General features: G+C 46.5%; 1 protein-coding gene and 1 long non-coding RNA gene across 2 annotated transcripts; both read left to right on the top strand.

Moving 5' to 3' along the window:
• The first annotated feature begins 22,476 nt into the window (after nt 1-22,476).
• Nucleotides 22,477-25,371, top strand: LOC123573869 (uncharacterized). The gene is made up of 3 exons (XR_006698580.2): nt 22,477-22,590; nt 23,706-23,820; nt 24,802-25,371. It is a non-coding gene; the product is annotated as an uncharacterized lncRNA (long non-coding RNA).
• A 10,422-nt stretch (nt 25,372-35,793) lies between these two features.
• CMBL (carboxymethylenebutenolidase homolog) lies at nt 35,794-67,340 on the top strand. The gene is made up of 6 exons (XM_005556592.5): nt 35,794-36,042; nt 55,285-55,518; nt 57,540-57,647; nt 59,509-59,651; nt 64,010-64,101; nt 65,659-67,340. The coding sequence occupies exons 2-6, from the start codon at nt 55,304-55,306 to the stop codon at nt 65,836-65,838; spliced, it is 738 nt and encodes a 245-aa protein (XP_005556649.2). The 5' UTR covers nt 35,794-36,042; nt 55,285-55,303; the 3' UTR covers nt 65,839-67,340.
• The last annotated feature ends 2,023 nt before the right edge of the window (nt 67,341-69,363 follow it).

Raw genomic sequence — 69,363 nt, 5'->3', positions numbered from 1 at the left:
TATTTTAGTAGAGACAGGGTTTCACCATGTTGGTCAGGCTGGTCTTGAACTCCTGACTTCAAGTGATCCGCCCACCTTGGCCTCCCAGAGTGCTGGGATTACAGGCGTGAGCCACCTCGCCTGGCTGGTTATGTGTTTTTCATGTTACAGTACATCAGGAGGCCAGAAAGTCAGGTTGTGCCATGATTCACATTCTGAGTTTGAGTACTTGGTTAAAGTGGTGGTTGCCAAGTCTCATCATTTAGTAAGTATTCTATGGAGTAAGTCTTCAGATCCTTTCATTTTTATCTTATTCATTAAGCAGGACAGCCAAATTTTAAAATGGTTCTTAAATTCGAAAGTGCATGTTATTAAAAACATTCTTGTTATTTATAAAGATAAGTTTATTTTACAAAACCTTCTAAGCTCTTTACCACAAAATTCTCCCATAATTTTTCCAGTAAGATAAAACCTCCTTTTTCTGTTTGTGTCAATCTCCAATTCTTTTCTTTCTTTCTTTCTTTCTTTCTTTCTTTCTTTCTTTCTTTCTTTCTTTCTTTCTTTCTTTCTTTCTTTCTTTCTTTCTTTCTTTCTTTCTTTCTTTTTCCTTAGTGCAGTGGCGTAGTCTCAGCTCACTGCAACCTTTGCCTCCTGGGTTCAAGCAAAGATTGGAATGATGCAACCACAGGCCAAGGAATGCTGGCAGCACCAGAAGTTGAAGGACACAAGGAATGGATTCTCAGAGCCTCAGCAGGAAATATGGCCCTGCCAACACCTTGATTTCAGACTTCTCAACTCCAGTACTGGAAGGGAGTAAACCTCTGTTGTTTTAAGCCTCCCAGTTTATGATAATTTGTTACAGCAGCCGCAGGAAGCAAATAAGGAGAGCCTATTTGGAGGAGGACACCAACCCAGCAGTGGGTTACGAACTATTCATGCTTACAGCTACCTCATTCATCACTAGTCTAGACTTCAGCATTGACTTCATCACTGAAAAGGCTGCAGCTGAGCCTGGAGTTTCAGACTTCTGTGCTGCATATGGCTACAGTGATTCTTAGGCCAGCTCCCTAGGTGGCAGATGAGTATCTCTCTAACAGACAAGTCTCTTTAAATATACAGTAGGGGCTGGGTGCGGTGGCTCACACATGTAATCCTAGCACTTTTGGAAGTTGAGGAAGGAGGATCACTGGAACCCAGGAGTTCAAGACCAGCCTTGCCAACATAGTGAAGTCCTTCTCTACTAAAAAAATACAAAAATTAGCCAGGCATGGTGGTGCACACCTGTAATCCCAGCTCCTCAAGAGGCTGAAGTGGGAAAATCACTTGAACCTAGGAGACAGAGGCTGCAGTGAGCCAAGATCGTGCCACTACACTCCAACCTGGGCAACAGAGTGAGACTGTCTCAAAAATACATAAACAAATAAATAAATCTACCGCAGGCCCTCCCTGTTCGTGGGTTCTGCATCCATGGATTCAACCAACTGTGGATCAAGAATAGGTTCATCTGTACTAAACATGTATCGACTTTTCTTCTTGTCTGTATTCCCTAAATGAAATAGTATGACAAGCCAAGCATAGTGGCTCACGCCTGTCATCACAGCACTTTGGGAGGCTGGGACAGGAGGATTGCTTGAGCCCTAGGAGTTTGAGACCAGCCTAAGCAACATAGACCCCATCTCTACGAAAAAAAAAAAAAAATTAATTATTCAGGCATGGTGGTGTGTGCCTGTAGTCCCAGCTACTCAGGAGGCTGAGGTGGGAGGTTCACTTGAGCCTAGGAGGTCAAGGCTGCAGTGAGCTGTGATCACGCCACAGTCCTCCACCCTGGACGACAGAGTGAGACCCTGTTTCAAACAAGTAAACATAAATATATAGTATACCAACTACTTATATAACATTTACATTGTGTTAGGCATTATAAGTAATTGAGACATGATTTAAAGTATATGGGAAGATATGAATAGGTTACATGCAAATTCTATACCATTTTATATAAGGAACTTGATCACCCATGGATTTTGGGTGCAGGGTCTGGAAACCAGTCCCTCACAGATATTGTGGAGAGATCTTACATTTTCATCTGGTATTTTGACCTCTAACCTGAAATTGTATGTTTGCTCCAAAGTGAAACTCTCCCTAAGTGTTTTTATCTTAGACACATGGAATCCAGAGGAACCTTGAGGAATTATCTGGCATATCTCACTCCATTATTCATGGAAACCATTGAGCTCTGACGCTGAATCTCTCTTGTTAGCTTCTCATGTGTCTTTATTGTTTTATGGACTGAATGTTTGTGTCCCCCCCAAAATTCGTATGTTAAAATCCTAATCCCCAGTGTGATGGTACTAGGAGATGAGGCCTTTGGGAGATAATTGAGCTTAGATGAGGTCGTGAAGATGAGGTCCCCATGATGGAATTAGTGTTCTTATAGGATTTAGGCCACTCAGTCTATGATATTCTGAAATAGCAGCCTGAACTGAAACAAGACAATTATCATCAAACATCATTTGAGCGCTTATTCTGTATAATATGCTATGGAAGATCCCCAAAACAAGAAGATTAGGCAAGTCTAAGGCCTGATTTCTGTCCTCAAAGAAGGCGAAGGCTACAGTTAGATTAGAAACTACTGCCTAGCTTTACTGAGAGAGAATCATTTTTACAACATCAGTTAGAGAAGCCACATAATGATCACCATTATGACTGCTTAGATGTAACTTTGGGATCTAACTAGACTTTCTAGATCCCTTAGGCTTAAGTCTTCTATTTGACCACAAATATTGAGTGCATGTGCATGTTATGTTTGTCTGTTAAGTTCTCCTTCCTTCTTCTCCTGGCAATAATATCCTCCTTTCTTTTATAGAACTACACGTCCCTCACTCAAAACGCAGAGTTCTAGGGGAATCGGCCAGTCTGAGGAGGGCGGATAGCTGAGGCAGGACTACATGTACCCTCTCCTTGTACCTAGAGGTGCTGTATTTCTACTGCTGGCCCTTCAATCCACTTCTCTCCCCCACTCTGAGTCCAGGCTTCTGACATTTAGTTCATGGCTGCACCAATAGAGACTGACATTGATTCTAACAATATTTTTAATTGAAATTGTAACCAGTTATTCAGAAGCTCTAAAATAATTACAGTATCCAGCATGGATGGAGCACTTGCTGAGCGCAAGCACCATCCAACCAACGAGGCCAGGACGGAGGCGGAGAACACTCAGGTGCAGCGAGTTGCCCAGGCCTCACACCTCCTGAATGGCTGCACTTGAGAAATGGCCCCAGGGGCTATGTCAGGAAAGCATGTGGGGCTCCTTGGAGGTTTCTGAGTTCAGTCAGATATTTAACGTCACTTGCCTCCCTTGCCTAGAGTTTCAAACTCCTGTGCTGCGTGTGGTTACAATGGGTATCAGGTCAGCTCCCTAGGTCCCAGATGAGTAGCTCTCTAACTGATGAGTCTCTTTAAATACACAGTTGTCCCTCTGTACTCATGGGTTCTGCATCCATGACTTCAACCAACTGTGGATCAAGGACAGGTTCATCTGTATTAAACACGTATAGACCTTTCTTCTTGTCTATATTCCCCAAACAGACCAGGGCATTGTTATGCCTGCCTTCCTGTGAGCCTTCATGTCCTCCTTCTCCTGGGGTAGCCCTCACAGCTGTGTCCCTACACTGCAAAGGGCCCCATCTCCTGGTTGATAGATGGTAGGGACCTCTTTCTTGACCTGCGCAGCTGCTGCATTGAGAGACAGAATATACAGACGGCAGCCAGCCCACAGATGACAGCAGAACCGTGACCTGCCATCTGCAGCAGACAGTCCAGGAAGCCAAACCACAGTGTCCACAGCAATCTGCCCAGAACGGTCAGGATGTCATCAATAACTACTGGCTTCCCTACTTTTTCCTGCTGCTTCCAATTTAGGACTAGAGAAAGCCCAACATGCTCCCCTAACCAATCAATGGGATGCCTCGCTTCTGGTGAGCTACCTGAGGCTTCCCCAGGCTTGCAGCCTTCGTTGGGGCACACCTGGAGCCTCTCCTCCTCCACTGTGAAGCTTTCCACTCCTCTGCCTGCCTTCAGTCTCTGCCAAACACTAGGAATGGCAGCCGCCTGCTTTTCTACAGCAAGCCCTGAATAGCCTTTGCTTGTTCTCATTGGGTGGTCTTTGTTTATTTCCACATCGTTTTCATTTTAACCAGTCCTTAGGTCTTTCTGTTGGCATCCTTCCCACCCCTGCCTTCAGACAGCCTTCACCACTCTCTCTGAGGCCTGTGCACCAGCCTCAAATCTGTGCCACTTCGGCAGGAATGGCCCTGCTCAGCAAGTCTCAGCCTTTCCCTGCAGTGACTTCTCTGTCTCCTCATCAGGCAGCTCAATTCTATGGCATGGGAGATCTCCAATCACTGCCGAGACACCCACAGAACCTCATTTTAGCCCCGGTGCTGGGGAAGTGGTTGCCATAGCGATGGATGCAGCAGGCAGACATAGGAAGGGCTCACTGCAGCCAGCGCACACCAGGAGGGGCCAGGCCTTCTGTTTGATCTGCACTGCTCACTGCACCCCCAACCCCCAGCCCCCACCGCCAACAGCAAAATGGGGGCTGGGAGCAGGAATCATCCACAGCCCTCACGCTGGGCTCCTTGTCTTAGCACACCCACCCCTCCTCACCATGTTGGCTGTTAATGGTTGGTGTCACTTGGTTATGCAGCTTAGACTGTGTTGCTTAGCAACGAAATAACAAACAGCATAAATCGTGTCTCTATTGAATCTCCATGAATGCCTCACTTACATGGACGTGATTTCAGTGCTCTGTGCCAAGGTGGGGGTGGGGCGATCCAAACCTTTTTAAATGGAGGATTTACACATTACAGAAAAATATGCACAAAGCATAAGTGCTCATCTTGATAAACTGAAACCAACACCCAGATCAAGATATAGAACATTTCCAGGACCCACCAACTTCCCTCCTGCCCTTCCCAGCTAGTATCCACTCCCTGTGGACATGGATATGACCTTCATCACCATCTGTTTGTTTTGCCTGTATGTGAGCTTCACATGAATAGAATCCTATGGTAAGGACATTTTGTGTGCAGCTTACTTCACTCATCACTATGTTGATGAGATGCTCCCGTGTTGGGTGTGCAGTTGGAGGATGGGGGTGGTGCTGCTGAGCATGCTTTCCTCCACCCCCAGCAACAGGACTGGTCTCCTGGCTTTTCCACCTCACCTTCTGTATTTAGTCAGGGTTCTCTTAGAGGGACAAAACTAATAGGAGATATATATATACACACATATATGTACATGTATATATATACATATGTATTGTATATATATGTTTATGTGTGTGTGTATATATATAAAGGGGAGTTTATTAAGTAATAACTTACACGATCACAAGGTCCCACAATAGGCTGTCTGCAAGCTTGAGGAGCAAGGAGAGTCAGTCCAAGTCCCAAAACTGAAGAACTTGGAGCCCGATGTTCGAGGGCAGGAAGCGTCCAGCAGGGGAGAAAGATGTAGGCTGGGAGGCTAGGCCCATCTCACCTCTTCACGTTTTTCTGCCTGCTTTCTATTCACTGGCGGCTGATTAGATGCTGCTCACCCCATTAAGGGTGGGTCTGCCTTTCCCAGTTCACTGACTCAAATGTTAATCTCCTTGGGCAACACCTTCACAGACACACCCAGGATCAATATTGCATCCTTCAGTCCAATCAAGTTGACACTCAGTACTAACTGTCACACCTTCCCACTGAAACTCCTTGGATGGATGCCCATCTGAACCAAACCCAGCTCACCATGCCTCCTTGGATCCTGACCCATCTCTGTAAGTGGACGGGGCTTCCGATCCAATGTTCCTCACCTCTGTCTGCCCCACCAGTCAGTGTGGCTGGGATGCTGCATCCCCTGTTCCTGAGCCTGCCTCATTAGGACGTCCCAGAGCCCTGGCTGCCCACACAGTTCACTGCATCTCGACCGTAAGGCCTTAGAATTGTTTCCTTTAGAACGTGCCCCATTCCAGTTGGTTGATCCTCTTCTAATGTTTTAAACTGCTTACTATTAAGCTTATAGAAAAGTTGGAATAATAGTACAAATTCCTATATACATTTTCTACATTCCCCAAATGTTAACGTTTTGCCACATTTACTTTACCCTTCTCTTTCTCTCTGTCCATACAGGTATAGCTTGTATATGTTACTTTTTCTAACCATTTAGAGGATTGTAGACATGATGCCTTGTTGCCCCTAAATACTTCAATGTATATTTCCTTTTTTTTTTTTTGAGACAAAGTCTCGCTCTGTCACCCAGGCTGGAGTACAGTGGTACGATCTTGACTCACTGTAGCCTCCACCTCCCAGGTTCAAGCGATTCTCATGCCTCAGCCTCCAGAGTAGCTGGGGTTACAGGCATGCGCCACCATGCCCAGCTAAGTTTTGCATTTTTAGTAGAGACGGGGTTTCACCATGTTGGCCAGGCTGGTCTCGAACTTCTGACCTCAAGTGATCCACCCACCTTGGCCTTCCAAAGTTTTGGGATTACAGGTGTGAGCCACCACGCCCGGCTCCAATGTGTATTTCTTACACACACACACACACACACACACACACAGAGACATTTTATTTATCTTAAAGCTAGTCAAGTGCAGTGGTGAGAAGCAGGGAAAGAGTAGAAGAAGGAGTTTGATATGTAATTGACTGGGAACAATCAATTGAGATAACTCACTACCTTTGGACAGCTGGCATTTTCTTACATAACCACAGTACATTTATCAGGATGAGGAAATTAATCTTGACATACTATTATTATATAATCTACAGACCTTACGTAAATTTTGTCAGTTGTCTACCCATTTATTTGAAAGTTGAAGACTTATTTTTAGAAATCATTTTTATTATAGTAAAATATGTGTAAGATTTACCATTTTAACCATTAAGAGTATAACTTATGGCATTGATTACATTCACAGTGCTGTACAGCTATCATAATTACCCATCTTCCATTACCCCAAACGGAAACTCTGAGCACATTAAACACTACATCGCCATTTCCCCTCCTCCAAGCTCCTGGTAACCCTCCTTCTACTTTTTGTCTGTATAAATTCGACTGTGCTTGGTACCTCATATAAGTGGAATCACATGATAATTTGTCATTTTGTGACTGGATTATTTCTCTTTTTTTCCACTATTTTTTGTTTGTTTGTTTTTTTGAGACAGAGTCTCACTTTGTCGCTCAGGCTGGAGTGCAGTGGTGTGATCTTGGCTCACTGCAACCTCTGCCTCCTGGGTTCAAGCGATTCTCGTGCCTCAGCCTTCCAAGTAGCTGAGATTACAGGTGCCCGCCACCAAGCCTCGCTAATTTTTACATTTTTTAGTAGAGATGGGGTTTCTCTATGTTGGCCAGGCTGGTCTAGAACTCCTGACCTCAGGCGATCCACCCGCCTCAGCCTATCAAAGTGCTGGGATGACGAGCATGAGCCACCATGCCCGGACCTTTTTTTTTTTTTTTTTTTTTGGAGAAAGTATCTCTCTTTGTCGCCCAGGCTGGAGTGCAGAGGCATGATCACAGCTCACTGCAGCCTCCACCTCCCCTAAGTACTGGGACTGCAAGCTTGAGACACCACACCCGGCTAATTTTTGCATAGATGGGATTTGACCATGTTTCCCAAACTGGTCTGGAATGCCTGATCTCAAGCAGTCTGCCTGCCTCAGCCTCTGAAAGTGCTGTGATTACAGGCACGAGCCACCATGCCTGGTGTGTCTGGATTATTTCACCGCACACAGTGTCCTCAAGGTTCATCTATGCCTTAGTACGATTCATTTCCTTTATAACGAAAACAAACAAGCAAATCCGTCCGGCCCACTATCCAGAATCCACACTGCACTTAGTTGTCAGGCCTCTTTAGTCCTCTTCAATAAGAAACAGTTCCTCAGTCTTCGTCAAAAATGACATTGAATGTTTTGTAGGGCAGAAACCAGTTATTCTGGAAAATGTCCCTCCTTTTGATGCGTTGGTATTTCCTCACAGTTGAATGCAGGTTCTGCACGGCCAGCACGAGCACCATGAAGGGCTATTGTATTACGGAGGGCTGCTGCATCACACCAGAGGCACGTGTTGCCAATTTGTCCCGTTGCTGGTGATGTTAACTTTGATCGCTTGAATAAGGTTTGTCAGGGTTTTCCCACGGTAAAGTGACTGTGTTCCCCTCAGTCATTACTGGGCATCTCCCTTGTGGGGAGATAGTTTCAGACCATATACAAATCCTACTTCGCAAACTTTTCTCACAATTTAGAATTCACTGATGATTCTCCCTGACATAATCATTACCATGGTGGTTCCAAGCGGTATTTTCTTATTCCATTATCTTTCTGCAGTTATTAGTTGATAAGAGTTTTCTTCTCCCTCTTTATTTTTTCATTTGTATTACTGTACCTGTAGGTACTTGTGGATTCTTAGACTGTGCTTATAATAAAGTAAGAAGAGTTATAGGCCGGACGTGGTAGCTCCCACCGGTAATCTCAGCACGTTGGGAAGCCGAGGTGGGCCAATCACTTGAGGCCAGAAGTTCAAGACCAGCCTGACTGACATGGCAAAACCCCATCTCCACTAAAAATACAAAAATCAGTCAGGCATAGTGGCAGGCACCTGTAATCCCAGCTACTACAAACAAACAAACAAAAAAAGTTACAATTCAATACTAACATGATTGTTACTCAAAAGATTCCAGATTTGGCCAATGAGCGCCCCTTCAAGCTTTTGTCCTTTGGATGAGTTCCTACCATTCTTTGGGCACTTCCTCACTGTCTGCCAGAATAATATATTCTGGGTTCATCTTGTTCCTCTCTAGCCCTAATTCCAGAAGTCGCCATTTCTCCACAGAGCCCTGGTTCCTGTTAGTGTACCATTAGCCAGGAGAATCATTTGCGGTGTCCTCGTCTGAACACACCAGCCGTAGCAAGACAGCACTTCCTCCTTTCAAGGGCTTTCATCAGTCCGCCCTGCTCCTCAGGCTGCTGAATGAGTTCATTCTGGGAAGTGGATTACAAGTGACTTCTTTATGTTTTAAATGTATGTGTTTATGTATTTCCTATAACTCCTATAACAAATTGCCTAAAACAACAGAGATTATTCTCACACAGTTCTGGAGGTCAGAAGTATGTAGTGGGTTGCACTGGGCTGACATCAAAGTGTCTGCAGGACTGGGTTCCTTCTGGAGGCTCAGGGAGAATCTGTGTTCTTGCCTTTCCCACCTTCTAGAAGCTGCCCGTATCCCTTGGCCGGTGCTCCCCTTCTTCTATCCTCGAAGCAAACACATCCCCGACCTCTCCTTCTGCTTTCACTTCTCCTCTGCCTCCCCTGCCTCCCTCTTCTGGGACCCCAGTGAACACTGGACATTGTGTCCACCCGGATAATCCAGGGGAATCCCGGGTCTAAAAAACCTTAGCTTGCTGGGCTCGGTGGCTCACGCCTGTCATACCAGCACTTTGGGAAGCCAAGGCAGATGGGTCACTTGAGGTCAGGAGTTCGAGACCAGCCTTGCCAACAGGGTGAAACCCCTGTCTCTACTAAAATACAAAAATTAGCCAGGCATGGTGGCAGGAGCCTGTAATCCCAGCTATTCGGGAGACTGAGGCAGGAGAATCACTTGAACCCAGGAGGCGGAGGTTACAGTGAGCCAGGATCATGCCACTGCACTCCAGCCTGGGCGACAGAGGAAGACTGTCTCAAAAAATAAATAAATAAATAAATAATTAAAAAATAAAAATCCTTAGCTTGATCACATCTGCAAAGGCCTTCCACCTTATTTATGTATTTATTTTGCCATATAACAGTTTCTAGACATTAGGACATGGACATTTTTGGAGGGCCATTATTCTGCTCTATCACAATATATTTTATGTATTTTTAAATAAATAACATAAATTATTTTTATAATCTAAAAACAAAACCAGGGTCATGAGGGAGAAGGCCCAGAAGGACAGCGCACTCCTGACAACCACCGCCAGCCCCTGGGGCGCTGCCGTCCCTCAGCGGGAAGCAAAAGAGGGGGCGAGTGGGTGGCCCGGGGGGTGGGGGGACGCGCTCTGCAGTGCTGCGCGCGTTTCAGAGGCAAAACCACGCGGCGGCGGGGAGCGTGGGACGCGGCTTTCTCTGGAGCGGACGAACCGCAAGCGCCCCGCGCGGTGGTGGAACCACCTTGTTGCAGCCGGTGACCGACCGCCGCCGTCCGGCCGCAGTTACCCTGCTCGCCCCGGCGCCGCCCGGCCCCTTCCCGCAGCCCCCGGCAGCCGCGCTGCTCTATCCCCGCGATCCGCGGTCTCCCGCGTGCCCCAAGCCCTGCGGCTCACACTCCTGTTTCCTTCTCTCCCTAATACAAGTATTGCCATTTCCCAGACCTCCCACCCCGCGCCGTCTCTTTGATTCTGAGCCCGCTCTCGGTCAGGGGAAGTCAGGGCGCATTCAGCCGACTCAGCGCCCTGATTTCGTGCGCCCCGTTTCCCTCCCCGAACCTCTCCATCTCCGGTTGTTCTGGGGGAGCATCGCGCCCACCCAGGACGCAGCCCCACGTGTCCCCGCGGCCCTGGCGGCCTGTCCTTCTTCTGTCTCCTTCCCCGGCCCCCCCACACCCCCGCGGTCTAAAGTCGGCAGCGACCCGGGGGAACCGAATCCAGATGGCAGGTCCCCAGCGATCGAGCGGATTCGGAGTTCGAATACGGACGGCTGGGGTGCGCCGGCGCTAAGAGTGTGGAGGAAGCTTGAAAGAGCTCCTTTAGAGTCACGAGTCAGCTTTTTTCTAGACCTGCGTCCCCGGGGTCTGGGGCAGGGTTGCAGACGACCCAGCGTCTCCCACTCCGCCGGCTTCGGCCCCAGAGGCCCGCAGTGGCTGGCACTTGGGCGCCTGCAGGTGGCCTCCGGGTGAGCCTTCCTCCGGACGCGCCTAGGGGCTCCTCACCCGACCTGCCGCTGTGACAGCCCCACCCAGGCAGCCCTCATCACACGCGGGGAGGCAGCAAAGAGGAAACGTGGGGCTGAAGAAAAGATGCTGAGGCCAAGAGCCGGGAGCTGTTCCCAAGACAATTTTATTGTGCTTAGAACAGAAAAAATACGGCGGGGTGCGGTGGCTCACGCCTGTAATCCCAGCACTTTGGGAGGCTGAGGTGATCGAGGTCAGGAGATCGAGACCATCCTGGCCAACATGGTGAAACCTCGTCTGTACTAAAAATACAAAAAAAAAAAAAAAAAAAAAAAAAAAAATTAGCTGGGCGTGGTGGCAGTTGCCTGTAGTCCCAGCTATTTGGGAGGCTAAGGCAGGAGAATCGCATGAACCCGGGAGACAGAGGTTGCAGTGAGCCGAGATCTCACCATTGCACCCCAGCCTGGGTAACAGAGTGAGACTCCATCTCAAAAACCAAAAAAGAAAAAAGATACCTGGCCCTCCAAGGATGCGAATGCTGACAGCACTGAAGGCCTAATTGTATATAACTCACATGCCATAGCAGTCCCTCCTCTCAAGGGCACAAACTCCATGGGTCACATGCTGTGCAACCATGACCACAACCCCCTTTTCCTCTCTAAAAAGAAAGCCATACCTATTCACACTCTCATGCCCTCCTTTGCCCCAGCCCCTGGCGACCACTAAATCTGCTCTCTTTCTCCATAAATTTGACTATTTCTGGACATTTCACACGAATGAAATCATATAATATGTGATCTTTTGTAACCAGCATCTTGCACTTAGCATGTTTTCAAGGCCCATCCGCGTTGTAGCACGAATCGGTCCCTCATTACTTTTATTGCCAAACAGTATTCCATTGTATGGATATATCACATTTCACTTATGCCTTTGTGGGTTGATGGACATTTGGGTGGTTTCCATTTCTTGGCTGTTGTGAATAACACTGCCATGAGCATTCAGGTATACATTTTTTGTGTGGCATATGATTTCAATTTTTTTGGCTATATACCTTGGAGTGGAGTTGCTGGGTTATATAATAACTAACATTTTCAGAAACTGTCAAAGACCTAATTTTAGATATTTTGGAAGACGGATGTGGGTCCTGTTCAAAAAGCAACGGCACAGATCTGTAACAGCACTGGATAGATGACCTCCCAGACATCTAAGGAGAACCCACTAGGCAGGAGGAACTGCTTACTAGATTGAAAGGAAGGAGACAGAGCCCAGGGAGGGCTCAATCCTGTAAGGACCCCCTTCTTCTCAGCGAAGAGGGAGGCAGACATTCCAACTCCCAGCTATAATCCGTTACAGATGTTTCAACACAGAGGGTGCAGAAATCCACAGGAACAGCCCAGAAGCTCATGGAGCTGGGGGCTTTGATGAGGATGTGGAGAGGAACTTGCCAGCTGAACTAATATTTGCCTTCACCTCCAAGCGACTTTGTGTTTTGGCAGCAAGTCAGAGAAGAGCCTTCTGGGAAGAGAGAGCAGCTTGGGTTAAAGCCCAGCCACGTGGGAGTGCTTGATGTATTTGGCAGTGATGACAAGAGGAGGGCAGGACTTGGGGGAGACAAGCTTGGAGGGGTAAACTGAGCCATGACTTCAGTGCTACGCTAGGGAGCTTAGACTTGAACCCATAAGCACTGAGCATCAGTTGAGAACTTGGGGTTGGGCAGGGTGGTCAACTTGTGTCCTGGAGCCGCGGCCTTGGAGGTGGTGAAGGAAGAAGGCCTGAAGATGGAGTCTTGGGGGAGGCTGCAGTTGGGAGAGAGAGAGACCACGAAGAACTGAGAGTATACTTGGGAGGGAAGGGGAGGATGGAGAGCAGGAAACAGATCAGAATGTCCACAGGACTGCATAAAAGGTGGAGGATAGTGAGGGAGAGGGGAGAGCCAGCTGGATTCATCAAGATTTTAGTTATTTTTATGCAGGGAGAGAGAAATGACGTTGTCTATGACACTGACAGCCCCCAGGGCATGTACAGCCCTTAAATGCTTTAACTCCATGACGGTTTCACTCCACTGAGTTCTAAGAAGTTAGCTACAGAGGAAAACTCAGAACTTGTAGGGAAGTTTGCAAGTTCTTTTGGTTTGGGAGAAAGCCTTAGCTCTCTGTCTTGATGTCTTGACTGGGGCGCCCATCCAGCAGTGGCTGCCCAGGAAGGCCCCCATCCTGGCACACACACCACCCCACCCCTCCCAGCTCCTCCTTGCTGGCACTCTAAAGGCCACCTCAGCATCAGCAGAAGTGTGGAGAAGGAAACATTTGTCTCCAGGAGCCACCCTTTTCCTTCCTCATTTCCTCATTTCTCTGTTTCTGTGTTTCTTCTCCCTGTTTCCCTATTCCTTTGTCACACCCAGAGCTCTCCAGTTGCCTTGTGTCCCAGAAGGACCTGTTCCCAGGGTAGCATCATGTCTCCTTCAGAATTAAGGCCCTGGGCTCTGGCACAGGCTGGTGGGTCATAGAAAGGGCCCATGTCTCAAGGGATCAGAGGATAAAACACTCCCAAAGGATGGATGGAGGCTGAAGATCTGGACTGGGTGCTACATAGAGTGGTGGGCCAGGGAGTACTTCCAGGATGCCAAGTCCCTAGCTTAAGCCCCCACGCTTAGCTAAGGACATGACTTACCTGAATGTTCTTGAGAGTCAAGTGCGTGGTCAGGGAGAACGGCTAATGCAAGGGCCTTGAAGTGGGAAAGAGCATGAAGAATCTGGTGAGGGTGAATAACTGGCACAGGTGTGTGGGCAGTTCCCCTGCCAGGATATCTCTGCATGGCACTTTCTTCTGAGGGATTTCTTGGAATTCACCCAGACTGCAGAGGTGGTCAGATGTCAGCCTGGCCCTGATCCCCATCCAAGCATTGCTCCTTAGTGCCAGAATGCGACAGGCTTGGCAGCCTGTGGTGACAGGGGCCAAGTCTGAGCTGCATGCACAAGGATTATCCTGGTCTTTCTCTGTGTCTTTTGCCCCAGAAAGCTAACAGTGGTCTGGCTGTAGTGTACAATTGTGTCAGATGTGCTCACATCCTCTGGGGAGCTGAATCCTTTCATAATTCCACAAATTGTGAAATATTTAGACGTTAGGAAACCAAAGAGAGCTGACCTACAATTAGAGAATAATAGTGCATTTAAAATAGCTAATGGATTCCGCATTACTTTTCTCTAAGTTGATAGTTAAAATCCCCATTAAAAAATAGGGGGTCGGCCGGGCGCGGTGGCTCAAGCCTGTAATCCCAGCACTTTGGGAGGCCAAGATGGGTGGATCACGAGGTCAGGAGATCGAGACCATCCTGGCTAACACGGCGAAACCCCGTCTCTACTAAAAAATACAAAAAACTACCCAGGCGCGGTGGCGGGTGCCTGTAGTCCCAGCTTCTCGGGAGGCTGAGGCCGGAGAATGGCGTGAACCCGGGAGGCGGAGCTTGCAGTGAGCTGAGATCCGGCCACTGCACTCCAGCCTGGGCGGCAGAGCGAGACTCCGTCTCAAAAAACAAAAAACAAACAAACAAAAAATAGGGGGTCAAGATTCTCTGACTCATCTATAAGTAATTTCTCATAGTTTTGAAATAAGGGTTAACTACATTAAAGCTGAGCTGAATGTGGGCTTCCAATCCAAAATTTCATCTTTAGCCTAATTTCATCCAGTTTACTAATGGTTCAGAGCCAAGAGCAATTTAATCAATGTTTATATCCACTTTAAACATCACTAACAATTGTGTGGTAGACTTACAGCCATGGCCCCCAGAGAATAGTGTCCCTGTGTCCTCACTCCTTTGCAATGTGACTTTGCTGCTTCTCCCTAAATCAAAAGGTGGGACCTATTTCTCTACCCCTTGACTCTGGGCTAGCCTTGAGGCTTGTTGTAACCAAAAAAATGCAGCAGAGGTGACATTGTGAAGCCTCTGAGAATAGGCCTTAAGAAGTATTGTACACTCCATTTTTAATCACTTGGAACACCCAGGGTCCACGGATGAAAAGCCCAGCCGGCAACCATACCAAGGCCCCAGACATAGCAATTAAGCCATCTAGACCCTCCAGCCTCAGTGAGCCCAGAGGAGACCAGCAGAATCGTGAGGAACAATACATTGTTGTTTTAAGCCACTGAGTTTTAGGGACATTTGTTCTGCAGCAGTAGATAATTAATGCAAATAGTATCCTAAATGGTGACAGAATGGATTCATTTTCCTATAAAAATAGACCTCATCTCTAAAAAGAAATGAGACACTTCCCAACTTTCTGGAACAGTAGAGTAGGGTTTCACCTTTGAAATAAGAAAGCAAGGTTGTTAAGAAAGCCTATGATTTTAGATTCAAATGCCAAAATATAATACTCTTTACTCACTTAACACGCCTGAGGAGTTTGATCATTGAGACTAAGAGCTAGTTGGGGAGAAAAGAAAAAGAACTTGATGCTGGGCGCGGTGGCTCACGCCTGTAATCCCAACACTTTGGGAGGCCGAGGCGGGCAGAGGTATGATATTTGTCTTGTTCTGTATTTTATATTATTTTAATTTGCATACTATAAAATGGTCTCACTATGTTGCCCAGGCTGGTCTCAAACTCCAAGGCTCAAGCAATCCTCCTGCTTTGGCCTCCAGAAGTTTTGGGATTACAGGCGTGAGCCACTGTGCCCAGCCAAAATTGACTTTTGAGTTTGGTGTACGTGTTCTGTGAATTTAACAGGTGTATGGATAGTACAGATATATGTATCCACCACCAAAATCAGGGTATAGAGCAATTTCCTTCCCCCAGAAAACCCCCTCAAGTACCTTTTTGCTGTCAAACCCTCCCCCGACCTCAGCCACTCACAATCACCAGGTTTCCCTTCCTGCAGAGGGTTTCACCTTTCAGAGTGACATATCAATGGAGTCAGGTAGGCGGCAACCTTTTGAGACTGACCTCTTTCACTTATTCATTCATGTTTTAAGATGTATGAATACTTTTTAAAAAATATCTGAGTAGTATTTCATTATATGGATGACTACAATTTGTTTATCTATTCGTTCACTGAGAGATGTTTGAGTTGTTTCCAGTTCCGGGCAAGCACACATAGAGCTGCTATAAACATGTCTTCAGTTTATTTTTATTTAAAAATTTTTATTTTTTCATTTTTTTAATTTTTGGAGGCAGAGTTCCGCTCTGTCACCCAGGCTGGAGTGCAGTGGCACAGTCTTGGCTCACTGCAACCTCCACCTCCCAGGTTCAAGCGATTGTCCTGCCTCAGCCTCTGAGTAGCAGGGATTACAGGTGCGTGCCATCACACCCAGCTAATTTTTTGTATTTTTAGTAGAAATGCAGTTTCGCCACATTGCCCAGGCTGGTTTTGAACTCCTGAGCTCAGGCAATCCGCCCACCTCAGCCTCCCAAAGTGCTAGGATTATAGGCCTGAGCCACTGTGCCTGGCCTCTTCATTTTATTTTATTTATTTATTTTTTTTTTTTTTTTTGAGACGGAGTCTCGCTCTGTAGCCCAGGCTGGAGTGCAGTGGCCGGATCTCAGCTCACTGCAAGCTCCGCCTCCCGGGTTCACGCCATTCTCCGGCCTCAGCCTCCCGAGTAGCTGGGACTACAGGCGCTGCCACCTCGCCCGGCTATTTTTTGTATTTCTTAGTAGAGACGGGGTTTCACCGTGTTAGCCAGGATGGTCTCGATCTCCTGACCTCGTGATCCGCCCATCTCAGCCTCCCAAAGTGCTGGGATTACAGGCTTGAGCCACCGCGCCCGGCCAAGGCCTCTTCATTTTAATTCATAAAACTGTAATGCAGTATTCGCAGATCTGGGAATTAGGACAAATAACAACAACAACAGTACCGCAAGGCCAGGTGCATTGAGGCCAGGAGCTCAAGGATGCAATGAGCCATGATCACACCACTGCACTCCAGCCTGCACAACAGAGCAAGACCCTGTCTCAAAACCAACAAATAAACAAAAACCTGTAACGCTGTTGATTTCAAAGCTACTTTGTCAGCAGAAATATTATACAATAGTTTATGATACTTTACTTTTTATTTCAAGAATTAACTCAAGAGCTGGGTATGGTGGTTCATACCTATAATCCCAGCATTTTGGGAGGCTGAGGCGGGTGGATCACCTGAGTTCAGGAGTTCGAGACCAGCCTGGCCAACATGGCGAAACCCCATCTCGACTAAAAATACAAAAATTAGCTGGGCATGGTGGTGCGTGCCTGTAGACCCAGCTACTCAGGAGGCTGAGGTGGAAGGATCACTTGAACCTGGAAGGCAGAGGATGCAGTGAGCCGAGATTGTGCCACTGTACTCCAGACTGGGTGACAGAGCAAGACTCTGTCAAAAAAAAAAAAAAAAAAAAAAAAAGCTTGACTCCTCCCCCGAAACTACTTGAGTCCTTTTTTTTTTTTTTTTTTTTTTTTTTGCGTTATCACTTTTATTTGTAGAAAATCTAGGTGTTACCGCTTACATTAAACAACGAGTAGGTTGGATGGATTATAAAGGCCAGCACTGGAGTCAGCTGAATGACTGTATATGATGAAGTTTCATATTTCATTCTGCTGTGTCAATGAGGGGCTTTCCAGAGAAACAGAACAGATAGGATGGATGGATAGACAGATGGATGAAAAGACAGACAGAAGATAGATAAATAGATGACAGACAGACGGAGACAGATAGACAGACAGATATAGACAGACAGACAGATACACAGGCACAGACACAGACAGATAGACAGACAGATGGATAGAGTTCTGCCCTGGATTGTGTCCTCCCCAAATTCATAGGTTGAAGCCCTAACTCCAGTGTGTTTGGATTTGGAGATAGGGCCCTGAGGGGCATGATTCAGAGTAAATGAAATCATAAGGACTGCGGTCCTTGTGAGAAGAGGAAGAGGCACCAAGTGATCTCTTGCTCTGCAGGTACACAGAAGAAAGGCCACGTGAGGACGCAGCAAAAAGCAGGTATCTACAAACCAAGAAGAAAGGCCTCAACAGACGCCAACCCTGCCAGCACCTTGATCTTGGACTTCTAGCCTCCAGAACTGTGAAAGAATAAAATTCTGTTGTTTAAGCCTCCCAGTTTGTGGTGCTTTGTATGGTAGCCCTAGCAGACTAACATAGACAGAGATTTATTTTAAGGAACTGGCTTATGCAACTGTGGAACTTGGCAAGTCTGAAATCTGTAGGGCAGGTTGGCAGGCTGAAAACTCAGGCAGGATTTCTATATTACAGTCTTGAAGCAGAATTCCTTATTCTCTGTGAAGTCTCAGGCTTTGCTCTTAACGCCAACTGATTGGATCAGGGTCATCTACGTTATCAAGGGTAAAAATCTCCTTTATTTAAAGTCAACTGATTTAAATGTTAATCACATCTACAAATTATCTTCACAGCAACAACTAATGTTTGACCAAACTGCTGGGCACCATAGCCTAGCCAAAGTGATACATAATATTAACCATCACACTGTCCATCGAATTTGAGGAAAGCTCTCATTTGGAACAGAGATAAGACACATCTTCTCCCACATTGCTGCCCTTTGTCATCTTGCTTTGTAGACAGAAAAATTAATTGATGACTAAGGGGATTGTTTTTCTAGTCAGCCCACCAAGCCTGTTGTTTGAACAAGCATTGGATCTAGAATCCATTTCTTTGAACCCAGTCACCTTGCTGCAGATTGAGAAATCCTGCCTTTATAATCAACTCAGTAAGACTGATCTCTTTGCACAACAAGCTTGCAATGTCATGACACAGTTTAGGAACACTAAAGTTCACAAACATGATAGTATCTTATTTATTGATTGAATGTTTACCAAGTACCAAGCATTGTTCTAAGCACTTAACAGAGAATTTAATCTGTTAATCATATAGTTTAATCCTCAAAATAGCTTGTGTGCAGTAGACACAATTTCTTTTTTTTTTTTTTTTTTTTTGAGACGGAGTCTCGCTCTGTCGCCCAGGCTGGAGTGCAGTGGCCGGATCTCAGCTCACTACAAGCTCCGCCTCCCGGGTTCACGCCATTCTCCTGCCTCAGCCTCCTGAGTAGCTGGGACTACAGGCGCCCGCCACCTCGCCCGGCTAGTTTTTTGTATTTTTTTAGTAGAGACGGGGTTTCACCGTGTTAGCCAGGATGGTCTCGATCTCCTGACCTCGTGATCCACCCGTCTCGGCCTCCCAAAGTGCTGGGATTACAGGCTTGAGCCACCGCGCCCGGCCCAGTAGACACAATTTCTACCCCCTTTCACAGATGCGCAAAGAGGCATCGAGAGTTAAGCACAGCAGCAGAGCTGTGACTTGCACGCAAGCAGCCTGCTCCAGAGCCCAGAGCTCCGCCGCTTAACTACCATGACTTAACACATTTCACAGACTATGACAACTCAAGGCAAAGCACTTAAAGTTCACATCATAGTTTTAAATCAAGTAAAATGGTGGTTTACAGCAGGGCAGTTTAACATGTGATCTGAATTACAGAAAGGTAGGAATTAAAAAAAATTTTAACTTGGTGCATTTTAGTTGGACCTTAAAAAGTATTCAATACATTCATTGGCAGCCAGAAATGGTCAAGGGATGGCATGGATTTGTTAAAAGGAGGTTTTTGGTATTCTTCAGGGTAGTTCGTAGGTATACAGAGGAACTATGCAGATGTTCATTTTGGCTTTATGTTTTAATTTTCAATGTATCAAACGTACAAATCCTAAATGTGTATTCTTTCATTCGTTATTAAAGTTTAGGTTATAGATCTCATTTTTCTTATACATCTAGGATACTCAGGAATCCATTTTAAGAGGTCTTTGGATAATACTTGGTGCTATTTACTAACTTAGTTAGTTTTTTAAAAGATGATTTTTTTTTTTTTGAGACTGGGTCTCACTGTGTCACCCAGGCTGGAGTCAGTGGTGTGATCTTGGCTCACTGCAGCCTCAACCTCCTGGGCTTGAGTGATCCTTTCACCTCAGCCCCCTAAGTAGCTGGGACTACAGGCACTCACCACCATGTCTGGTTAATTTTTTTATTTTCTGTAGAGATGAGGTTTCACCATGTTGCCCAGACTTGTCTCTAACTCCTGAACTCAAGCGATCTGCCTGCCTTAGCCTCCTAAAGTGCTAGGATTACAGGTGTGAGCCACTGCGCCCAGCCTAACTTAGTTAATTAACCATCTTCAAACCTTTTCAACCACATTTATAAATTTAGTGTAACTGATTTCCTTTTAGAGTACTTTTGCAGTCTGAATTAACAACAAAAATTCCTGAATACTAAATAATTATAGGAAACCTAATAAATTTGCAAAGGAAGAAAAACAAATTCCCTCCTAAGCATTTCAATATGGTAAATAAACTAGTTAAGACTTCATCCTTAAATCACAAGTCTAAATTAACTATTTACTTACACCTTTTAACTTTGCGTTACATGTCTGACCTTTTTCACAGGCCAAATTCACTTAACTATACTAAGAACAAAATACCAAATATGCATATATCCCTATTTAAACAAATTTCATATTAATACTATGGTATGGTTTTGAGTCTCACAAGTTTTCAGTACTTAATTGTAAATCTTCTCCAACCAAAAGATACCTACCTGGATTATAGTGGTTCATGCCTGTAATCCCAGCACTTTGGGAGGCTGAGGGGGAAGGATCACTGGAGGCCAAGACTTGGAAACCAGCCTGGGAAACATAGCTAGACCCAACCCATCTCTACAAAAAATGACTTAAAAAAATTACTGGCCGGGTGCAGTGGCTCACGCCTGTAATCCCAGCACTTTGGGAGGCTGAGGTGGGAGGATCACGAAGTCAGGAGATTGAGACCATCCTGGTTAACACGGTGAAACCCCGTCTTTACTAAAAATACAAAAAATTAGCTGGGCATGGTGATGGGCGCCTGTAGTCCCAGCTACTTGGGAGGCTGAGGCAGGAGAATGGCGTGAACCCGGAAAGCGGAGCTTGCAGTGAGCTGAGATCCAGCCACTGCACTCCAGCCTGGGCAACAGAGCGAGACTCCTTCTCAAAAAAAAAAAAAAAAAATTCTTCAGGCATGGTGGTTTGTGCCAAGGTTGCTGAGTAGTAAAAAGAGAGATGGCTGGGTGCAGTGGCTCACCTGCATTTCATGATACTGGTAATCCCAGCATTTTGGGAGGCCAAGATGGGTGGATCACCTGAGGTCAGGAGTTTGAGACCAGCCTGGCCAACATGGCAAAACTCTGTCTCTACTAAAAATACAAAAATTAGCCTGGTGGGGTGGCATGCACCTGTAACCCCAGCTACTCCAGCGGCTGAGGCAGGAAAATCACTTGAACCTGGGAGTTGAGGCTGCATTGAGCCAAGAGCACACCACTGCACTCCAGCCTAGGCAACAGAGCGAGACTCAGTCTAGAAAAAAAAAAAAGGATAGTTACCATGCTGGTTAATTGAGGCTACTAAGGTCAGGGACTGTAGGCAAACGTGAGTCCCAATGCAGCAGGGATCCAGAATGACTCTTCCCAGTGCCATTCGTCATGCAGAGCCCTTTCTACAGTTGCTTTGTCAATGACCCACGCCCATAACCTGAAGAAGTGTTAGTGTGGCCTACATTGCTACACTCCAGTCATACAACTTTGCTTAATTCAAACACCTTTGACTTTAATAGGGATCCAGAAATATGTAAATCCTTGTTCCTTTAAGTATGAACGAATTTAAAACTTGTTTGAATCTTGCTTTTTCTTAGTTTTCAGACCACACATAACTTTCGTGGATATTTAAAATGCTATATGTATGGAATCTGGATATAACACATGCACCAATTTTTTTTTTTTTTGAGACGGAGTCTCGCTCTGTCACCCAGGCTGGAGTGCAGTGGCAACATCTCGGCTCACTGCAATCTCTGCCTCCCAGGTTCAAGCCATTCTCATGCCTCAAATGCCTAAGTAGCTGGGATGACAGGTGTGCGCCACGACACCCAGCTAATTTTTGTAGTTTTTGTTCAGACGGGGTTTCACTATGTTGGCCAGGCTGGTCTTGAACTCCCAATCTCTAGTGATCTGCCTGCCTAGGCCTCTGAAAGTGTTGGGATTACAGGCGTGAGACCCTGCTCCCAGCAGATGCACCTAGTTTTGAGGGCATTCTAACTAAGGCCTGGCAAGAATCCTGCCTGAGGCATGAGGTGGTTGCCCTGATACCCAGAATTCATTCATGTGAGCTTATTAGGAAAAAGGCTCTTTGCGGATGTCATTAAGTCAAGCATCTGGAGATGGGGTCTTCCTGGATGATCTGGGTGGGCCCTAAATTCAAGAAGTGTCCTTGTAAAAGACGAAGACGACGCAGCCCACGGAGGAGAATGGCACTATGAAGAGGGGGACAGAGATTGGAATGACGCAGCCACAAGCAACACGTGGATCCTCCAGAAGCCAGAAGAGGCAAGAAGGGATTCTCCCTGATATGGTTTGGTTCTGTGCTCCACCCAAATCTCCCGTCCAATTGTCACCCTCAGTGTTGGAGGAGGGGCCTGGTAGGAGGTGACTGGATCATGGGGGCGTGGACTTCCCCTTTGCTGCTCTCCTCATTACGAGTTCTCATGAGATCTGGTTGTTAAGAGTGTGTGGCACCTCCCGCTTCCCTCTCTCTTCCTCCTGCTCCAGCCAGGTGAAGATGTGTTAAGAATGTGTGGCACCTTCCCCTTCCCTTTCCCCTTCGAGGCCTCCCAGCCATGTTTCCTCTACAGCCTGTGGAATTGTGAGTCAATTAAACCTCTTTTCTTCCTAAATTACCCAGTCTCAGGTTTTTTTTTTTTTTTTTGAGACAGAGTTTCGCTCTTACTGTCCAGACTGAAGTGCAATGGCTCGATCTCGGCTCACTGTAACCTCTGCCTCCTGGGTTCAAGAGAGTCTCCTACCTCAGCCTCCCGAGTAGCCAGGATTATAGGCATGCACCACCGCACCCAGCTGTTTTGTTTTTTTTTTTTTTTAATAGAGATGGGGTTTCACCATGTTGGCCAGGCTGGTCTCGAACTAACTTCTGACCTCAAGTGATCCGCCCACCTAGGCCTCCCAAAGCGCTGGGATTCCAGGCATGAGCCACCGTACCCAGCCACAAGCAGCTGTTTATAGCAATGTGAGTTCGGACTAATACACTCCCCTAGAGTCTTCAGAGGGGGCACACCCTGCCAGACTTCTGGTCTTCAGAATTGTGAAAGAATACATTTCTGTTGTTTTAATCCAACAAGTTTCTGGTCATTTGTTATGACAGCCACAAGAAATTAATATAGGTCTGGTCAGGGGCGTACCTGTGTGAAGTTGGTTCAGGCATGCGTATTACAAATCTTAAATTGCGAGTATAGGCTGGGCACGGGGGCTCATGTCAGTAATCCCAGCACTATGGGAGGCCAAGGCGGATGGATCACTTGAGGTCAGGAGTTCGACACCAGCCTGGCCAACATGGTGAAACCCCGTCTCTACTAAAAAACACAAAAAGTAGTCAGGTATAGTGACACACGCCTGTAATTCCAGCTACTGGGGAGAGACTGAGGCATAAGAATCGCTTGAACCTGGGAGGCAGAGGTTGCAGGGAGCTCGCGTCACTGGAGATCGAGTCACCGCACTCTAGCCTGGGTAACACAGTGAGAACCTGCCTCAAAAAAACGTTTAAAAGTTGCTAGAAATCCAGTATGAGAAATAAAAATGAAATCCTAAGCCTCCCAAGCAAGTGATGGTCTCCAGACTCCCTCCTGGCCAAGGGGACCCCAGAGAAACCTTGAAAACTGAGTTCCTGGCCATGACGGTATGGAAGGTCGGACATGCCTCATTATACCCCCACGCCCTGGATAACCACCATGAGGCTTTCCTTCACAGGGGGCTAAACAGAAACCAACCCTTGGGAAAGAGGCTTCACTCCTGATATCAACCAACCACCTGATGCTGCCCTGCCCTTATGTGGTCTGGACAAAATAATTGACCGGCATCCTTGGTAAGAGGACTACTGGCCGCAGAGTGGTTAGGTAAGAGACTGCTGGCCACGGAGTCGTTCTGGTAGGTCTCCAAAGGGTGCACGGTGAGGATTTTCATGTCCTCTGTCTCACCTTTTGATGTCAGAGGCCTGAAAACTCCACCCTCGGATCATGCTAACTGTGCCATTTCTTGAACACAGGTCCCAGGGAGAGGCACGGAGCTCGACTGCACACGTGCATATTTCTCTTCTCATCAATATTCAATGCTCCTCCCATAGCTTATCGAATGTGTATATTTGGCCGCCTCATTCAGCATAAATTCCTGTCTTGTTCTTCTGGCCCTGGAAGGGTCTGTTTCCGGCTTCTGGCTGGAGGCTCTGCTTCTCAGCCTGTCAAAATGGCTGCCCTGCAGGCTGCAGCCCTTTATGAGAAGCAAGCTCTTCTTTCCAGGTTTATGAACCTTGTCACTTCTCAGTTGACAAGTGACATTATCTGAAATGTAAAAGGACAATTTTAAGGATGGAGTTTGCTAGAACTGAAGGTCAGGGGTGGATCTGGGCCTCTGAAAGGGATGGGAGCCAGAACCTAAAACACTGGCAGGACCCTCCCTAATCTTCACCTGCTTCACTGTTTCTTCTCACATTAGACCTCCTTCCCTAGCAGAATATGGCCACCCCGCGGCTCCTGCATTTACATGTTACTATTCCCGTACACTAGCTAGTTTACCGTCACCCCAAACCAAACGCCTAACTTAGACGAGGTGCCTACCCTAGTCTGATCCACCATGGTCCCGGGGGCAGGATCTTGCTGTCTAAACACGGCATCTGCATGCCCACACCTATGCACCAGCAGGCTGATTCTCTGAGAAAAGCAGGCTGGTGAATGTAGCAGCAATCTTGTTTGGCTGTGTGTATATCAATTAGCTAGGGCCTCCCAAAATGCTGCCTAAAAACACCAACCCACAATGAAGTGCCTGAAAACAACATTATTTATTTTCACAGATCTGGAGGCCAGCTGATGTAGACTGGGCTTGGCTGGACAGTGCTGCTTCAAGGGATGACTCTGGCTGGGGCTCAGGTTCGGGGGAGGGCAGCTGTCTGGGAGAAGCCCTTCTCGTGGTAATGGCAGAAGCACAGGAAGACAAGACCAAGCATGCTAGCATGCTTCCAGCCTCGACTTGCATCATGTATACTATCATCCTATTGGCCAAAGCAAGTCCCATGGCTGAGCCAAGTATCAGTGGGATGAGAAGAACACTCCTCTGATGAGAACTGGATGGGCCAGGGAGGATTTCTGGGCAATAATCTACTCTACCACTTGGTATCAGACGTTTAGTAACGGAACCAAGTGATCAAACGTAACACCACTAATAGTAGAGTATCTAGCATGTACCTCCTGATTTATTGTGACACGAAGTTCTTAAGACAGTCTATAAATACTCTTGTCAAAAATGTTTAACCTGAAACTAATCTAGCCTCTAAATTTAATTTCTGATTCATGGGAAATATAGTAAAGGAGTTAAATGGACACTGTCTCAGTTATCTATTGCTGACTAGTAAGTTACCCCAACACTTAAAACACCAATAAACAACAGCTCACAAGGTGGCCCAAGAGAAATGGGGAAAGCCACATGCTTTTTATGACCCAGTCCCGGAAGGCACAGGCTTTTACTTTTGCCAGATTCTAGTTTTAGAAGTGACTCACTAAGTACAGCCCACACTCAAGGGGAAGCTATGTCTTTTGAATTGTGGAGAATCAAAGCATTTGTGGGACCTGGAGCAGTGGCTTACACCTGTAATCCCAGCACTTTGGGAGGCTGAAGCGGATCACTTGAGGCCACGAGTTTCAGACCAGCCTGGCCAACAAGGTGAAACCCCTCCCTACTAAAATTACAAAAATTAGCCAGGTAGCCAGGTGTGGTGGTGCGCGCCTGTAATCCCAGCTACTTAGGAGGCTGAGGCAGGAGAATTGTTTGAATCCGGGAGGAACAGGTTGCTGTAAGCTGACATCATGCCACTGAACTCCGGCCTAAGCGATAGAGTGAGACTCTGTCAAAAAAAAAAAAAAAAAGGAACAAATGAACGAACGGAGGGACGGAGAGAGACAGACAGAGAGAGAGAGAGAGAGAGGGGGAGAGAGAGAGAGAGAAAGAAAAGGAAAAAGCATTGTGGACGTATTTTAAAATTAAAATCACCACTGGGGTAATTAACATTAAAAAAAGACTACAGAGATGAAAGAACCAAAAGCAGCCGGGCGAGGTGGCTTATGCCTATAATCCCAGCACTTTGGGTGGCGGAGGCAGGCAGATCACTTGAGGTCAGGAGTTCGAGACCAGCCTGGCTAACATGGTGAAACCCCTTCTCTACTAAAAATACAGAAATTAGCTGGGCGTGGTGGCGGGCGCCTGTAATCCCAGCTATGGGGAGGCTGAGGCAGGAGAATCGCTTGAATTCGGGAGGCGGAGGTTGCAGTGAGCCTAGATCAGGCCACTGCACTCCAGCCTGGCAGCTTGGGCCACAGAGCAAGACTCTGTCTCAAAAAAAAAAAAAAAAAAAAAAAGAAAGAAAAAGAAAACGAGTGTACTACACTCACAGACCCCAGGGGAAGGCGCACACTATACCACAGGTGGCTACGTTGGGAAGCACCGTGGTGAGTCAAGAGGCAGAAGGAGCAGGGCAAATGTTAACAAGAGGCTTGACTGTGGTTTTTGAAGGAAGGAATGGGCAAAGCAGGATAAGCAGGCGTAGGATTGGTGAGTGTGAATACTTTCGGCAGGCTCTGGGGCATAAGGGCCAACTCTAGTTGTCTGGTACCTGGCCCTGGAGTCAGTACAGGTGCACAGTGGTCCCGAGAGCCCTGTTGAGACCGCCAGGTGGGAAGGGCTCCCTGGCAGATCCTCGGACCTACCTCCACACTGGAGTGGAGCCACAGTACACGCAGTTTGCAGCGGGGAGGAGCCTGGCCCCTCCTCTTCCTGTGTGGAACCTGGAATTTAATCTGCAAGGCGGGAAGCCCACACGCAGGAAGCACGCTCTCTTGCTTTGCTAAGAGTCTCTTTCCCATTTTTTTTCTTTTTGCCCAATAAATCCCATTTTTCTCACTCTTCCAATTGTCTGCGAGCCTAAATTTTCGTGGCTGCGTGATAAGGACTCCACCTTTAGCTGAACTAAGCGAAAGCCCTGCAACACTGTGAGAGCTCAGTAAAGACGGTGGTGCAGCAGGGGCTCTGGATTGGTTGGTTTGCATATGAAAGGCAGGCACTCTCTCCAGTAGGAACTGGCCAGCCCCACAGGAAGGGCAGCCTTTCCAGGGTCAGCAAGGCCCCACCTATGAAAAAATCAGAAACACATGCTGGGCCAGTCGTGGTGGCTTAGGTCTGTAATCCCAGCACTTTGGGAGGCCGAGGCGGGCAGATCACTTGAGGTCAGGAGTTCAAAACCAGCCTGGCCAAACATGGCGAAACCCCGTCTCTACTAAAAATACAAAAAAGTGTGTGGTGGTGCGTGCCTGTAGTCCCACTCGGGAGGCTGACGTGGGAGAGTTGCTGAACCCGGGGGACAGAGGTTGCAGTGAGCCGAGATCGTGCTGTTGCACGCCAGCCTGGATGAAAGAGCGAGACTTCATCTCAAAAAAAAAAAAAAAAAAGAAAAGAAAAACACATGCTTAATACACTTAGTGATGTAAAACACACACATGTAGCATTTCATAGTTTTTGAGGGTCAGGAATCTGGGGGTGGCTTAGTCCATGGTTCTGGCACAGGGTCTCTCAGGAAGTGACCATCAAGATGTTGGCCAGAGCTGCAGTCATCTGAAACTTTACTGGGGCTGGAGGATTTGTGTCCAAGACGATCCAGCCACATGGCTGCTGGAAAGAAGCCTCCGTTCATGGCTGGCTCTGGCCAGCAGCGTCAGTTCTTCACCACATGGGCCTCCTCACAGGGCTGCTGGCACCTCTCAGAGCAAGTGACAGAGGGAGCGAGCGAGGAAAAGAGAGGCCAAGACGAAGCTACTTATAAAAATAAGTTAACATCAGAAGTGACAGCCTATTATGTTTTATCCATTTTTCTGTTGCTTATAACAGGACACTTGAAACTGAGTAATTTGCAAAGAAAAAGAAGTTGTTTCTTACAGTTATGGCGGCCAAGCAATCCAGAGTCGAGGGGCTGCATCTGGTGAGGGGCTTCTTCCGGGAGGAGTCTGCAGAGTCTCAAGGAGCGCAGGGCATCAGGTGGCAAGGAGACTGAGTGTGCTAGCTCAGGTCCCTCTTCCTCTTCTTATAAAGCCACCAGTTCCACTCCCAAGATAACCATGAATCCATGAATCCATGAATGGATTGATCCATTTTGCCTTCATGACCCAATCACCTCTGAAAGGCCCTACCTTGCCACATTGGGGATTAAATTTCAATGTGAGCTTTGGCGGGGACAAACATTCAAACCATAGCACATTACTTCTGTTGCATGTCATTGGTCTCGCAGACCAACTATGGTGCCTTGAGGCACAGCCGGGTTGGGGACTACTGAAGGGTATGACTGCTAGAAGGTGAGAATCAGCATGGGCCAGCCAGCAGACAGCCACAGTCCACCTTCTGGTCTCCAGAGGTTCATATCCTTCCCACATGCAAAATACCGTCAACTCCTTCCAAAGTTCCCCAAAGGCTCATCCTATTGTAGCATCAGTTCCGTCTCCAGATCATGTAAATCAGGTCCAAGTGGGACTTTATTTCCTTTAATACAGTTTCTACATTATAATTCTTCTCGATAAGTTGTCTATCTCTGCCTGTCCCTCCCCAATTGAACATATAAGAGAACACACAATAACTACTCCAGATGCCCCTGTTCACAAAGGGAGGAAAAAAAGGTGTCGTGTGACTGAGTAGCAGCCTCAGCCCACTTCTTGACAGTAGAATTTTGAGAGTCTTCTTTTTGGCCAGTCATGGTAGCTCATTCCTGTAATCCCAGCACTTTGGGAGGCTGGGGTGGAAGGATTGCTTGAGCCCCAGAGTTTGAGACCAGCCTGGACAACATAGTGAAACTCCCATTGCTACAAAAAATAAAAACAAAATTAGCCATGATGACATAGCAAATTAGGCATGATGACATGTGCCAGTAGTCCCAGCTACTGGAGAGACTGAGGCGGGAGGATTGTTTTAGCCCAGGAGGTCCAGGCTGCAGTGAGCCAAGATCGTGCCACTGCACTCCAGGCTGATTGACAGAGCAAGACCCTGTCCCCTCCCTGAAAAATAAATAACAAATAAGGCCTTCTTTTTAGGTTGTATTATCTCTGTTCCTTTCAGTCCAAGCTGGTGAAGTTTCCGTATATACAATTCTCTTAAACTATGGATTTTCTGTGAATTTTATTTGGGTTCACTCCATAGACAAATGCAACACCCACAAATCTGTTCTCTACCTTTGGCTTCTGCAGACAGCTGAGGGCCAAAGCCCTTAAGCTTCCTAGAAGCACTCTCCTTTGATTGAGAGAGCCCGTGGGGTGCACTTTTACTCTATAGAGCAGGCCCTTTGTCTGACTCAGTGGTACTCTGAGAGGCCACCTTATATCTCTTTGGAATCTTACAGTCACACCTAAGGATTCATCTTGGACCACAGTTTTTCTGGCAGGACCCTGCATTTGATCTTTGCTTAGAAGTTATTTCTTAATTGTTGCATAATTTGCTAATATACTTTGGATATTTGTCTCCACCCACATGTTGAAATATAATCCTCAATGTTTGAGGTGGGGCCTGGTGGGAGGGAAGAGTTTGGATCATGGGGGTGATTCAAACACTGAAGCTCATGGATGGCTTGAGTCATCCTCTTGGTGATAAGTGAGATCTTGCTCTAAGTTTGCACGAGATCTGCTTGTGTAAAAGTGTCTGGCGGCCAGGTGCTGTGGTCCCAACACTTTGAGAGGCCAAGGTGGACAGATAGCTTGAGCCCAGGAGTTTGAGACCAGCCTCGGCAACATGGTGAAACCCTCTCTCTACAAGGAAATTTAAAAAATAGCTGGGTGTGGTGGCTCATACCTGTATTTCCAGCTACTCAGGAGGTTAAAGTGGGAGGATTACTTGAGGCTGGGAGGTTGAGGCTGCAGTGAGCCAAGATTACGCCACTGCACTCCATCTTGAGCAACAGAGCCTGACTGTTGCTGCAGTGCAGTGGTGTGATCTTGGCTTACTGCAGCCTTGAACTGCTTTGTTCAAGCAATCCCACCACCTCAGTCTCCCAAATAGCTGGGACTAAAGACATGCACCACCCTATCCAGTTAATTTTTTCACTTTTTTGTAGAGACGGAGTCTCACTACCTTGCCCAGGCTGGCCTTAAATTCCCGGGCTCAAGTGATCCTCCTGCTTTGTTTGTGATCCTCTCAAAGTGTTGAAATTACAGGTGTGAGCTACCACACCTGGCCCAGGTATTTCTCTATAGTAGTGCAAGAACGGCCTAATACATTTGCCGTCTAGGCAGACTGAGAATTTCCAGAACTATCCAGTTCTAACTCACTTATATTTAACTGTCTTTCCCTTTGTTGACCTCTCCTCTAGCATCTTACTAGAAGGAACTAGAAAACAGTAGGTAGTACTTTCAACACCAATTGAAGATCTCCTTGGCCAGATTACTCAGCTAATTTGCTTCTGTCTACATAACTGCAGTCAACAGCGTTGCCAAACTTTCTGCCACTGCATAACAAGGACCCCCTTCCTCCAGCTTCTAGTTCATTGACCTCACTTTCCTACAAGTGCTCACTTTGCAACCTTTAAAGAACTGAGTCTTAGGCCCAGTGTGGTGGCATGTGCCTGTAATCCAGCACTTTGGGGGGCTGAGCTCAGGAGTTTGAAGCTGCAAAGAGCTATGACCGTGCCACTGCAGCCTGAGCAACAGCGTGAGGCCCTGTCTCTAAAAAACAAAACAAAACAAAACAAAAACAAAAAACAAAAAAAGGCCTGAATCTTTTTTTTTGAGACGGAGTTTTGCTCTGTCACTCAGGCTGGAGTGCAGTGGCACTATCTCAGCTCACTGCAAGCTCCGCCTCCCGGGTTCACGCCATTCTCCTGCCTCAGCCTCCCAAGTAGCTGGGACTACAGGCACCCGCCTCCATGCCCGGCTAATTTTTTGTATTTTTTAGTACAAACGGGGTTTCACTGTGTTAGCCAGGATGGTCTCAATCTCTGGACCTTGTGATCCATCCGCCTCGGCCTCCCAAAGTGCTGGGATTACAGGCACGAGCCACTGCACCCGGTCAAGACCTGAATCTTTTACCAGCAGCTTTTTTCAGGTAAATCAAGGCTTTCACTAACACTCTCAATAATCCAAAGCCACAGTTCCAAAGTCACTATCACACATGAGGTGCTATCATGGCAGCACCCCACTTCCAGGTATCAACATCTGTGTGAACTAACAATTGCTGTGTAACAATTTAGCTCAAAACTTAGCAGCTCACAACAATAAGCATTATTATCTTGCGCAGTTTGAGGTTCAGGAGTCTGGGAGTGGCTTAGGTGGAGGTTCTGGCTTAGGGTCTCTCAGGAGGTTACCATGGGGTTATAGCGTCTGACACTTGGCTGAGGCTGGAGGATTCTTGTCCAGGATGGCCCAGGAACATGGCTGTGGCTCACAGATTTCTTTGCTCCAGAGGCTACTCAAGACATGGCTGGGAGCTGACTTCCCCTAGAGCATGTGATCTGAGAGAGAAAGCTAGACACACACACACAGACACAGACACACAGACACACACACAGAAAGAGAGAGAGACAGAAGAGAGAGGTGGAAGTCCCAGAGTCTTCTCTAATCTAATGTTGGAAGAGACATACCATCTCTTGGTATGTCTTGATATGGTTTGGCTGTGTCCCCACTCAAATCTCATCTTGAATTCCCATGTGTTTTGGGAGGGACCCAGTGGGAGGTAATGAATCATGGGGGCAGGCCTTTCATTTTTATTTTTATTTTTTTAGATGGAGTTTTGCTCTTGTTACTCAGGTTGGAGTGCAGTGGTGCAATCTCAGCTCACTGTAACTTCCCTTTCCCAGGTTCAAGCAATTCTTCTGCCTCAGCCTCCTGAGTAGCTGGGATTACAGGTGCTCACCAACATGCCTGGCTAATTTTTTGTATTTTTAGTAGACATAGGGTTTCACCGTGTTGGCCAGGTTGGTCTCAAACTCCTGACCTCAGGTGATCTGGCCACGTTGGCCTCCCAAAGTGCTGGGATTACAGGAGTGATAGTGAATAACTCTCACAAGATCTGATCGTATTATAGGAAGGAGTTTCCCTGCACAAGCTCTCTTTTCCTGCTACCATCCACGTAAGATGTCACTTGCTCCTCCTCGCCTTCCACCATGATTGTGAGGCCTCCCTAGCTGCGTGGAACTGTAAGCCCATTAAACCTCTTTCTTTTGTAAATTGCCCAGTCTCTGGTATATTTTTATCGGCAGCATGAAAACAAACTAATACACCATCGCTATGTCTGTATTCTATCGGTCACACAGACCAACCCTGGTAAGTGTGGGAGACTCCATAGGGTTGTGATTTCTCAGAGGCAGGGCACGTTATGAGTCACCTTGGAGGCTGACTACTGCAAAATTATTAAGGGGTGAAAGGTCAGGTTGTCTATAATTTCCACGCTTTTGAAAAAAAATTGATGAAGCAAGTTTAGTAAAATACTAAAGATAATTACATTCAGGCCTGGGGTATATGGGAGTTAATTGTATTCTTCTTTCTACCTTTCTATATGTTTGTACATTTTCATTAATAAAAAGTAAAAAAAAAAAAGCAAATTGAAGCTTTCTGTCTGGGGATGACAAGATGGCCGACTGGTGCTCAAGAACCTTCTAGAAATCAGCTACCCAGCCTCTCACCTGTCTTCACCAGCAGTGCCTGCCCTGTGCACAGGATTCAGCGCTTTCCCAGTGGACTCCCTGCAGCTCCACTGAGGAGAGCTGGAGGCTGAGTCAGCAACACAGCCAGAAAATGGTAACAGATGACATAGAATATGTTTGCCCTCAGGTATTATTTCGAGATGTTCTGAAACACAGCAGCACTTTTTCTGATTTTGTTCCAAGTGTCTTTAGAGGAGCAATTCCAAGGAATACTTTTCCTGACCTTGCCTTCAAAGTCAGTGAAATCACAGGCGTTTGAGCAGAGTCAGCAATTTTGTTTAACTTTGACCTTGCCCTGTTTGTTAATTCAGCTTGGACTCATTCTGTCCCTGGAATTTAGTTACCTATTTAAGAATGAAAAATAAAAATAACTTTGGAGGGGTAACGAGCAGCAAACGCTGAGTCATACCTCTTTAATTTATAGGGAACTCCATGAAATCTTAGTGTTCATTTCCGCTAAGAGTTTCTGTGAGAAGGAAACTCAATTTTTTTAAGAGCCCAGGTTAAATAATCACTTGTGTGATTCTTTTTCCGTGGAGTTTGGCACTAAAATTGGTGAAGTTGAAATATTGTCCTTTTGGGTGTCACAAGCAATTCGCGCATTGTAGGATGGAAACAAGAATTTTCTTCAGCTTGGGCAACATGGTGAAAGCCTGTCTCCACACACACACAAAAAAAAACTGAGCTGGGGGACATGCCTGTAGTTCCACCTACTTAGGAGGCTGAGGTGGGAGGATCACCTGAACCCAGGGAAGTAGAGGCTGTAGTGAGCCGTGATTGTCCCACTGCCCTCCAGTCTGGGTGACAGAGTGAGACCCTGTCTCAAAAAAAGTAAATAAATTTTTTTCTTTGGGGTTGATCCTGAATTTGTTCTGGGTAATAACACTTTGGTAGCTTTTTAAATTATTCTGGTGTTTAAAAAATCCCTACCCATTATTTTAGAGAAATTCCAAGTCCGTAAAATAATTCAACTGCAGATGCTTCAGACCGGGTTTTGAAAGATGCTGGCTGAAAGAAAATTAATGTATCTATAGCAGGAAAACACTGTTTTAGTCCGTTTGGGCTGCTACAACAAAAACACCAGGCTGGGCAAGGTGGCTCACATCTGTAATCCCAGAACTTTGGGAGGCCGAGGCCAGTGGATCACCCGAGGTCAGGAATTTGAGACCAGCCTGACCAACATGGTGAAACCTTGTCTCTACTAAAAATACAAAAAGTAGCCGGGCATGGTGGTACACACCTGTAATCCCAGCTACTCGGGAGGCTGAGGCAGGAGAATTGTTTGAACCCAAGAGGCAGAGGTTGCAGTGAACCGAGATGGCACCACTGCACTCCAGCCTGGGTGACAGAGTGAGACCCTGTCTCAAAAACAACAACAACAACAAAAACACCATAGATAGACTTGGGTAGCTGAAACAACATTTATTTCTTACAGTTCTGGAAGTTGGAAGTCTGGGATGGGCCAACAGGATTGGGTTCTTGGTGAGTGTCCTCTTCCTGACATACAGATGAGGAAGCAAGCTCCCTTGCCTCTTTTTGTAATGGCACAAATTTCATTCTTGGGGGCTCCACCCTCATGACCTAAGCGTCTCCCAAAGGCCCTGCCTTCAAATACCACCATACTGGGGGTTAGGATTTCAACATACAAATTTGGGAGGGGACACAAACATTCTGTCCATAACAAAACCTTTGCAGTGGGGAGGGCAGGAAGTGTGGCCACCATGGTGCAATGGTTTGGTAATGTGCCTGTTTGTCCAGAATCGTGTCTCAATTCTGAGCTATATTCCTAGAATTCCCTTTTCCTGTACGTTTCCAGTTTGGGTGAGCCACAGGGGTGTGCTTCTGCAGCCAAGTTGAAGCCGTTATCATAACCTTGGTCAGATGACCAGAGAAAATACGAAGGAGAAGGCAAGTATGAAACGTGTATTCATTTTTTTTTTAATTTGTTTTTTTTTTTTTTGAGATGGAGTCTCGCACTTTCGCCCAGGCTGGAATGTAGTGGCTAGATCTTGGCTCACTGCAAGCAGCTCCGCCTCCAGGATTCACACCATTCTCCTGCCTCAGCCTCCCCAGTAGCTGGGATTACAGGTGCTCACCACCACACCTGGCTAATTTTTGTATTTTTAGTAGAGACGGGGTTTCACCGTATTAGCCAGGATGGTCTCGATCTCCTGACCTCGTGATCCGCTTGCCTCGGCCTCCCAAAGTGCTGGGATTACAGGCGTGAGCCACCGCGCCCGGCTTTTTTTTTTTTTTTTTAAAGGCTTCATTTGGGGCTGGGGCCGGGCACGGTGGCTCACGCCTGTAATCTCAGCACTCTGAAAGGCCGAAGCAGGTGGAACACTTCGAGACCAGGAGTTCGAGACCAGCCTGGCCAACATGGTAAAACTCCGTCTCTACTGAAAACACAAAATTAGCTGGGCGTGGTGGCGCATGCCTATAATCCCAGCTACTGGGGAGGCTGAGGCAGGAGAATCACTTGAATCCAGGAGGTGGAGGTTGCAGTGAGGTTGAGGTTGAGATCGTGCCACTGCACTCCAGCCTGAGTGACTACAGCCTCGGCAACAGAGTTAGACTCCACCTCAAAAAAAAAAAAAAAAAAAAAAAAAAAAAAAAAAAAAAAATGTGGCTGGACATGGTGGCTCACACGTGTAATCCCAGCACTTTAGGAGGCTGAGAGGGGAGGATCACTTGAAGCCAGGAGTTCGAAGCTCCAGTGATCTATGATTGTGTCACTGCACTCCAGCCTGGGTGACAGAATAAGACCCTATCTGTAAAATAAAATAATAAAATAAACAAAAAATAGCTTAATTTTTATTTACAACAGAAGTTACTTGTGTTGGAAGCCAGGCACGCACGGAAATCTCACAGAAGGCTGGCTGTCTTCCTTCTCCGGGCCTCCCTGCCTCCTCCCTCAAGGCTTCCTGATTCTCTTTTCCCTTGCGCTCTGTGGTTCCCCTCCTCCCAACGCCCTCTCCCTGAACTTTTCTTTACCTTGGAGCCTCTCCCATCTCTCCCTCCCTCTTCCTCCCTCCCCCAGCCTCCAATCACCCCACTTCTTCCCCTCCCCTTACTTTCCTCCCTCCCCTCTCTCATCTCCTCCCCTCTGCGCCTCCCTCCCTCCTGGCCTTCCTTCCCTTCTCCGACTTTGCAGACCTCTCTTCCCCCAGGCCTCCCTCCTCCTCCTCTCCGCCCCCTCCGGGCTCCGGCTCTCCCTGGAGGCTACGACTCCGGGTGGAGCCACTGGTCCCGCAGGGATCCCCGCGTCCTCGGTCGCCGCGTCCACGTCCCTCTCGCGTCCCCGCCCGGCGCCGCGCCCGCTCCTCTGAGTTCGGCCTCCGCGCGGTGCAGCGCAGTCTTACGCCGCGAGACAAGGTACGTGCGCGTCCCCGGGGCACATAAGCCCCGGCCCCGCTCCTTTGAACTCGCGCGTGTGTTCTAACTGTGGCAAAGAAGGTCTTTGCCGCGTGCACGGGTAAGGAACTTCCCATAATCCGTTTTCAGAAGCTGACTTTCATAAAAGTGATACGTTGTCCTTGCAGAACAGCAGCCCCCACGATCCCACGCGTCCGAAGCAGCCGCTGTTTACATTTTGGTATTTTCCCGTAGGTGTTTCGCCATGCATTTTAAGGACATAGTGGAAATCACACCGTATGCAAACTTGCGTTCGTTTTGGCCGTTTAGCACGGAGGAACCTTTCCTCCATGCCGTTAAATACTCCTTGTAACTCTCTTCCTGCAGTGAGACATTCTGGTTCTAGCGTTTTTACTAATATAAAACTGTGAAAAAAAAACTGAGCATATTTGCATCGAAATCGGTATCCACATTCGACAGCTTTTCCTTAGGGTGAGTATTAAGAAGAGAGGTGCTGGGTCTATGGGTCTAAGAGTGGGACATCCTAAATGCTGGGTAGGTGTTGCCAAGAACGACTGGACAGTTTACACCCCACAGCCATGTGGGTCGGGCAGGCTTTGGAAACACTGGGCACTGAGATTTATGTCCACTTGCTGATGGAAGATGCCACCTGTTGTTTTCAAAGCCCATTTAAAATAAAGTGGTTAGTAATGAGCCTTGTCGGTATCCGGGGAATCCTATCCAGGCCTGGGAACACCAGAGAAAAAGCAGACTGCAGGGGCGTCGTTGGCATGTCCAAGAGGGCCAATGTGTGCTCATCCAGGTAGCTTCCTAATTCCTGCTCTCTCAACCATAGACACTTGGAAAATACAAGGATGACTGCTGAAAAATAAATATTTGGAGAAGTTTGTTGTTTATATAATCATCTAAGGATAAGTACTGGCCCTGCCTTCCCTGCTGCAAGATTGAAAATCACTTGCCATGTTCCTACAGTGTTTAACCAGTAAAGGAGAAACCTGCCTTTCACATTAGACCCCACCTTCCTGTGTTGTCTTGGGGCCCTCTGTAACCCTGAGCCCTGGATTCACTTCCACGTGGTTTCGATTTCTCAATTTCTAAAGCTTCCAGAAATGTATTCCTCCCTTCTCTCCTCTCCTCCCCACTGCACCTGGATACCTCCTGGCCTTCCCTTTCCTGACTTTGCAGACCTCTCTTCCCCCAGGCCTCCCTCCTCCTCCTCTCCGCCCCCTCCAGGCTCCGGCTCTCCCAGGAGGCTGGAGATGTATTCCTAGACTTCCCTGCTTGTTATAATCCCAACTGCACCAGTCCCCTTTGCTTGTCAAGATCTGTTTCCTCTATTTCTGTTGGAGAACTGCGTTGTGCCTGGAAGTCTGACTTGTGAGTTATTTGAATCCTTAGGACATGAAATCAGGAAAACTACACCCCCACCATACTTAACCACCTGTCTCTCATCTCTCTGACTGCCAGTGTTAGGGAATGTTTGATTACATTGTTAAAAGATAATTTTCAGCCAAAGGTGAAATCATTACTTTTATACAGATATAAAAGTGGTAAATATTTTATTCATTAAAGAGAGAAATAGGCAGATGTTGTAACTGGTTCAAAAAAGAAGTCAAGAAGTGGAAATGTATATGGAGTAAAGGAATGCCTCGTGAAGGTACGCGCAGGAGAGCATACCCTTGGAATTTGCAGATCAAATACTCAACTGTAAGGCCAGGTGCGGTGGCTCACGCCTGTAGTCCTAGCGCTATGGGAGGCCGAGGCAGATGAATCCTGAGGTCAGGAGTCTGAGACCAGCCTGGCCAACATGCTGAAACCCCGTCCCTACTAAAATACAAAAATTAGCCAGGCGTGGTGGCATGTGCCTGTAATCCCAGCTACTCAGGAGGCTGTGGCAGGAAAATTGCTTGAATCAGTGGGGCAGAGGTTGCAGTGAGCAGAGATTGCACCATTGCACTCCAGCCTGGGCAACAGAGCGAGACTCCGTCTCAAACAAAACAAAACAAAAAAACACCAGTGATCCCCATGGGTTTTAATGTGTAAAAGGCACGTGCTTGTGTGAGGCAGAGTGAGTCTCCTTCACCCCTGCAGAGTGACTCTTGTGGCCCTTCCAGCTTTGCCTCACACAAGCAAGTCCTTCTGGAAAATTACTCATGAAAACCCATGGGGATCACTGTTGAGTATTTGATCTGCAAATTCCAATTTCATATGCTCCTCTCCTGTGTGTACCATCACATAGAAGTCATTCACACATATGCAGCACCTTGCAGCAATGTCTATGGGGAATCGTGCATTCGTGCTGGTGGCCAGGGTGGATATTGCCGAAGAGCGTGGCCCCCAGGGTGTCCTGCAGGGCACTCCCCAGAGCTAGGAAGAGCGTCCTGATTTCCAGAGACCTCACCAGTGGAGACCACAGAACTGACCTGTGACCTGGGGATGACCAGAAGATGGCCCCAACACATCTGCCATGATGCAGAAAAGCCTTTATTGACACATGTGTAACGAGGACTCTGTCATGCATCTCAGACACACAGTCCTGCCCCAGCACAAGAGGAAAAGGAAACCTTCTTACTCACAGTAAAGCACCTCATCATATGTAAAATAAATTTTGTGCCTCAGTGGAAAAGTACCCATGTCTATAGCACACCCTCTGCACGAAGCTGTCTGATTCCAGCTTCGTTCATTGTACTGGAGCCATTTTTAGGGATAAGTGGCAGATCTGATAGATTTGTAAATTCTGTCTTGTCTCCATGCGGAAGTAATGGACTCTTTCCCCTCCTGTGGAGAAAAGTTAAAAAAAAAAAAAGAGAGACATGTTGCCTAGGCTGGTCTCTAACTCGCAGTCTCAGTCAATCCTCTTGCCTCAGCCTCCCAAAGTACTGGGATTACAGGTGTGAGCCACTGCACTTGTCTTCGTTTGCAATTCATCTCAACGTTTCTTTTGTCAACTAAAGAATGGGGAGTTTCATAAATTTGGCAAAAGAGAGCTTTATTTCTCATAAAGTGTTGCAGCCTGCAAGGCGGCCATTCTGACAGGCTGGGAAGGGTAGTCTCTGGCCAGAAGCTGGAAACAGACCTTCCAGTGTGGGAAGAATAGTACACGGATCTGTGCTGAACGGTGTGGCCAAATACACAGATTCAATAAGCTATAGGAGGGGCTACAAATTTTTAAAATAATTAGTTAATATTTTTGGAACAGGGTTTCATTGTGTCCCCCAGGCTGGAGTGCAGTGGCATGATCATTGACTCACTGCAGTCTTGACCTCCTGGGCCCAAGTGATCCTCCTAGCTCAACCTCCTAAAAGGCTGGGACCACAGGTGTGTGCCACCAAGCCTGGCTAATTTTCTAATTTTTTTTTTTTTTTTTTTTTTTGTAGAGATGGGGTTTTGTGGAGATAGGCCTTCCAGTGTGCTGGAATTACAGGCATGAGCCACTGAGCCCAGCCCCTCCTTCCTGTCATGGCCTGAATTAGTTTTATGGGTTTCTTTAGAATCCCCTTGGCCAAGAGGAGAGGTCCATTCACTTAGTTGGGAGGCTTGGAATTTTATTTTTGGTTTACAGTGCATCTGCGGGAGGAAGCTAAAATCCTGAAAGGTATATACAGAAAATACAGTACAGTTAGTTGAGGGTCAAGGGTATGTTCCCTGAGACTTGCCAGGGTAGAAACTGTTCGCCCTGCCCATTGTAAACTTGGCCTTTGGCACAAGGCGTGGCCTGGCTGCTGTGCCCTTTTGGAGGGTCTGGGCAGGAGTCCAGCCTTCGACATGCACCACACACGGGCCTCTCCTGCAGGAGAATAACCTTGCAGGATCATCATGGAGGGCTGCTCACCTGCCTGTAAGCATTCCTTTTGCAAAATGGATGTCAACTGAGAATAAAGTAAAAACATTCAGATTAGAGGCTTCCTGGAATGGCCAGGATTTTCTGTGATCCCTGGATGCTCATAGAACAAACAGCTCAGATAAGAAGTCAGCCCAGACCAGCCTGGCCAACATAGTGAAACCCTGTCTCTACTAAAAGTATAAAAATTAGCCGGGCGTGGTAGCAGGCGCCTGTAGTCGCAGCTACTTGGGAGGCTGAGGCAGGAGAATCGCTTGAACCCGGGACGTGGAGTTTGCAGTAAGCGGAGATCGTGCACTGCCCTCCAGCAAAAAGAAAAAGAAAAAAGAAAACTCTACAGGCCCGGACTTGCTGCTTGTGTCTGAGGGGTGGGGCAGTCTTGGGAACTGAGCCCTCACCACCCCCTGCCCCACCCCCTTACATTTGGTCGTCGCGTTGATGATCGTTGATGATCGTTGTATTGTGAGAGCAGAGGGAAACATGGCTTGAGAGTTTTTCTGAAACGGTGTCAAATAACAATGTTGAATTATTTGTCTTACTAATTATAGTTCTATAATGTAGCTTATGAAAACCAAACCAATAAAACTAGAGTCCAGTTGTCCTTGACTGGATAACTAGTTATTAATTTCTTTCTTCTCAAAATCTAATTACTTTATTTCTAATTATGAAACACTAAGAATATTCAGTAATGTGAAGGAAATTATATAACAGCCACCCTTTCACATCACCCATATTTAAAAGATAGTACCATTTTGCCCTATATACTTCAAATCAAAACTTTTTAAGGAAAGAAAATATAATAAAGCCCACAATCTCCGTTTTTTCTCCCCTCTCATCCCAGTAACCATTGTCCTAATGGTGATAATTCATTCTCATGCGTGATACTTTTCCTACAGTATGTTCATTAGTAAAATGTATATTTTTTGGTTGTTTTTTATTTAGCATCAAAATGTGTTTTTTTGGCTGTTGTTTAGTATTAAAATGCTATGTCTTTTTACGTATTATGTTTTTGAGATTTTTTAAGTTTTGTATTTTTATTTTTAGAGACAGGGTCTCTCTGCATTGCCCAGACTGGAGTGTAGTGGCATGATCATAGCTTACTGCAGCCTTGAATTCCTGGGTTCAAGTGATCCTCCTCTCAGTCTTCTGAGTAGCTGGGACTATGGGTGCATGCTACCACGCCCGGCTAATTAAAAAAATTTTTTTGTAGAGATGGGTTCTCCCTATGTTGCTCAGGCTGGTCTCATACTCCTGGCCTCTGGCTATGACCATGCCTCGACCTCCCAAAGTGCTGGGATCACAGACATGAGCCACCATGTGGGCCTGGAGATTTATTGTATTGATAAATTACAGGTGCAGCCTGTTCATTAAACTGTTGTGTAATATTCTTTTTATGAATGTATTTGTTTTCTAGGGCTGCCATAACATTACCAGATACTGGGTGACTTAAAGCAACAAAGTACCTCATAGTTCTAGAGGCCAGGAGTCCAAATTGAAAGTGTCAGCAGGGCTCTGCTCTTTCTGAAACCTGTAGAGGAGAACCTTTCCTTGCCTATTCCAACATCTGGTGAGGGCCAGCAATCCTTGGCTTGCAGGTGCATCCTTCCCGTCTACACCTCCATCTTCATGCGGCTTTCTCTTCTGTGTGTCCGTTGTGTCTTTGTCCACATTATCGCCTTCTTAGATGGACACCAGTCATTGGATTTATGGTCTACTGTACTCCAGTATGACCTCATCTTAACTACAGGACATCTGCAAGGACCCTGTGTCTAGTTAAGGTCACATGCAAAGGGAGTAGGGGATAGGACTTAAACATGTATTTTGGGGGAACACAATTCAACCCACATCAATCAATAAATTACAGTTTATTCATTCTCCTGTTGGTGGTCAATTAGATTGGTTCCAGGTGTTGTCATCATATTAGTGGTGCCAAGAACATTTTTCCATAATCACTGCATGTGCCTGTGTGGGCACGTGCAAATTTTTTTTCTCTCTCTCTCTCTCTTTTTTTTTTTTTTTTTGAGATAGGGTCTCACTCTTAACGCCAAGGATGGAGTGCAGTGGTGCAATCTTGACCTCCTGGGCTCAAGCAATCCTCCCACCTCAGCCTCCTGAGTAGCTGAAACCACAGGTGCACACCACCATGCCTGGCTAATTTTTCCTTTTTTTTTTTTTGTAGAGATGGGATTTTACCATGTTGCCCAGGATGCTCTCAAACTCTTGGGCTCAAGTGATCCCTCTGCCTTGGCCTCCCAAAGTGCTGGGATTACAGGCATGAGCCACCGTGTCCCACCATATGTGACATGAATTTCTCTAGGGAAACATCTAGTGGTGGGATATCTGGTGTGCGGGGCATCTGCTTCTTTAACTTTGCTAGACCTTGCCAGACAGCTTCCAGGGTTTGAATCATTTCACGTGCCCTCCCATTTCCCTACAAGTGTACCATCATCTCTGTGTGTTAACAGACTTTCGCAATCTGCAAGATGGAAAACAGTACTTCATTCTTGTTTTTATTGTAATTTCCGTAAGTACAGTGAGGTTGAATATCTCTTCATATGTTTATGGGCCATTCAGGTATACTTTTTTGTAAATTGCCCATTCGTATGAATTTTTCTATTGCGTTGTCTTTTTCTTGGTGACTTATAAGAATTCTATTTTTTTTTTTTTTGAGACAGAGTCTCGCTCTGTCGCCCAGGCTGGAGTGCAGTGGCCAGATCTCGGCTCACTGCAAGCTCTGCCTCCTGGGTTCACGCCATTCTCCTGCCTCAGCCTCCCGAGTAGCTGGGACTATGGGCGCCCACCACCTCGCCCGGCTAGTTTTTTTGTATTTTTTAGTAGAGACGGGGTTTCACTGTGTTAGCCAGGATGGTCTCGATCTCCTGACCTCGTGATCTGCCCGTCTCAGCCTCCCAAAGTGCTGGGATTACAGGCTTGAGCCACCGCGCCCGGCAAGAATTCTTTATATATTTTATCTAGACAAGAAGTCCTCTGTTCCTATAATAATACCTTCTCCTAGTCTATCTTGTTTTCTCACTTTGTTTATGGAGACTTTTATCTTAATATTAATGTTAATCATTATCTTATTAATCTTTCATCTTAGTTGCTATCTTATTAATGCAATTTTAAAAGCTTTTAGTCATGGAAAATCTCAGGCATATGTAAAAGTAGAGAGATTAGTACGGAAGACACTCCAGCTGCACCACCATCAGCACATGGACACCTTGTCCACCCTACCCCACACGGAGCTATTTTGGGTTTTTATTTGTTTGTTTTTTGAAATGGAGTCTTGCTCTTTCGCCCAGGCTGGAGTGCAGTGGCGCGATTTCGTCTCACTGCAACCTTTGGCTCCTGGATTCAAGCGATTCTCATGCCTCAGCCTCCCGAGGAGCTGGGATTATAGGCGCTCACCACCATGCCTGGCTAATTTTTGTATTTTTAGTAGAAACGGGGTTTCACCATGTTGGCCAGGCTGGTCTCGAACTCCTGACCTCAGGTGATCCACCAGCCTTGGCCTCCCAAAGTGCTGGGATTACAGGTGTAAGCCACCGTGTTCAGCCCAAAAGGGGGCTATTCTGAAGTAAATCCCAGACCTCTGGTCATGTCATCTGTGTGTACATCATAATATGGTGATGCATCTGTGAAAGACAAGGACTCAGAAACACATGGTTGCAATGCCATCATCTTTCCTTGCCAAAATTCACAATAATTTGCAATATCATCAAATATCCACTTAGTATTCAGTTTTCTTCAGTTGTCTTTCCTTTTTAAAAAAAAAAAAAAAAATTGGTTACCATGAAATGGGATTTCTTCTTCTTCTTTTTTTTTTTTTGAGACAGAGTCTTGCTCTGTCGCCCAGGCTGGAGTGCAGTGGCATGATCTCGGCTTACTGCAAGCTCCGTCTCCCAGGTTCATGCCATTCTCCTGCCTCAGCCTCCCGAGAAGCCGGGACTACAGGCACCCACCACCACGCCCGGGGAATTTTTCTATTTTTAGTAGAGACGGGGTTTCACCATGTTAGCCAGGATGGTCTGGATCTCCTGACCTCATGATCCACCCGCCTCAGCCTCCCAAAGTTCTGAGATTACAGGCGTGAGCCACCACGCCCAGCCATGAAATGGGATTTCTAATAGTTTATGGGGTTTTTTTTTTGGGGGGGGGGTCAAATTTAAGAAATTCTTCATTACTCCAAAGTACAAGAAAAAAGTATTCAGTATTTCCCTCTGATCGCTGAATTTTGCCTTTCCTACTTAGATTTCTAGCCATCTGATATGCTTGCACACTGGGGTAGGTGGGGATCCGTGGTGATTTGTTTTCTCACCTGGGTAGCTCAGTGCTGCAGCCTTGCCCCATTGATGGCCAGTGCCTCCTCCCCCAACAGGTCCCTGCTACCCCCTCTCATGACTACAGAGCCGCATTGTATCTGACCCCCTCTCTCTGCCTGCTCTGCGCCTGCTCTGCGCATGTTCCCGCTGCTGGACCTGGCTGGAAGAAACAGCCATACATTTCCCCGACCACAGTACTTCTCCCTGGCCCCCCGTTTTCCTGCTTATCCTCTCCCCAGCCCTCCTCCTGCCTCTCACCCTGAGCTGCTGACTCTGCTTCTCAGTTCTGTGAGCAAACAGATGCCAACAGGGAGCATCCACACTCTCCTGCCCCACACCCACCACCACCTGTGTCTGTGTCCACGTCCTCAGCCTGGCTTGGGCGTGTGAGGACTGTCCACACTGCCAAAGAAGGCAGCTCCTCCGCTATGCACCAGAACCTCCCCTCCTGCTCTCCAGTTTCCTCTCTCCCTGGGTCACTGGTTGTGATTTGTTTGTTTTCCTCTCTGTGGTATCATTCTCATCCACATACAAATAGGCTGAGATTTCTTCCACTTAAAAAAAAAAAAAAAGGCTCATCACTGTATCTTCCCTCCGTCTTTTGCACAGTCTCTTTGCTCTTTTTTTTTTTTTTTTTTTTGAGACGGAGTTTAGATCTTGTTGCCCAGGCTGGAGTGCAATGGTGCGATCTCAGCTCACTGCAACCTCTGCCTGGTGGGTTCAAGCGATTCTTCTGCCTCAGCCTCCCAAGTAGCTGGGATTACAGGGATCTGCCATCGCGCATGGCTAATTTTTGTATTTTTAGTAGAGACGAGTTTTCCCCATGTTGGTCAGGCTGGTCTCGAACTCCTGACTTCAAGTGATCCACTTGCCTCTGTCTCCCAAAGTGCTGGGATTACAGGCGTGAGCCACCACGGCTGGCGTCTTTGCTCCTTTTTTTGTCAGAAGTCTTCTAAGAGTTTTCTATGTTCACTGTCTTTAGTTCTCTCCTCTCTCATTCTCTCTCTCTCTTTTTTTTTTTTTTGAGATGGAGTCTCGCTCTGTTGCCCAGGCTGGAGTGCAATGGCGTGATCTCAGCTCACTGCAACTTCTGCCTCCCAGGTTCAAGCAGTTCTCCTGCCTCAGCCTCCCAAGTAGCTGGGATTATAGGCACGTGCCACCACGCCTGGCTAATTTTGATATTTTTAGTAGAAACGGGGTTTTACTGTGTTGGCCAGGCTGGTTTCAAACTCCAGGCCTCAAGCAGTCCGCTCACCTTGGCCTCTTAAAGTGCTGGGATTACAGGCATGAGCCACCGTGCCCAGTCTCCTCTCAGTCTCTTTTAAGCCCACTATGATTATGCTGTCACCCATGCCCTCGTCCAAGCCTGTCCTTGTGGAGGTCACCAATGACCCTCACTTTGCCAAGCCCTGAGGGCAACTCTCACCATTCGTTGCTCTCCCCTCAATACCTGTTCTTCACTTGGGTCCAGGACACCACACTTGGGGTCTTCCTACCCCATCACTGGCTGTTCCTTCTCAGGCTCAGTCCTCACTTTCTGGTTCCTTCCGATCTCCCTGAATGTTTGTGTTGAAGGACCCCAGGGCTCAGTCTTCTAGATTTCTCTTTTATTCATCCACCATTATTCCCTGAAGGATGTCATTCATTCTTAAAGTTTAAATATCACCTACAGGCCTGGCGCAGTGGATCACCTGAGGTAAGGAGTTTGAGAGCAGCCTGGCCAACATGGCGAAACCCCATCTCTACCAAAAAGACAAAAATTAGCCGGGTATGGTGGTGATCGCCTGTAGTACCAACTACTCGGGAGGCTGAGGCAGGAGAATTGCTTGAACCCGGTAGGTGGAGGTTGTTGTGAGCCGAGATTGTACCATCACACTCCAGCTTAGGGGACAGAGTGAGACTGTGTCTCAAACAGACAAACAAACCAAACCTACATACAGTCATTCTTGGTATTTGTAGTAGTAAAGTCACTACAGACACTGAGTTAGCAAATCCTAAACCATTGCTCCTGGGGAAAATACAGGTTAGCTTCCTGTAAAGCTCTGGCCTGGTCACAGCAGTTTCCTCAGTTGACCCACACATCAGCCTGGTTTTATGTGTGTTTTTGTGGAAGACACCATTCTAATATATATTGTTGACTCATTGACAGGGAGCTCATGGCCAACAGGTCTGTAACTTGTGCCTGAAAAAAGCTTCTCCAATACACGCATTTTCCCCATAAGGCACATCACCGCCTTCCCATGCTTAGCAACACTAGACAGCATGTGAGCCCTAAGTGCAGGGCCCTTTTAAACGGCAAAATCAACCCCTCAAAAAGCACAAAAATGTGCACTAAGACCATGCAAAGGACACTTGTTTATACTGTGAGAGCTGAAATGAGAAGCAAAGTGTTGTGGGCACTTGGACTGCTCTAAGAAACGTGGCTTCAACAACAAACATTTCTCACAGTTCTGGAGGCTGGGAAGTCCAAGATCGAGGCGCTGGCAGATCCAGTGTCTGCTGAGCGCCTGTTTCTGGTTTGCAGATGGTCATCTTCTGGCTGTATTCTCACCCAGCAGAAAGAAGGCAAGCCAGCCCTCTGGGCTCCTCTGAGGCCCTCAACCCATTCTTGAGGACTCTGCACTTGTGAACTACTTGCCTCTCAAAGACCCCACCTCCAAATATCATTCCATTGGAATCAGGGTTTCAACATCTGACTTTTTGGGGACACATTCAGTCTATTGCACCCTGTGTGTCCTCAGCTGGGAATGTGGACATCGACAGTTCACATTTTTTGAATGTCCGTGAAAGATGGAGGGGTTACAAAATACACTCAGAGGTATGGCTGGGCACAGTGGCTCACATCTGTAATCCCAGCACTTTGGGAGGCCGAGGTGGGCAGGATCATCCGAGGTCAGGAGTTCGAGACCAGCCTGGCCAACATGGTGAAACCCCGTCTCTATTAAAAATACAAAAATTGGCCGGGTGCAGTGGCTCACGCCTGTAATCTCAGCACTTTGGGAGGCTGAGGTGGGTGGATCACGAGGTCAGGAGATCGAGACCATCCTGGCTAACATGGTGAAATGCCATCTCTACTAAAAATACAAAAAATTAGCCGGGCGTGGTGGTGGGCACCTGTAGTCCCAGCTACTCTGGAGCCTGAGGCAGGAGAATGGCGTGAACCTGGGAGGCAGAGCTTACAGTGAGCCAAGATCACGCCACTGCACTCCAGCCTGGGCAACAGAGCCAGACTCTGTCTCAAAAAAAGAAAAAAAAAAATACAAAAATTAGTCAGGTGTGGAGGCAGGTGCCTGTTTTCCCAGCAACTAGGGAGGCTGATGCAGGAGAATCACTTGAACCCAGAAGGTGGAGGTTGCAATTAGCCGAGATCACGCCACTGCACTCCAGCCTGGGCGACAGAGCCAGATTCTGTCTCAAAAACAAACAAACAAACAAAAATTAGCCAGGCATGGTGGCGGGTGCCTGTTTTCCCAGCAACTAGGGAGGAGAATCACTTGACACAGGAGAATCACTTGAACCCAGAAGGTAGAGGTTGCAGTGAGCCGAGATCACGCCACTACACTCCAGCCTGGGCAACCAGAGTGAGGCTCTGTCTCAAAAACAACAACAACAACAACAACAACAAAAAAAACAATCAGCAAGTAGATGAGTTCGTGAATACAGAATCTGCAAACAATGAGGGTCAGCCGTATACTCACATCACTCTCAAAGTTGTCATTTCAGCTTGGGCCCCTGGCCCTTGAACCTCTATCGTGTCACCCAGCTTTTCTCTGGGATGTGTAATAGATACCTGAGCCTTAATATGCCCCAAACTGAAGTCCTTATCTCCTCACACCAGCTCTTCCCGCATCCCTTCTCATTTAAACACACTCCACCCTCTGGTTGCTTAGGCAGGAACCCTTGTAATCACCACTGACTCCTCCTTTTGTCTGATGTCCCCACACATACAATCTGTCTGCAGAACTGAGTGGCTCTGCCTGTAAAATCTGCCCACACTTGACCATTCCCTCCCTCTCACCATCACCATCCTGGTGTGAGCTGGTTCATCTCTTGGCTGGATTGTTGCTGGAGCTATCCAACTGGACTTTCTTTTCTTCCTTTGCTACTTGATGATCTCTTCTTAAAACAGCATCTTTAATGATACTTTTTTTTTTTTTTTTTTTTTGAGACAGGATCTCTCTGTGTCATCTAGGCTGGAGTGCCGTGACATAATTGTGACTCACTGCAGCCTTGACCTCCCAGGCTCAAGGGATCCCCCTACCTCAGCCTCCCGTGTAGCTGGGAATGCAGGCATGTGCCGCCATGCCCAGTTAATTTTTTATTTTTTTTGGCAGTGTTGCTATGTTGTTCAGGCTGGTCTCAAACAATCCTCCCACCTCAGCCTCCAAAAGTATTGAGATTACAGGTTTGAGCCACCGTGTCAGGCCAATGATACTTTTAATCAACTCAGATAAAGCCACTCACTTCCCCAAAATTCTCCAGTGGCTTCTGTCTCACACTGAGGAAAAACTGAATTCTTCCAGTAAAGCTCTGGGAACTCACACTATTCCCTGCTGCTCTCTCCCCTGGCACTTTCTGTTCCAGCCACACTGGTCTTGCTGTTCATCAGACATGTCAGACGTGCTTCTACCTCAGGGCCTTTGGCACTTGCTGTTTGTTCTGCCTCGACCGCTCTTCCTCCAGATATGTGCAGGGCACCACCCCTCGCCTCCTTTGCCCAATGGTGCCTTTCCAACAAGCTGTTCCCCAATACACTGTTGTAAATTGCAACCCACACCCTCAATCCAAGATTGTCTTCTTTTCTTCTCTGCTCTGTTTTTCTTCTTAGCATTGATTACCATCTGAAAAGCACATTGTTTCTGTATATTTCATCCCACTGGACTGTATGATTCCTGAGGTCAGGGATTTTTATTTGTTTCATGCTTTGCTGTTTCCCCAGAGCCTTCGACAGTGTTTGTCACAGAGTGGTGCCTCAATAAACATTCTGTGGATGACTGGATGAATATACATGAGTTCTAGAGTCTTTGGTCTGTTCTATTGATATATTCATCTATCCAGCAATACCATACTGTTTTAATAGGTTTTGTTGTTTGGTAAATTAATTTCTCCTTCTCCATTTTCTTTCAGTTATCGTGGCTATTCTTGTTTCTTACCTCTTTTTATTAGTTTTAACATGAAAATTCATTTGGAATTTTTACTGTAATTGCATTGAATTTATAGGTTAATTTGAAGAAAACCGCCATCTTTACGATATTACTTATTTTGCACATTGCTAATGACTCATCAATTTGCAAGATACATGTCTTCATTTATTTAGGTCTTTTTTATCCTTAATGTTAAAAGGTAAATTTTCTTTAAATATCTTGCACATCTATTGTTAGCATTGTTCCTAGTTAACAAATGTTGGTATTATGAGTGGTATCATATAAAAATTATATGTTTTGGCCAGACGTGGTGGCTCATGCCTGTAATCCCAGCATTTTGGGAGGCCAAGGTGGGCGGATAGCCTGAGGTCAGGAGTTGGAGACCAGCTTGGCCAACATGGTGAAACCCCATCTCTGCTAAAAATACAAAAATTAGGCCGGGCACGGTGGCCCACGCCTGTAATCTCAGCACTTTGGCAGGCCGAGGCAGGCGGATCACGAGGTCAGGAGTTTGAGACCAGCCTGGCTGACATGAAAACCCATCTCTACTAAAGATACAAATAATTAGCCGGGCGTGGTGGCGCGCGCCTGTAATCCCAGCTACTTGGGAGACTGAGGCAGGAGAATCGCTTGAACCCAGGAGGTGGAGGTTGCAGTGAGCCAAGATGGGCCATTGCCCAATTTCTGCCTCCACAGAAAGAAGTAAAAACTAAAAGTCAGAAATGAAATCCACAGGGAGACAGCCTGGCGCTATACACTGGGCCTGGTGGTTAAAGATCTACCCAAACCTAATTAGTTCTGTTATCTATAGATTACAGACATTGTATAAAAATGCACTGTGAAAATCCCTATCTTGTGTTGTTCCGATCTAATTACCGGTGCATGCAGCCCTTAGTCACATACCCGCTGCTTGCTCAATCAATCACAGTCCTCTCACATGCACCCCCTTAGAGTTGTGAGCCCTTAAAAGGGACAGGAATTGCTCATTGGAGGAGCTCGGCTCTTGAGACAGAAGTCTTGCCAATGCCCTGGGCCGAATAAACTCCTTCCTTCTTTAACTCGGTGTCTGTGGAGTTTTGTCTGTGGCTGGTCCTGCTACATAATGAGCTCATCTGTCCTTAATTACCTCCTAAAGATCCTTTCTCCAAACACAGTAACACTGAGGGGTAGGGTTTCAACATGAATTTTGAGGGGACACAAACATTTGGCCCATGGCATGTTGAATTTTATCTGAGTGTTTTTTTTCTGTACTTCTTGTGATGATTATGTGAATTCACTCCTTTAATTTGTTGATATCATGGATTACATCATAGAACGTGCAATGGCAAACCATCTTTGCATTCATGATATAGTCATTATATATGCATTTAAAAATATATTGTCAGAATTCACGTGCAAATATTTCACGTAGGATTTTTGTACCTACATTTGTAAGTAAGAGGGTCATTCAATTTTTCATTTTCAATTTGTCTTTGTTCACTTTTTGTATCCAAGATATTATTTGCTCCAAGTAGACATTTACTTCTGATTTTTTTTTTTGATTGGTGAATATTTTTGGTCAGGTCCCTCACCCCAACTTTCAGTTATAAAAAATTTTCAAATCCAGAAAAATGGAATAAATAGTACAGCAAACATTTATATATGGATCAAGTGGATTCAATAATTCTTGGCAATTTGCCATATTGCTTTACACATCTCTGTGTGTGTCGTGTACATGTGTATTTTATGAGCCATTTGGGGATAAATTGCAGAGGTTATGACACTTCATTGTTCAGTACTTAGTATATATCATCGAACTAGGAACATTCTGTATAACTGCTGTTCTCATACCTTAAAAAAGTAATGGTAATTCATAATATCAACCCCCATCCATATTCACTCCTTCTTTTGTCACCCAAATGTCTCTTATAGCTATTCTTAATTGTGAACCAGGATCTAGTTAAGGTTCACATGGTGCAATTAGGTTTATTTCTCTTTTGTTTCTTTTAATCTGGAGTTGTCTCACCACCTTTTTTCCTGTTACTTTGAAATTTTTTTTTAGCTTTTTTTTTTTTTTTGAGACAAGGTCTTCTTGCTCTGTTGCCCAGGCTGGAGTGTGGTGGGCAGTCAAATCAATTATAGCTCACTGTAGCCTCGACCTCTCAGGCTCAAGGGATCCTCCCACCTCAGCCTATCAAGGAGCTGGGACCACAGGTGTGCACCACCACACCAGGCCAATTTTTTTTTTTTTTTGTAAAGACAGGGTCTCACTATGATTTCCAGGCTTTTCTCAAACTTCTGAGCTCAAACAGTCCTCCCACCTTGGCTTTTCAAAGTGCTAGGATTACAGGTGTGAGGCATCACGCCTGGCCAAATTTCAAAGGCAGACATACAAAATAGTTGGGAAACATTTCCTCTCTTTTCTCTTTTACCAATTTGTCCATTTTTTTTTTCTGTTTTCAAATTTATTAACATAAAGTTGTTTGTATTAATTTTTTATGATTTCTAAAGATAAAATCTGTCATGCGCGTCTGTGTGAAGAGACCACCAAACAGGTTTTGTGTGAGCAATAAAGCTTTTTAATCACCTGGGTGCAGGCGGGCTGAGTCCGAAAAAGAGTCAGAAGGGAGATAAGGGTGGGGCCGTTTTATAGGATTTGGGTAGGTAAAGGAAAATTACAAAGGGGGTTGTTCTCTGGCGGGCAGGAGTGGGGGTCACAAGGTGCTCAGTGGGGGAGCTTTTTGAGCCAGGATGAGCCAGGAAAAGGAATTTCACAAGATAATATCATCGCTTAAGGCAAAGACCGGCCATTTTCACTTCTTTTGTGGTGGAATGTCATCAGTTAAGGCGAGGCAGGGCATTTGCACTTCTTTTGTGATTCTTCAGTTACTTCAGGCAATCTGGGCATATACGTGCAAGTCACAGGGGATGCGATGGCTTGGCTTGGGCTCAGAGGCCTGACAAAATCTTTATGTCACCTTTTCATTCCAGATACTGTTTTATTGTTGTGTGTGTGTGTGTGTTCATCACTTTCCCTTTTATTGATCAATTTTGTTGGAGATGTGCCTATTTTATAACTTTTTAAGGAATCATATTTTAATCTCTTTGGTTTCCTTCTATTATTTCTTTCTTTTTCTTTTCTTTTTTTTTTTTTGAGACGGAGTCTTGCTCTGTCGCCCAGGCTGGAGTGCAGTGGCGCCATCTTGGTTCACTGCAACCTCCGCCTCCCAGGTTCAAGCGATTCTCCTGTCTTGGCCTCCCAAGTAGCTGGGATTACAGATGCATGCCAACATGCCCAGCTGATTTTTGTATTTTTAGTAGAGGTGGGGTTTTACCATGTTGGCCAGGCTGGTCTCGAACTCCTGACCTCCTGATCTGCCCGCCTCAGCCTCCCAAAGTGCTGAGATTACAGTTGTGAGTCACTGCACCCAGCCTATTTCTTTATTTTCATTTCTTTATTTCCTCTTTGTAGGGTTTGCTGTATTCTGAATGTTTGTGTCTCCCCAGAATTCCTATGTTGAACTCCTAACCCTCAAGGTAATTGTATCACCCCCTAGGAGGTCAGGTCTTTGGGAAGTGATTAGGTTTGAGGGCAGAGCTCTTGCTATAGGGATTAGTGTCCTTATAAAGGAGACCCCAGGGAGCCAGCTAGTCCCTTCTACCCCGTGAGGATACAAGGAGAGGGCGCCATCTATGAACCAGAACGTGGACCCTACTCAACATTGCATCTGCCAGTGCCTTGAACTGGGACTTCCCAGCCTCCAGGACTGTAAGAAATAAACCTCTGCATTTATGAACTACCCAGTTTACTGTATTTGTTATAACAGCCTGAATGAACTAAGAAAGGCTTAATTCTATTTTTTTCCTCTAACTTCTTGATATTTGGCTTACTTTCATTCCTTCCTCTTGTTCAAGTATATGCAGTCTAGGCTGTAACGATGCCTCTACTGCCATATTGTTTGCATCAAGTTTTGCTATATAGTGTTTTTGTGGTAACAATCCGGTTCTAAATCTTTTGGGTTTTATTATAATTTCTTCATTGCATTTGTATAACATTCGTTATATAAAATCTTTGCTGAATCTTTGATTGTGGTTTAATATGCAGGCAGTTCACCTCTGCTTGTAAAGACTCTGTGTTCTCCAGGTGTTAATGAAGGGAATTACATATGTCTTTGGGTTTAGTGCTCCTAGTTCTTCTTTTTTGATGGAACCTTAATTTTTTTTTTCTTCTTTTTTTGAGACAGAATCTCGCTCTTGTTGCCCAGGCTGGAGTGTGCAAAATGGCGTGATCTCGGCTCACTGCAACCTCCACCATCCAAGTTCAAGCGATTCTCTTGCCTTAGCCTCCCAAGTAGCTGGGACTACAGGCGCCTGCCACCACACTCGGCTAATTTTTGTATTTTCAGTAGAGACGGGGTTTCACCATATTGGCCAGGCTCGTCTTGAACTCCTGACCTTGTGATCCGCCTGCCTCAGCCTCCCAAAGTGCTGGGATTACAGGTGTGAGCCACCATGCCTGGTCCAGAACCTTAATTTTTTAAAAGTCTAATTTGAACCAGGCACGGTGGGTCACACCTGTAATCCTCGCACTTTGGGAGTGTGAGGCGGGATGTTTGCTTGAGCCCAGGAGTTTGAGACCAACCTGGGCAATATAGTGAGACCTCGTCTACATAACATTTTTATTTTTAAAAAAGAAGCTGATTGTGGTGGTGTGTGCCATAGTCCCAGCTACTTGGGAGGCTAAGGTGGGAGGATTGCTCGAGCCCAGGGAGGAGGTGGAGGCTGCAGTGAGCCGTGTTTGTGACCCTGCACTCCAGCCTGGGTGACAGAGTGAGATCCTGTCTCAAAAAACAAAACCAAACGAAACAAATCCAAGTTGAGAATCTGTCTCAGCTAGTGAGTTTAATCTGTTTCCATTTACTTAAATGTAGGCAGGCCTGCTGGCAGCGAGTTATCTCAGTCATTTACAAATCATATTCCTTGTTCTACTCCTTTCCCACTTTCGCCGCATCACTTCATGCTTTTTAACGAACAGGTTTTTAATTTCCTAATTGCTTCCTGTTTTCTATTTTGATTCACCAAGTGTTTCCAGGTGAATTTCAAACCCCATTCCCACCGGAAATTCCTCCCAGGTATTATGTCTACTGAATCTTGTTTATTTGGATCGCCTCCTTGTGTATCGTTTTTGCTGATGAGCTGCTCTTCAGTGGGTGGTATTTTTGGCCTGGATTGTGGAAGTCTTGTGGTAAAGTGGATTTGCATTTGCCTCTGCCTGGTGTTCCAGGCGTTTCACTGGCCCCGGGTCAATTGTATTAATGTCTCAGCGAGGTATTCCTACTTTGCAAGCATGGTATACATTTGAGGATTGCTTTCTTTTTTCCCTTCCACTCAGAATCTGGACTGAGATGGGCTTCTTTGCACACGGCTGAGCCTGGCGGATGGAGCTGTCCTCGTTTTGCTTTGGCCCCTTTATCTGAGACATGAACCTTTGGGGGCTCCACATGGCAGGCGTGGGTCTCTTACAAATTCCCATCTCATGTGCTTCCAAGGCTCATTCCACACGTCAACACAAAATCCTAAGCACTCGACTGTTAGTGTGTGCTCCTGGGTTGGGTCCTGTCCCCCAACATCACTGCACCCCGTCAGCATCTGTGGGTGTCATCCTCACTCTGGCGTTCTGTTTCCTCTCCAGTCCTGGCCCCTGAAGAGTCACTTTTCCCTAGGAGTTCTTTCATCTCTCTTTTTTTTTTTTAATTATTCAGTCTGGCATTTCTAGTGTTTATAGCCTTTCTCTGCTGTGTGGCCAGAACCAGAAGTTACCATTGATTTCTTACATAATACCATAGATGTCGTTAAAATGCATTTTTTTCTATAATCTTGATTTGAGCTTTACTTACCATTTATAGCCTTTAAATTTGCAGCATTCAGAATATAATTCTTGTTTCTCTCTCTGTAGCCCAACTTCAATCTCTGCAATGGCTAACGAAGCTTATCCTTGTCCGTGTGACATTGGCCACAGACTTGAGTATGGAGGGCTAGGCCGCGAGGTTCAAATCGAGCACATCAAGGCTTATGTCACCAAATCCCCCGTTGATGCAGGCAAAGCTGTGATTGTCATTCAAGACATATTTGGCTGGCAGTTGCCCAATACCAGATATATGGCTGACATGATCTCAGGAAATGGATACACGTATGTATAAAGTTGCGTTTCTTTGTTTACATTCATATAAATTTCGGTGGTTTATTTTGTTCCCTTTAAAAAATAAAACCACACCAGTCTGAATCTACAGTATCTAATGTACGTCAGAAACTTCTTTATCTGACTGCGGTGAAGATAGATGGGAAATGTCATGGGAAATTAAACACCCGCCTGTGTCCTCCTGGGAGTACCTGGCCTCTAGACTTGGTGGACACTGAGAATTCTTTTCCCCCGTGGGGCCTTGGCCAGACGTAGGCATTGGACATCATGGGCCGAGCTCACCAGCTCCCAAATGGACCTGTGACTTGGCTCTTCAAGCAGCTCAGCGTCGTGTCAGATTTCACAGGCCTCTTTGGATGGCAGGATGTCCAAGGCTCCTCCTGGTCCATACACGTACGGTCGTGGCCCCGTCTGAATTAGACTGGGGTTCAGAAGTGGCACGGTGAGACCTTGCTCCCCTCCCCAAGTTTACCTCTTTGTCTGGCCAAGTGGCCGTGGTTACCTTTGACCAAGGCTGATTCTTATTTGCCCCTGGTGAAAAGCGCAGAGGAGAGCTAGAACCTTCCTTCCTCTCCAGCGTCGGGAAGCATCAACCCAGCAAGCCCTGAGCTTGGTGCACGGCTAGATTTCCTTTGTTTTCACAGAAAGAGAAGCTTTCTGTGAACGGAAACCCAAGGGTGAGCCTACCTCGTTTTTCTAGGAAGAGAAACTGGCTTAAAGGAATCATGTCCACCCTGGTGGGATGCCGAGTCAGTGCCGAATGAAAAGACCTTCCTTGAAGTTTTCCTTTTTCACGTCCCCAGATGAGGGGACTTAACTTTCTAGGGGCAAACCCAGTAAAAAAAAAATAAAGAAATAAAATAGCTAGCTTCGGTTGCTCAGCTAGAGCCAGGGCTGAGGGCATGACTGGGCTTATTGCCCTTAATCCTCCTGGCAGCCCCTTGAGGGAGGAGCTGCTACTGCTCTCATTTTGCAGATTAGGAAACCAGGACATAAAGAGCGCTTTGCGGCTGCCCCAGATCACCGGCCCAAGCAGCCCATCAAATGGCATTGCTGTGTCTGTTGTTTCACCGCGGGTCCTTGAACAAGGTTCAGGACATAAAAGAAGGAAAGACCCCTATTTTACAAAGCACTTTCTCATGTACACCATTTTTTTTTTTTTTTTTTTGCCCTCGAGAGAATCCTCTGAGGTTGTGCAGTGCAAGCGTGCTGTTTATTTGTCAGATGAGAAAACGAGGCTAGAAGTGGTGACATGGCTTGTTAAGGCCACACAGCAGCGTGGGGTGTACTGAGCCTTGAACTTGGATTTTCTCACTCCAGTTTCAGTGTTCTTCTTACCCCTACAGGGGGTGCCCTGTTCCTCCAACCAGGTGGCAGTTCTATTTGGGGAAACAGTTGGGAAACAAGACTGGACTGGAACAGTTGGCTTCATCCCTCTGGGTTGATTTACATGGAAGAGCGACCTGGACTGGGGCCACGCTTCTTTGCTCCCTGCTGCCCGTCTTAGAACATACCCTCTGGATAGGAAACGGTGCTTCGCCGGCGTCTTGGGTGGAGGCTGGGAAAATTGCCTGGTCATAGTGACTGGACATGTTAGCCAGGTGTGCCCTCTGGCCTGAGGCTCATGTGAAAGGCCAGGAGTCCCCCAGGCTGGCTGAGAGGGGCTGGAGGGGCCCTCGAAACCACCCGCCTCAGGCCCACTCCCCCAGGGGCCCCCACGTGCCATGCCAGCCTATCCCATGGGAGTGTGCCCTGTGGATAGCCTCGTCATTTGCAGGCCTGGGTTACCAGCAGGCTGCCAGACGCTGTGCACCTGCGGTGGTGAAACCTAAGATGGCTTGGCCCGGTGCCAGGTGGCTGCTTTGCCGCGCTCAAAGTTGGCCTTCACACCCACTCCTTTTCCTTTTCTCCGAGCCAGAATCACCAACGTAGCAAGTTTTTAAATAAATGCAAGCAAAATACTGAGTCAAGCAACTCTGAAACTAAGATCAATTCATGTCCATATTTTGCAGAACCATTGTTCCAGACTTCTTTGTAGGGCAAGAGCCTTGGGACCCCTCTAGCGACTGGTCCACCTTCCCTGAGTGGGTGAAAACAAGAAATGCCCAGCAGATCGATAGGTGAGTTATCCACAGACGTGGCCATGTACGCGGTACGGCCCAGGGAGGTGAGAGCTGGGTGGGCTTCACCTTTCAGACAGTACTCCTTACCTCAGGGTGGGACTTCTCCACGGCCAGTGGAATCCTTCCCATGGCACAAAGGAGAAAAAAATTTTTTTGTTGTTTTTTGAGATGGAGTCTTGCTCTGTTGCCCAGGCTGGAGAGCAGTGGCACGATCTCAGCTCACTGCAACCTCTGCCTCCCAGGTTCAGGCATTCTCCTGCCTCAGCCTCCCAAGTAGCTGGGATTACAGGTTCCCACCACCACGCTCGGCTAATTTTTGTATTTTTAGTAGAGACGGGGTTTCACCATGTTGGCCAGGCTGGGATTTTTTTTAATTAAAATTTTTAGGCCGAGCATGGTGGCTCAAACCCGTAATCCCAGCATTTTGGCAGGCTGAGGCTGGCTGATCACTTGAGATCAGGAGTTTGAGACCAGCCTGGCCAACATGGTGAAACCCTGTCTCTACTAAAAATACAAAAAACAAACAAATAAACAAAAAACTTAGCTGGGCATCGTGATGCACTCCTGTAATCCCAGCTACTCGGGAGGCTGAGACATGAGAATCACTTGAACCCGGGAGACGGAGGTTGCAGTGAGCCGAGATCGCGCCACTGCACCCCAGCCTGGGGGACAGAGCAAGATCGCGTCAAAAAAAAATTAATTAATTAAAAATTTTAAAATAAAATAGAGATGGGGTCTCACTGTGGGCATGCGCCACCACATCCAGCCAGGATAGCATTCTTTATGTGATGATGATCAATATCAAACAATATTTTTATGAGCACCATCTATTAAAAGAGAGATTTTAGTGCATCTGTCACTTGAGTAGTGTACATTTTACCTAATATATAGTTTTTTAGCCCTCCCCCTTCTGAGTCTCCATAGTCCATTATATCACTCTGTGTGCCTTTGCGAACTACCCACAGCTTAGCTCCTACTTATAAGTGAGAACGTACAGTATTTGGTTTTCCATTCCTGAGTTACTTCTCTTAGAAAAATGGCCTCCAGCTCCATCCAAGTTGCTGCAAAAGATACTATTTTGTTCTTTCTTGTGGCTGAGTAATAGTCCATGGTGTATATATGCCACATTTTCTTTATCTACTCATTGGTCAATGGGCGCTTAGGTTGCATATCTTTGCAATTGTGCTGCAATAAACATACATGTGCAGCCCACCTCCACTTTGGTACATTGTTTCTAGTTGAAAATGTGTTCTAAGTTCCAATCAGTTTGCAGATGAATCATTTGCCAGGCAAGGGTCACTCTTCTTGGTCCCCTCATGGCTGAAATAGTCCTGATGGCTTTCCAAATTTGGCAATGCAGAGTGGGGAGTTTTGGGGAGAGAGTGAATGTGTGAAGTCAGAGAGTGTCTGGGTGTCTGCCCATAGTTATGGCTGGTCATGGGAGAGAGGAGAGAGGAGACTCTTCTCCTGGGAGACTCAGGGGACAGAGAAGACTGGGGCACTCTGCAGGGAGCAGGTCGTGGACTCGGCTCTTACAAACCATGCTGTGGGCTGTGGCCTTCATCCCGAGGCTGTGGAAGACTGCTCAGCTCTCAGCTGGGAGTGAGCTGGTTGGATCTGTATTTTGGGAAGAGCCCAGCTTGCCTGCAGCTGTCAGGCAGTTGGAGGAGGGCTGGGCTTGGCAGGAAGACGTGCTGGGATGATGCATCAGTCGGGGCAGAGGTATAGAGCTCCCAAAAGAAGAATCCTTGGCAACTTCAAGAACAGTTGCTGATACAGTCCCATTATCATCAGCACAGCCCTTTGAGGGGTTCACAAAATAACCCTGATTCTTGAATATTTTTTCTTTCTGTTCTAGAGAGATCAGTGCTGTCTTGAAGTATCTGAAACAACAGTGTCATGCCCAGAAAATTGGCATCGTGGGATTCTGCTGGGGTGGAACTGCTGTCCATCATTTGATGGTGAAATACTCAGAATTCAGAGCAGGGGTGTCTGTCTATGGTAAATCTGCCTTGTGCATTTTTACTCCATGCGAAAGGGAGGGTTGGAAGAGTGACAGCAATCAGAAGCCTCCCCATCCAGTGTAACACAACCCCCAATAATGTGAAGACCGCCCAGCTTATGGAAATGGGCTTTAAGAATCTGAAAATAGAGGTGGAGGTTTGTCATGCAGTTAACCAGAGGATGTCACTGGGAGTCAAGAGGCCTTGGTCCCAATCGTGTGACTTTGGAAAAGCCACCTAACCTGAGCTCTCCATTTCTTCACCTAGGATGAAGGGGATAGCATTTTTTTTTAAATGTAATCATGATCAATATCACACAAGATTTTTATGAGCAACATCTATGAAAATATTTTTCTGGTGGTGGCTAATGCCTGTAATCCCAACAGTTTGGGAGCCTTAGGCGGGCAGATCGCTTGAGCTCGGGAGTTCAAGACCAGCCTGGGCAACATGGCAAAGCCCTGTCTTTACAAAAAATACAAAAATTAGCTGGGCGTGGTCACATACACCTGTAGTCCTAGCTACTCAGGAGGCTGAGGTGGGAAAATTGCTTGAGCCCAAGAAGGTTAAGGCTGCAGTGAGCCATGATCACGCCACTGCCCTCCAGCCTGGGCGACAGAGCAAGACCCTGTCTCAAAAAAAAAAAAAAAAAAAAAAAAAGAAAGAGACAGAGAGAGAAAGAAAGACTGATTTTTCCAAGATACAAATTGCTCTAACTGTACACAAACATGCACACACACTAAAGACAGAAAGAAAGCAAAAGCAGGCAGGCGCGGTGGCTCACACCTGTAATCCTAGCACTTTGGAGTCCAAGATGGGCAGATGGCTTGAGCCCAGGAGTTTGAGACAAGCCTGGGCAACATAGAGAGACTTTGTCTCTATAAAAAAATTTTAAGGCCTGGTGTGGTGGCTCACACCTGTAATCCCAGCACTTTGGGAGGCCAAGGTGGGTGGATCACAACGTCAAGAATTTGAGACCAGCCTGGCCAATATGGTGAAACCCCGTCTCTACTAAAAATACAAAAATTAGCTGGGCATGGTGGCGGGCGCCTGTAGTCCCCGATATTCAGGAGGCTGAGGCAGGAGAATTGCTTGAACCCGAGAGGTGGAGGTTGCAGTGAACCAAGACTGTGCCACTGCACTCCAACCTGGGCAACAGAGTGAGACTCTGTCAAAAAAAAAAAAAAAATTAAAATTACTTGCGTGTACTGGCACGTGCCTGTGCTCCCAGCCTCTCAGGAGGCTGAAGCAGGAGGATCACTTGAGCCCAGAGGTTTGAGGCTGCAGTGAGCTATGAATGCACCACTGTACTCCAACCTGGGTGACAGGGAGTGAGACCTTGTCTCTTAAAAAAAAAAAAAAAAAGACAGCAAAAGAAAACACACTCTAAAATGTAAATAGCAATTTATACATTTTTTGCCAAAACAAACCAAAGTTATTACAGCAATGAAATAACATTATATCTGTATATAGAAGCTGCTTGCTAAACTCATGATATAGAAGCATTCAGACCAATAGATAAACAGAAACAAAAAAGACACATAGGAAATATAGCCTTTAAAAATAATGCAGATTCGGCCGGGCGCGGTGGCTCAAGCCTGTAATCCCAGCACTTTGGGAGGCCGAGACGGGCGGATCACGAGGTCAGGAGATCGAGGCCATCCTGGGTAACACAGTGAAACCCCGTCTCTACTAAAAATACAAAAACTTAGCCGGGCGAGGTGGCGGGCGCCTGTAGTCCCAGCTACTCGGGAGGCTGAGGCAGGAGAATGGCGTGAACCCGGGAGGCGGAGCTTGCAGTGAGCTGAGATCCGGCCACTGCACTCCAGCCTGGGTGACAGAGCGAGACTCCGTCTCAAAAAAAAAAAAAAAAAAAAAAAAAAAAAAAAAATGCAGATGCTCCTCTACTTACAATGGGGCTAAGTCCTGATAAACCCATCGTAAATTGAAAATATCCCAAGTCGAAAATGCATTAATCCACCTCACCTACCAAATATCATAGCCTCACCTGGCCTGCCCGAAACACCTGCATCTGACTACAGTTGGGCAAAGTCATCTAACACAGGGCCTATTTTATAGTAAAGTCTTGAATATCTCATGCAGTTTATTGAATTCTGTACTGAAAGTGAAAAACAGAATGGTTGTCTGGGTACTTGGAGTACAGTTTCTACTGAATGGGTGTCGCTTGTGCACCATTGTAAAGTCAAAAAATGGCAAGTGGAACCATCGTTAGGCCTGGGACCATCTGAAGTGGATCATAAAGTTATACTAATGATTCTTTCTTGGCTTAATGGTTCCTCACTGTGGTATTTTCAACTACTTTTAGCATTAAAAAACCCTTTAAATATTGACTTAGGACAACACAAAAGGACATAAACTCAAGTCAGTGGCCAGCTGCCTCTGGGAACAAAGGAGCTGAGAGATGCTTTGTCTAGACCATGCTTTTGCGCATTTAGCAAAAGGCGGTCAAGGAGCGGATGCCTCCCCGGCGCCACCTTCTGGCCGCTGTTGTGCAGTGCGTGAGCTGCCGAGCGTGACCGGGCTCAGGCTCAGGATATCAAAAGAGGCCCATTGGCAGAAGTAGCTTTGCCAGAGTGAGGAAGGGGGCGTGGCCACCTTTCCCGTGGCTCCCTGCCTCCTAAAGAGGAGTTACAGGTGAAGGAGGCTCTCTCTGTTACTTAGCTCTTCTGTGCTGCCAGCAGGAAGTGGAAAAAAAGTTGTATTATTTACCTCTTATCTTAAAATGGTAACTTGCTGCAAATCTTTTGCATACTTCTTTTCCCATAGAATTGGACACACCCACAGGTTGTTTTCAGACAGCCTGGGTCAGGCAGAGCATGCTTCTCATTTCAGAATTAATCTCGAATGCTGAGATGAAAGATGAAAACTATTATTGTTATTTTTTGAGACAGCATCTTGCTGTCACCCAGGCCAGAGTGCAGTGGCACGATCTTGGCTCACTGAACCTTCACCTCCTGGGTCCAAGCAATTCTTCTGCCTCAGCCTCCTGAGTAGCTGGGGCTACCACATCCAGCTAATTTTGTATTTTTAGTAGAGACAGGGTTTTGCATTGGTGGCCAGGCTGGTCTCGAATTCCTGACCTCAAGTGATCCACCCGCCTTGGCCTCCCAAAGTGCTGGGATTACAGGTGTGGTCCACCTTGCCCAACCAAAACCTGATTTTTATAGACTGACCTGCTAGGCCCAGGCAGTTTCACACTTGCACACTCGTGGTCTGGTGCAAATCTAAATACCCATTCAAATGACAGCTCCTCTTACAAACAAAACTACTCAGTGCATTCAAGCCAGAACCTGTGGGGCTCGTGTAGACCTGAGAAACTTCTCAAGCAAAGGTTTGAAAATGGTCCTGTTTGTAAATGAAGGTAGATCCCAGCGGGAGCATTCCTCAGGCTGCTCCGGCGTCTTTCCATATTAAAGCAGCAGATGCAGACGAGGTCTCGTTCAATTATTTAATGGCCTGATTCCTAGTCCATAAAGTGGGGAGGTAGAGAGTAGGAAGATCTGACTAAATACATTTCTCTTGTACTATTATAATCCTTTTTTTTTTTTCCTCCGAGACGGAGTCTTGCTCTGGTCGCCCAGAGCTGGAGTGCAATGGCATGATCTCCGCTCACTGCAACCTCCACCTCCCGGGTTCAAGCAATTCTCCTACCTCAGCCTCCCAAGTAGCTGGGATTGCAGGTGCCTGCCACCACACCCGGCTAGTTTTTGTATTTTTAGTAGAGACAGGGTTTCACCATGTTGGCCAGGCTGGTCTCGGACTCCTGACCTCATGATCCGCCCTCTTTGACCTCCCAGAGTGCTGGGATTAGGGGCTTGAGCCACCACGCCCAGCCTTTGGGTTTTTTTGTATTTGTTTATTTATTTATTTTTTATTTTATTATTTTTTAAGACAGGGTCTCACTTTGTTGCCCAAGCTGGAGTACAGTGGCACAAACATGGCTCACTGCAGCCTCAACTTTCCAGGCTCAAGTGATCCGCCCACATTCGTCCCCCCGAGTAGCTGAGACTACTGGCATGCACCACCACACCTGGCTTATTTTTGTATTTTTTGTAGAGACAGGGTTTTGCGATGTTACCCAGGCTGCTCTCAAACTCCTGGGCCCAAGCCATCCACCTGCCTCAGCCTCCCAAAGTGCTGGGATTACAGGCATGAGCCACTGTGCCCGGCCTTCTTTTACGCTAATCTTGTAAGTTGGGCCACTTCTGTGGAATGACTGAAAAAGGAAATAGAGCCCCAAAGCAGAGATTTTACTTTGAAAAATCAAACCCAAATGCGGTAGTTTTCTGTGGCATGAGTGTGGGGGTCATACATCATGCCTCTGTGCTTGTTTTTCAGGCATCGTCAAGGATTCTGAAGGCATTTATAATTTAAAGAACCCCACCTTGTTCATTTTTGCTGAAAATGATGTTGTGATTCCACTCGAGAATGTAAGTTGGCATCTTTTTTCTTCGTATTTGTTTTGAGACAGGGTCTTGCTCTGTCGCCCAGGCTGGGGTGCAGTGGCGTGAACTTGACTCACTGCAGCCTCCGCCTTCCAGGTTCAAGCCATTCTTGTGCCTCAGCCTCCCGAGTAGCTGGGACTACAGGCGCCGCCACCACGCCCGGCTGATTTTTGTATTTTCGGTAGAGAGAGGGTTTCACCATGTTGACCAGGCTGGTCTTGAACTCCTGACTTCAGGTGATCTGCCCGCCTTGGCCTCTCGAAGTGCTGGGATTATAGGCATGAGCCACCGCGCCCAGCATCATTTGTATATTTAGTAGCATGATTTGACATTCTGCCGGGAGTGGGAAGTCTTGAAGGATACATTTGTTGCTCCAAATATTTCCAACATTACCGTTTTAAAGATGGGTTTTATTCAATTCCACTTATATAATTCCACCGTGGAAGTGTGACGTTCCCAAAACATGCTTAAGGAAATGTCTGAGGGAGGTATTCTCAGCATGGCCTGATTACCTGGTGGAGAAACAGGACCTCTTGCCCTGCTCCATGCTAACCCACAAATTGCCGTAAAGTCTATGATCTTAAAGACAAGGATTTATTAAACACAGTCAGTTGATAAGGAAAAAGCAGAAGAAAAGTATGGTTCAAAAGTAGTCAGTTAGCTGGGCGTGGTGGCTCATGCCTGTAATCCCAGCAACTCAGGAGGCTGAGGTGGGAGGATTGATTGACGCTGAGAGTTTGAGACTAGGTCAGGCAATCTAGCTAGATCCCTTCTCTACAAAAATATAAGCAAATCAGCTGTGGTGGTGGCACACTTCTATAGTCCCAGCTATTTGGGAGCCTGAGGCAGGGAGATTGCTTGAGCACAGGAGTTGAAGGTTGCAGTGAGCCACGATTGTGCCACTGTACTCCAGCCTGGGCGACAGAGTGAGACCCTGACTCTAAGAAAAAAAAGTAGTCATTTAGAAATTATTTTATAATATTAGTAACTAATACATTAATGCAAATGATTTCGCATAATAGATGGATCATTTTTACATTGCTCTGAAATCTCTCCTTTGCCAGACATAAGAACTGTGTTAGTTATAAAATTAGCAGTAAAGGCCGGGTGCAGTGGCTCACGCCTGTAATCCCAACACGTTGGGAGGCTGAGGCAGGCAGATCACCTGAGGTCAGGAGTTTGAGACTAGCCTGGTCAACATGGTGAAACCCTGTTTCTACTAAAAATACAAAATTTAGCTGGGCATGGTGGCATGTGCCTGTCATCCCAGCTTCTCCGGAGGCTGAGGCAGGAGAATCACTTGAACCTGGGAGGTAGAGGTTGCAGTGAGCCGAGATGGTGCCTCTGAACTACAACCTGGGCAACAGAGTGAGACCCTGTCTAAAAAGAAAAAAATTAGCGGGAAAGAATTCAATGTAACTGTGGAACTTGTTTCTAATTTAAAGCATTGATGTTAAATTTCTGTTATGAGCAGTCACTGAAGATTTGGAGAATGGAAAGTGCCACTAAAGGGTTAAAATCATGAAATCTTTTGCACACCAGGTATCTCTGCTGACCCAGAAGTTGAAAGAACACTGCAAAGTTGAATATCAAATTAAAACATTTTCTGGGCAGACTCATGGGTTCGTGCATCGGAAGAGAGAAGATTGCTCACCTGCAGACAAGCCCTACATTGATGAGGCGAGAAGGAATTTAATCGAGTGGCTGAACAAGTACATGTAGCAAGAATCAAGGGCAAGCCTTCCTAGAATAGCTTTCATCCCAAAATTTGCTTGGAAATACTTAGATCATTTAATTTTCACTTTTATAAAATAAATGTAGGAATCCTAAAATTCATTATTTCATTTGAAACACAAATTCAGTAGGAAATAATGCATGAAATGATTTGATTTTTAACATGTACCTCAAATCATAATTTAAAAACAAGGCCTGGGCCGGGCGCGGTGGCTCAAGCCTGTAATCCCAGCACTTTGGGAGGCCGAGACGGGCAGATCACGAGGTCAGAAGATCGAGACCATCCTGGCTAACACGGCGAAACCCCGTCTCTACTAAAAAATACAAAAAACTAGCCGGGCGAGGTGGCGGGCGCCTGTAGTCCCAGCTACTCGGGAGGCTGAGGCAGGAGAATGGTGTAAACCCAGGAGGCGCAGCTTGCAGTGAGCTGAGATCTGGCCATTGCACTCCAGCCTGGGCAACAGAGGGAGACTCCGTCTCAAAAAAAAAAAACAAAAAAAACAAAAAAAAAAAAAACAAGGTCTGATTGGGTGCGGTGCCTCATGCCTGTAATTCCAGCACTTTGGCAGGCCAAAGTGGGCAGATCACCTGGGGTTAGGAGTTTGAGACCAGCCTGGGCAACATAGTGAGACCCCCATCTCTACAAAAAATACAAAAATTAGCTTGGTGTGGTGATGCACGCCTATAGTCCCAGCTACTTGGCAGACTGAGGCACAAGAATCAGTAGAACCCAGGAGGTGGAGACTGCAGTGACTCAAGATCATGTCACCACTGTACTCCAGCCTAGGCAACAGAGACCCTGTCTCAAAAATAAATAAGTAAGTAAATAAATAAATAAATAAAATAAAACCCAGGTCAGTACCTGGAGAATTTGAATGATAGAGTAATACCCTAATTATTAGTTAAAACCTACAGGCTGGGTGCAGTGGCTCACGCCTGTAATCCTAGCACTTTGGGAGGCCGAGGCAGGTGGATCACTTGAGGTCAGGAGTTCAAGACCAGCCTGGTCAACATGGTGAAATCCCATCTCTACTAAAAATACAAAAATTAGCCGGGCGTGGTGGTGTGTGCCTGTAATCCCAGCTACTCGGGAGGCTGAGGCAGGAGAATCACTGGAACCCGGAGGCAGAGGTTGCAGTGAGTCGAGATTGCGCCACTGCACTCCAGCCTGGGTGACAGAGTGAGACTCTGTCTCAGAAATCTCACAAAAACAAAAAACAAACCTACAGCTGTTCAAGGACCAGCTGAAAGCTCAAGTGTGGTGTTTTCTGGTCTTTGAACACATCATAGAAAGTGACAAATGCTGCAAAGCCATGAAGAACATGAACTATAAACTGGGGTAGACCACCACCCAGCTTAGACACTTACCTATGCCACAAAACATCTGAATTTGACACATTTATATATTGCAATATGGGAAGTATTGAGATCAAAACAGGATTGCATTGACCTAATTATATTAATCTAATAAACTAATTTTTTGAATTTTTGTATTTGTAGCATTTTTAAAAAGATAGCAGAAAACGGGGGGCTAGAGTTGTCACCCAGCCACTGTCTCCTAGGCAGTAGATTTCCAAGCACTGGCATTTTTCCGTCGCAGGGCCTGAGGCTACCTCAGAAACCTCTCCTGTGTTTCTGGTGGTTGCATAAAGGGGAGAGCCGGCGAGAGAGTCTGCACCTGCACCTGCGGGGTGCGTGCGTGTGACTTCGGGCAAGTGACTTGATGTTGTCATTTTTTCCCTAATTTTGTATTGACGTCCTTCTCAGGAGAGAGTGGCTGTAAAGTCTAGCCCTGCCCTGATGGGGATTCTGGGGATGTGGTCGTGGGTGTTTCCCATGTGCCTTTCATGGGATCTTTCTTTGTCCTGGCAGACGACCTGATACCTAAGTGTCCAACCTGTGGCCAGGTGTCCCTCTCACGGGAAGCTTGTTTATCCTGGCACGTGCCCTTGTGGCTCTCATCTGACCTGTGTCCAGTTTATTCCTACTGAGACAGCCACTCTCCCGGAGACCCCTGACCAGGAAAGAAGTTAGGATGGGGTAGAGGAGGCAGCTCATAAGAACCATGAAATGACAGAAGCAGTTTATTGCTTAGAGATCCAGAGAACAGAGGGCAGCACGCTTCGCAGGCCCAGTAAAAAGGGGGAGCCATCCAGGACACGTGGGCTCAACCAGAAGGTGGAGAACGAGAGAGAGAGAGGGAGTTGTGAGCCAAAGCTTTTACTGGAGCCCAGGGTGCTATCTAAGCAGGTTTCCCATGGAGGTTCTAATTGGGGGGTTTAGAGCAAGCGGGCATGAGCCCAGGGATTCGTGCTGTGACTGAGAGGAGTCGGTGTGGGTAGGATATCAGCACGGCCCATGTGGGTGTGGGGGGCAGTGGGACAAGTCAAGCAGGTGGTATCCAGCTGTCCATGAGGAGGTGGTCCCAGGAGGCGGTTTTATGAGGCAGATGTCTGGATTCACCACCTCGAGGAACTGGGAGAAGCTGGATAACTAGAAACTGTGTTACTAATCTCTGCTTCTAGTATGAGGAAGTCCAACTTACAATCAAATGGATGCTCAGGAAACATAAAATTAAAAGAATTCCCCAAACTTGACCTTCCTGAGCCTCAGTTTTTGCATCTGTCAAATGGGTATGAGGAGACCTTTTGCCTAATGTTGAGAGAATCCAAGCCTGAACAGGGCTGGTCTGCTGTGAACAGTTAGTTGTGGACCCCTACAGGCCAAAGCGATTGTCTGCTGAGGGCTGCTCCCAGGAGGCCTCACGCATTCATCTGGCCTCCCAGGAAACCCCTGAGATGTGCTGGGCTTTTGCCCTGGATTGGTATCGGTGAGCATGTAGACAGTAGCCCGAGTCTTCAACACAGATGGGAGGGTCTAAAATTCGTGCGAGAATGAACCAAGGTTGTGGCTGTATCCTTGATGGTGAGCTTGGGGCCTGGGCAGCCTTTTTCTGCTGAGTCCTTTGGTCAAATGTCCTGGTGGTCTGAACCAGCACTGCAGATGGAAGTATAATGTAAGTCACACACGTACTTCTTTAACAAGATTTGTTCTTCAGTGTCTATTAGACAAGCAGATAAATGAAGGTAAAGGGAAAAAATGGCAACTTTAGCTTTTTTCCCCGTGTATATAATTTTAAATTTTCTCATAGCCCCATTAAAAAAAAGAGACATAAGTGAAGTTAATTTTAATAATACATGTTAGCCCAGTTTATCACAAATGTTCCATCAGCTTGTAATTAATATAACGAATCATGAGTGAGGTATTTTGTATTTTTTTTTTTGTCCTCTATCTTTGACATCTGATGTGTATTTTCTGCTTACACATATCTCAGTTTGGATACTAACTTCATCGGAAGTACTTGATTTGGCCAGTGGCTCATGCCTGTAATCCCAGCACTTCGGGAGTCTGAGGCGGGTGGATCACTTGAGGTCAGGAGTTCAAGATCAGCCTGGCCAATATGGTGAAACCCTGTCTCCAATAAAAATGCAAAAATTAGTGAGGCATGGTGGT

Source organism: Macaca fascicularis, chromosome 6 (genome assembly GCF_037993035.2).
Source record: "Macaca fascicularis isolate 582-1 chromosome 6, T2T-MFA8v1.1".
Classification (NCBI taxonomy): Eukaryota; Metazoa; Chordata; class Mammalia; order Primates; family Cercopithecidae; genus Macaca; species Macaca fascicularis.
The sequence above is the reverse complement of the archived record's forward strand: the minus strand, read 5'-3'. Positions and strand labels throughout refer to the sequence as shown.

Bases quoted from the DNA above. Each gene is read 5' to 3' on its own strand.
- CMBL (XM_005556592.5), top strand. From the start codon at position 55,304: ATGGCTAACGAAGCTTATCCTTGTCCGTGTGACATTGGCCACAGACTT. The intron at 55,519-57,539 runs GTATGTATAAAG...CATATTTTGCAG, and splicing joins ATCTCAGGAAATGGATACAC to AACCATTGTTCCAGACTTCT. The intron at 57,648-59,508 runs GTGAGTTATCCA...TTTCTGTTCTAG, and splicing joins AATGCCCAGCAGATCGATAG to AGAGATCAGTGCTGTCTTGA.